Here is a 72089-nt window from a genome sequence, read left to right as displayed (position 1 = left end):
TTATTTGCTGTGTTTTCTCAGTTTTACTTGCTTAAGCAGTTTCACTTCTATTCAATAAAGTCATTGAGGACTAGACTTTTTCTTGGGCAAATCAGCTTTTCCTTTGTTTCTTTATGTGAAAGGAACAAAACAGATGTTTCAATAATAAACAGGAATGTTTTTACATCAGGTTTGGTAATGAACCTGGCAAATCAAAATAAAATCATGTGCATGTCAATTTTGACTTGCTATTTCATTATAAATATGATCTCAATTTATTACTTCTTCCCTTTTCACAAAGCAGACATAATTGTATAATGGATTTTGATGGAAAGGTTTTGTTCATGTAGAGAAAAGCATGCAGTTCCTAATTTAATGAATGTTAAAATCTTATATTATTTGAAAGTACAAAATGCCATCTTAGGAAGTGTTTGGAGGAGAGTGCTTGTGAGGAACTAAGGTCTAAAGTGGGTGACTGAAGAACTGAAAAGGGAAGATAATGATTATATGACATTTTCTTTGAAGAAACAGGGTGAAATATCACCCAGGGCAGGGCATGGATCATAGGGAGCTCTGTATGCAAAGAAATCAGGAGATCAACATATGTATACTCTGGTATAAAACATATAACCTTATACTGAAACTTTCTCCTTGGCATATGTTCTAAAGCCCAATCTAAGAAGTTTAAAATAAAAGAGACCTATTCCACTAGTTTCCATTTAGTCTGCAATTCTGAACTACATTAAATTGACTTGTTCACACACAGAAGGAAGTCCTAATGTCAATGACTTGCTGGTTGAGAAAATTCACCCTCTACCCAGAAGAGTGAGTCTATTTCTTGTCAAAACTTTACCCTTTATTCTTCCATCTTTGTATTTCTTATTTTTGCTCTCTCTCTTTTTTCTTCACCACAATTGTATTCAATCCAGTCACCACAGAGTGGGGTCCTCTGTGCACCATGCAAGTTGTCTCATGAACATGACCTCTTTAAGCTTTCCCACACCCCACAGGTAGGTGTCAAAATTAATGGGTTATGGGCTTGGTGCAGAGAGAAATTAAGGAACTTGTTCCAATTTCAGAGCTCAGTACTGAACTCAAGTCTTTCAGCTCTATGTTCTGCCATCTCTCTTGGCTTCATATGATCCTGCACACAGATTTCTCTGATTCAAATGCAATAGGATGCCTGCCTTCACCAGAAACACCAGGTTTCAAAGTGAGATGTTTCTGGTAGAAAGTGAAGGTGAAATGTTAGGGGAAGGCTAGAAAGAAACAGGAGGATCTCAAGAAGATTGAGGCTCAGATACCTTCTCTCAAAGGATGGCAGAGATCCCACCCACTAACCTAGAAGTCAATATAGTGGGTTACGACTGAAATCAGGCTGAATTCTTAGTTCCTCTTTTGCAGCAATACAGTTAGAATTTCCATGTGACCATGGTCCTTCAAAAACAGCCAGAGGTTCAGCCAGGCCTGGGCCAGCCATTCTTCTTCATTGAAGCTTCTGGGGCCAGCTGATGAGTGCTGCAAGGAGGAGATAGCTTTTGCATTGTGATTACAAAATAGAACAATGTCAGGAGGCAGAGACAATGGCCTGACCTATGGGCTTAAAGCAATACACACAGCAAAATTATTTATCAAGAGGAAGCCCTGCTGGCCTTATTCTTTACTGAGGAGTCTAAAGCAGGCTCAGGGATATCCTAAGACTTGTCTCTGACCTCCCCTGACCTGCACTTGGTGTTCTGACAGCACAGGTGACAGTACAACTGGAATGAACTTACTGTCCACAACTGGGCTTCAGTGCTGCCTTGCCTCTGCCCCAGCCAACAGAACAGCAAGATCTCAGCTCCCGCAGTACCCCTCCTTCCAACATTATATAAATGCATATCTGTATAAACACCTGACTTGGAGGTTTGCCTATGAATAGGAGGCTGGCCTAGACTGACTGCTTCCATCATAGAGAAAGGGTATGCTGCAGCACTCAGTAGGCCTGCAGTCTAAGAGAAAAGCACCATCCAGCTTCCCACTAAGTTGCACTTGGATATGCAAGCCAAAGATGGTTGATACCTGCTTGCACCAAGCCCTAGGGGCATGGGGCTGACTGAGAGCTGGCCTTCCTGACAACAGGGTCTCAGTCTGGACATGGAAGGCTCTTTTTTCTCCCTCAACATTTCAGAATATAAGTTCCCCAGACTGTCCATTTTTAGTGGTATGGGATTTTTTTTAGATTTAGTATCTTTTGTTTTGGGATTTCAGAGGAGGCTCTAGACAACTGGATTATAAGGCCAGCTCAACACACAGTGATGTCTAGGACATGGGGATGGCCAACTCTTGAAAGTGAATGGGGTTCTAGATTAAACAAAAAACACCCAGTTCTAAACTGGATAATTGAGGTGTTAGACTAAGGTAGGGAGAATACATTGTGAATGACAGTTACCTAAACTCAGATCAGGCGCTGAGCCTTCACAAAACTGAAAGAGAAGGGGAGAATGTAATCTTGGGACTAATTATGGGAGTGAATTGGAGTGGGGCAGGTATCCAATCTATATTTTTTTCCACTTTTGTTTTAATTACCACTCCCCTCCCACCAACAGAGTTTGTCAATTAAAGCTGTCTCTTGATTTCTTTGCTTTAAAATGACATTTCAGTTCACCCAGGCAGACAATTAAATCCCCAGCCCCCACCCTACCTCTCTCTTCCCAGAGCTCACAAACAGATGCCTCCTTATCTCTTGTCAGCATTGAGTAGTGGGAAGGAGTTGATCTCAGGTGCTAACCTGCAGTTATCAGAATACCAGCCTCATTTAGAGAGCTCAGCTCTGGAACACTTTTCATTCATTACAGGAAGTACTGTTTGGATTTTGCCCTTCTAGCTCAGTAAACAGCTAAAAGTAACTGCAGGATCTCTTCCTTGCATTTAGAGGAATTTCTGACTCTGTCTCTGTCTCTTTCTCTGTCTCTCTTTCTCTCTCTCACACACACACTCCTTCCCTTCTTCAGGCTAAGAAACAAGCAGACTGTGGTATTTTTATAACAGCAGAAGATGACTTCCCCGTTCCCAGCAGCTGAGTCTTTTGTGGTGGGGCAGGGACGCTACACCTTCCTCTTAAGAACATGGTCTCTCCCAAAGAACATAGCCTTTCCAAATTCCTAAATCTGTAGAATTAGCTCCTGACAGTGTTGACCCTTTAGGCTCCCTACCCCGTCACCTCCAAAAGTTCACACCTGGCTAAAATACTTGCTAGAAACTCCTCTGTACTATTCCTCCCTTGCTTCCCTTCCCATCTGCCCCCAGAGATCACAATTCCCAGTTGATCTTGATAAGCCTGTTGAAGCTCAGAACCAGCTGAATAAAGTTGGGGATGGGGACAGATTTGTTGTCTGCAATGCTGGAATGGTGCTTCTGCACCTGGTCCTCTGGTCCTTGTGGGTAAAAGCAAATTAAAGTGGTAAGTTTACTCTGATGATCAAACTTTTAAGGTTTTTAGCAAGATCCCCATATTACTCCTCAGTTATGAATAGAAAAAGAGAAATGGGTTTCCTATTGTTCACAATCTGCAATTTTCTGAACAGCCCATTCATTTTAATTGGGCCATATCATTTAGCTCGATCTCTAGGAATAGGTTTGCTTTGTAGGGATCAAGTGGAACATGTACACTCTGCCATGTATTTGTGCAAAATAAAGAGAAAGACATAATTTCCAATCATCACAATATAAAAAATTAGTACAAATCCTAAACAATGATAATTTCATCTTCAATAATTCTTTAAAAAAAGATTTGATAAATAATAAAGTATAGTTTTCCTTAAGGTGCTCCAAACAATCAGTCTGCAATGAGTGTGTTTTCAAAAACTAAGGAACTTTTTTTTCAAAGTCGGTACTATTTCAAATGGAATTCTCTTGTTTGCTTAAATGCCTTTCACATAATAAAAATATTTTCAAAGTTAGATCATCAACTTAAAATACAGTTTTCTAATATCTGCCAGCTTCAAGCAAGCAAAAAGCTTTTTAAAAGTTTCACAAATTTATTTTCTGGATCTGTCATTTCCAAGAAACCAAAAGTCTAATATTTTTTTTAAAAAATCACTATCTTGTCCATGAGCTATCCAATTGAAAAAATCCTAAAATATAAAACGAATGCAGATTTTTTAGTATTTAAAATAGAAATAACTTTCACAGTATCAAGTATTCCACAGTAATGAACATTAAGGAAATAACTTTTTTTTAAAGGTAGTCTCTGAAATTAGATTGCTATTTTATTATATTAGGTTCCTCTGGACAAACCAAGAAAATATGTCATTTCTTTACTCCTTACCTTTTCTGCACAATTTTGTGAAGTGCAAGCATTTGGGGTTTTCATATATTTATTATGTGTCATCTATTTGCATATTTACTGAGGCTTAACTATGTCTTTGCACTATGTACAATCTACAGTGTGTCCTGAGAAACTGAAAGACTGATAAATAAATGTCTGTCCAGGAGAGTTACAGCATGCAGCTCACAGAATCTTACCTTAGTTGTTACTGACGGCTGCATTGTTTAGGACTTGTACTAATTTTTTATATTGTTGTGATGACTGGAAATTATGTCTTTCTCTTTGGTCTTGACATGACCAAAACTAATTATACAATTTCACTTAATAATTTTTTCTCTAAATTTTATGTTTGATAAAATACCTCAATGGTACTAATTAAACCTCTTCTTTCAAAGGCTATTTATTTGTATTTCTCAGTGTTTGTCTTTCTAGCTACGAAATTTACCCCAAAAAACATCTTGGGGGAAGTGATTATCTTTGGATTGTTTGACACATTTGATAAAATACACAAAAAATGTTTCTAGATAAAAATAGTATAGATTCTAAATGAAATAGGAATTTGTTTTCTTTACCTCCTTCCTTTATGCAGTGTTTGTGTGGGTCTCCCCACACCTGGGGTGTTTAGATATTCTGTAATAGTTCACCACCTCTGGAGCTCAGGCAAAACCACGCTAAGTTCTGAAAAATAACTCAGGAGAAACCTGCAGTTATTAGTGGGAAGGAGGATGTAACCTCTCATGGCACTCTGTCTGAGATGCGCGACATTCTATTTGATGCAAGGGGCGAAAAACACGACCTAGCAGTGTTTACATGTGTATTCAGCCATGAAATTGAATATTATCAAAGTTAAAAAAATGCAAATCAAATTAAAACCAGGGAAAATTGTCTTTGGAATTACAGCAGCTCGGAGTCCCCAAGTGTTTACTTAAATTGAAGCTTTTAGAAATTGAAAAAACTCTAAATTGCCCTTCTCTGTTCCCTAACCTCTAGGTATGAATTTTGTTCTTTAATTCTCCTAAAAATGCATTGAGGTTCAGGCATCAGTCATTCTCCCTAGGCATCAACCACCCATCTTTGAATATAACTTGTTTTTAAACGTTAAGTATCTCCGTTTACCTAATTGTTACTAAAGTCTAGTCTGGTTCCAAAACCGGAGGGCACCCGCTTTGCTTTCCTCACTCGGAAATGAGCCCCAAGCCGCTGGCTGAGAGTGGAGGAGGCGGGAGACCCTCTGCTGCAGCCCACGCTAAGGCACCTACGGGGCGCTCTGCCGACTGGTGGTGGTGATGTGGCTCCACTGCCTCCGCCCGCGTCCTCGGGTCCTCTCAGCCATCTCAGCCCTGGGTCCACGGAGCAGGGAGTAGTGGGCCAAGTCCAGGAACCTCTTCGCTCGTCCTTTTGTCTTCCGCACGTCAGAGATGCGAGAAATACAAAAGCCTGAAGGGATCCTCGTGGAGGGCTTTGCCTCACCACCCCCGCACCCAGCCCCAAAGCTCACTTGGCTAACACATCGTTTTCCAGGGACTTGATGAAAGAGGCGGGAAAAGTGAAGTGTCAGATTTGTACATTATTTTTAGGGAAAAGAGATGAGAGAGAGGGAGAGGGAAAAGGAGAGGGAGGGAGAAGAGAGAGCGAGAGCGAGAGAGAGAGCGCGAGCTTAAAAAAGCAATAGGCAAACCCGCGTTCTTTTTGCGTTTTCCGTCCTAAAGTGCAGGGATCCGACCCACCGAATGGAGTCAATCCGACCTCCAATCCCCTAGGCGCTGCAAACTTTATTCTCCACCCTTCTCGCAGCCCGTCTCCCAACAGCCTTAGAGAAAGTAGGCGCACCCTGGGTTCTTCTGCAGGTGCCATGGGCAGACACGTTCGACAATGGTCCCCTTGGTTTCTGCGGCAGAGTCAGGAGGAGCAGGTGGACCCGTAATCTTTGGAAGCAGGTGCGCAGTCTAGGGTGGGAGCAGGACCCAAGCGGCCACGCCCACCAGCCTTAACTAGGACAGTGGGGGACGCTGGGGGCACCAACAAAAGCTAAAATGTACAGGCTTGGCCTTGAAACAATTTTAATCTCATTCGATGACTTCCGAGGATTTTCATTTAGCCCCTCAGCCTGTTCTTCCTCCCTTTCTAACATCCATCCGCCCTACCTCTGCCCTAGAGCTTGGTGTTAGGCCCAGGGTTGCCAGACAGCCTGCATTTTTCTCGTCCTCACTGCGTCCTCTGTTCTGGCCTCTGCCTCAGTCGCACATTTGAGGGGAAACCCCTCTTCCAGAAATGCAATAACTCTGGCTCAGCAGCCCAGATAAAAACGGGGTGCAGAGTAGCGGAAGCCGATTTTTGAAATTTATACTTCCTTTCCAGGAACCCCTGGATCAGACCCGTGTTCCCCAGAGTTTTTAAGGTGCTTCTTAAGTGGTGGTCGCGTTTTGGAGAGTCAGACCCTGTTTATAGTGGACATGTTTTTTGTTTTGTTTTGTTTTGTTTTTTCCCCAAAACTAAGCTGAGGAAACAGTAGCCAATTAAAATGAAATATTATTATTTGCCTCGCTCATTGTCAGTGATTTGCCCCTGGGGATCCACAATTTTCCCAAGCCTGTTAACTGGTGACAATGAATGAGTACCTCGAGTAATTTAATTTTCCTGTCACACTAAATAGAGCTACATTGTAAACCTTAGATCTACTCTCACTGATAGGATCGCCTTGTTTTTCCATTTGCACCATAAAGACCCCCAAAAGGGACACTGTATTGTGACCTCTACTCTTGAATTATTCAAGAACTTAATGACATTTTCCATTTTAAAAAAGGAACTAATTGCCATTGATGTAAAGCCTGTGCCCTTGTTTGGGTTCCCAGTATGAGAATGTAATGATCTATATTGGATGCAGACCTTGGGCAAAAATTAGAGAAAGATGTAAACACAACTGAACTCAAAATGGACACTGGGAAATGAACTCAAAGTGGACACTGAGATCGAGCATATTATTTAATTCCATCCCCAAGCCATGACATATATTTCCACAAAGTTCTCTTACATGACCTAAAATTGGTATACAATCTCACATCAACTCAGGCTTGATTTTTTTGGACATTACATGACTTTTTAGCTAGGACAGGAAAATTTAAATTTTTGAAATCTGGTATCCTTTCATTGTGTGAAATTGCTCTGTGCAATGCTAAGCAACATATCTAATAATGTCTATCCATGTCTCTCTTTTGCTTTTCTTAATTTAATTACTTTCTTACTCAAAAGGAAAACGAAACTCACACTGTAAAAAATTGCACCTCAGCATTTGGTCTTTGAATTAGTCTCCAGTTTCCAGAAAATCCAGCATTGAAATTCTTCAGTATCAGAATTCTCATTCTTCAAATTACTTGAAAATGGATGCTTCTCTTTTCTCAAAGTAAAAAGCTTTCTAATGTTCTTACTGTCTTGTTACCATTTCCCTAGCTCCTGGAAGAAACCAAAAGGAAAGGGGAAAAAATGGGCTTCTAGCAATGTTCTTTGGTTTCATCAATTCACAGGACAGACTACAAAGATGCTTTTCTTGATTTATCTGAGTAAGTCTACAGCCACTATTAACCATTTAAAAAGTGTGAGTGAATTGGGTAGTAAAGCACTTTCCCTGTGCTTGGCTGCAGATACTTCTTTTGAACTTTTAAGTGATGTTTGTGACAAGCAATCATCATTTCTGCTGTTCCTTTTAAAATGACACTCTCAATAAACACACCCCAGTTTCATTGAGAACTGTTCTTTCTCTGAATTCACATCTCTATCTTATAGAATTTCTGGAAAAGAGTGTAAAATACATTTGAACATCTAACTTGATTCTAATGAATCTTACCTTATAGCAAAATATTTGACTTGATACAACTACTGCTGTTGCAGTTTAGAGTCGTGCACAAACAGAATGCTTGATCTGTGGAAGTGTATGAAATGCTATTTTAAAGGAAACGTTCTCATTGTCATAAACCGTTACTACCCAAATTTGTAATAAAGCAACTCCTTTCATATTTCTTTAAAAGAAACCTGTTTTCCTCCTTTATATTATGTGGTCTTGTGTATAATAATATGACAAAAAATGGATAAGGATACATCATTCTTATCGTTAAATAATAAGGACATATTTAAGAAATATATTTGACAACATTTTCAAATCAAGAAAAGTTGGGACATATGTGGAATGAGTGGTGATCCACCTTCATGTGTGTTTCCTGTGACAAAAGCAACATTTTATATGTCAAGTATTAATTTAGTTCTAGAGATATTTCCTTTAGTTCTCTACATTTAAAAATGTTTTAAACAACTATTAGACAAAGAAGAAATTATATGTCTCTCATAGCATGTCTATACTCTATCATTCTGTAGTTTATAATTTTTTTTCACAGTAACTATGCATTACAAGTGAAAATTCCATTCAAATTGTTACCAAGAATTAGTTACAATTATTTTTCTTTTAATCTTAAACAACTATCCATACAAGACAACTTGAAGGAGATTTTTAAATACTGTGGAAAGTTGTGGTATGTTTAGAGCACAACAAAGCCCTCTTGTGGCCCCATTTCTGGATCTCACCCTCTTCTGAGTGAATTTCTGTGTTGACAATTCAGAGAGCCAAGGGGAGGAATTTTATCTTCACTAAACTCAAGTGGATTGTTCTAAAGGAGTGTGCAAGAGATTCTGATTTAAGGCCATGTGCCATTTAGGTCTCATTTCCACCTGCCCTAAAAAACAAAAACAAAACAAAACAAAAAACCCTTTGAAAAGCATTTCCACTTTGCCTTTATAAAGATGACATTTTAGTTCTTCATCTATAAAATGGGTTGCTTATTTTTTTCATTAAGTCTGGTATGAAGGGACATGCTGGAGCTTTGCAGTTAAGTATCCCATATTGGTGGAGATGAAGAGCGCTCTTAACTTTGCTTATTCTTAAAGATGCTGTGCACATACTAGATAGAAGGCAAGAGTGAGGCAATTATTGAGGGAAAATGAGTTAGCTTATGACATCTAGGCAGATAAATATGATCAGACCAGCTTTCACTATTCATACACAATTCCAGTTTCCCAGATTCTAACAAGTGCTTAATAGCTGCAGTATGCCAACATGCTGAGAGTCTCATTTTAGTCCAGCCAAGAGGATCAATAGGTGCACATTCACATCATCATTCCTAATTTTTTATATCCTTTGTCTCCTCCTTTAAAGGTTTTAACTGCTAATATACGTTTTTTTAATGTCAGAGTTAGCAAACATTGGTGATAACTTCCTATTTTTCTATTTATCAGAATATGTTTACTCAACTTCTGACTACTCATTTTTCTTCCTCTGACATTATTCCTAAAAATACCTTTAATTTTTTTCAGTTTATTGCAATATGACTTCAGGTAAGACTTCTGCTTGTTTATTGAGTGTTGTCCTTAAGATCATGATGTCACTCAGCAGTGACAGTTTTGGGACATAAGTAAATGTGTATGTGGAAGTGGAAACATCCTATTTTGGTGTGTTCTCTTTCCTTATGGAGCTCAGAGGCACAACATTCCTAAAGGGCTGTTTTTATAATGGGTAAATTTTATATGTTATTACATTTTCTAGTGCTCAGAGTGTTTGAATGATTGAGTAATTAAACCACAGAAAAAATATACCTTGAGTTCACGAGGGCTGGATACCCTAGGTATAGAAACCATCAATTTTGTAGTGAAAATACAGGAGCTTTTAAAAACATTCCATCAGGATGTAGTTCACTTTTCAAACAAGATTCTAATAACTGTCTAACTTTTCTAACTTCAGTCTTATGGTTTCTCCAGATTTTCTTATTAATAGCTACTAGAACAAAAAAGATGAGATGGAGGGAGGACATTTGTTTTCCTGAGTCTCATGTGACTGAAGTGCATAAACAACTTCTCCCCATGCCAGACTCTGACCATTATCACAAGAATGTCCTCGAGAAGCCATCACCCTGCTTTCATATTTTTCCTGGGTGCTTTCCTCAACATTTTCCATGAGTAATGAGACACAAAAAAGACTGTTAATAGTTGATGGTCCAGGTTCAGATGGATATAGAACTCTCCAGATAAGGGGAAAGGGAACATGAAAATAAAGATTTACAGATTTGTAACAATCTCTCAGACCAATAACTATGAGGATTTATCAATACAAAGATATTAAAATATAAGTGTTAATTTGTCCTATTGAACAAATTGAATTTGTGACAGTCAAGTTGCCCAAGAAGACATTTAACCTCTGAAGTTACTAAAGTTTTCTATGAATAAATAATAATTAGTGAATAATTTTTATAAATCCCTAGCCTAAGAATGAGCAACTGGCCTAAGACATCATTACTTTTCTTTTACTTTTTTTAATATGGTCATTTTTATGGATTGATTTTTAGATTGAGAGAGAGAAAAGAAGAGAGAGAGAGAGAAAAATATTGACTTTTTGTTCTACCTATTTATTGTTTCATTGGTTGATTCCTGCATGTGCCCTGATCAGGGATCAAACTCACAACATTGGCATATCTAGACAACGCTCTAACCAACATAGCTATCCAGCCAGTACCATCATTACTTTTCAACAACCAGAAAAAGCCCATGAACTCAGATTGTTTGGGGGAAAAGGTGATCTAGTACACATACTTTGTGGGCCTTTTTGTGCTGGCTTATAAAGTATGGGAAATGATTCCCGGCCTCACAGAAATGAGAATGACTAGTGGCCAGACTATAAACAGGCCCTGTGAGACCCCCAGGCCAGCAGAGTGGGTGAATTTTCTCCAAGGAGCCCTGAATCCAACAGAGCACATTAATAGCCTAGGGCACTCCGCTCACTACCTCTGCCATCTGCCCAAAATGAAGAGAGTAGCCAGGACTAGACCATGGTTAGTGTAGAGAGAATTGAACTATTTCTAGTATCATTTCTAATTATTAGAGTGAGGGATGGCATACAAGGGATGAAATTCAACTTGTTTAAAGTAAAAATGTCAACCCCAAAGTGCACAGTCCACCTCCCTTTCCCTTTTGAAGACTGTCCTTCACAAGCTGCCATTTGCTGCAGATGGGGGAGGCAGTGGTTCTGACATAATGTGATTTTTCAGTGTGCTTTGTCTCTGTGGAGAGGCTTCAGAAGGCCCTTGAAGTCCTCAGCCTTAAATCCATGATAATAGGGGAAGTATTATTATTTTTTTTTGTAGGTAGGAGGTTTGGTTGGGAGAAACATTGACCCAGACAGCCCTCTGGGTAAACTGACCTGGGCAAAAGAACTGATATCATCTGCAGGGTACTTATTAACCACTGCTCATTTGTGAGATCAATATTTCCAGCAAAGCAGTCAACACTCAAAATACACCACTATGTCTTTTTTTTTTTTACTTGACACAATTTATTTTATAAATGCATCTGTTACAGAAGAAAAGCCTGTACGAAGGTCTGTGTCTTTTATTTCTGGGATATGCAAAGCACATTTATTTTCAGCTTTTATCTCTGGAATTATATGTTGATCCCATACATATAGATTGATTTTGTTCAGGTAGATAATGAAAAGTCAAGTGGAAAATTACACAATGGCACACACCATCCTGTTCTTATATTGGTATATAAATTGGTTTATTATGTCATTCTATTAAAGGGTCATTTTTTTCTTTTCTGTTTTTTCCTTTCTTTCTTTTTTTTTTCTTTTGTACCAGGAAAACTTAAATTGCATCATGTTCTCAGCTTCACTGAATTTTCTTTTGGGGAAGCAGGCGGGGTGGGTAGTAGAGGGATTTGATTTCTTTTGCTCCCTTTGCTAAATGTATTGGTTAAATGAGCTTTCACAGAGGAATGTCCTTGCAGCTTTTTGTCCCTCAGCCCACTTCATGGTCACACATGTGGTTTCTGTAATTCCTGGACTCTTCTGGGCCAGAACAAAGAGATCCATCATATACATCTTGTTACATAGGTAAATATTTTATTCACCCTAAGCAATTCTAAATTTTGTCACAATGACTGAAAGAGTTTAGTTCTTCCCTACCCCCCAGGACAAAGAGTCCAGGGATGAGCAGGTAGCAGACAGATAAAGGCCAGCAACAAGGGACATCTTGAAGCCAGAATAGTAGAGGAAATGTTATTAATAAACATCTTCTGGACACTTGGTAGCCTGTGGAGCTTGCTCCAGCTTAAAGCAATTAATTCAGAACACTGACATCAACTCTCCGGGCCTTTGACAGCTTGCAGCTGAAATAAAAATGCTAGTTCTCCCGGGAAGAGAAGAGGCTGGCTAGCTCTTTTCTGGACTGTTTGCTTATAGGCCCGGAGAGCAACCTTCCTTGCAGAATGAAATGCGAGGGCACAAACAATGTACCAGAGAGAGAATAGAAGATGGGAATGAACAGTTTGAACTATTTGCTCAGCAGAAGGGCACCACAATGCAGAGGCAGTGGTTTTCCCAGGCATCCACGGTCCCTTCTTTGGGGTCTTTTGTTGTCCTTGTCTCCTTTGGCCAGATAAGAGCACAGATGCAGCATTACAGATAAATAAAGCTGCACTTATCCCCCTAAATCTTGGGGTGCCTTTACTGTAACGGGTTAGCCTCTGCTCCCATTTATTTCACAAGGCAATGGTGAGGGAGACAATGGAAGAATGGAGGAGGATGGGGGAGGGGTGAGGGGAGGGTGGGAGATAGGGCTGGGAGGTCACCTGTGTCTCATTTCTGATATTTTTCTATTTCTTCCTTAAATCCAGGATGTGATCAGACACAATCTTTATGGAGCATTACAATTTAAGGGTTCAGTGAGTGATTAGTACTGACCACTAAGCTAAAATGTTGTCTTTCGACAAAAGGCAGGGAAGGAGGTATATGTGTAGTGAAGGAAAGTGGGAGAGGGTCAAGGCAGAATTTTTGGGTTAAATAATCAGGCTTCTTTGGCAGCTGAAAGGAGGGAAAATTTTTGATTTGACAATTTAAAAACTGTTCAGTGATGATTTGTCACTTTAAAAAATCATTATGGAATTCTCTTTTCCATATTTTTTCAGACTTGTAATAAATAGAAGTTGCTGGATCATGTAAAAAGAGGATGAACTGGAGATAGGACATAAAATGTACTTTTGTAATTGCTATAATTCATACTCTAATCAAAGTAAATATCATCTAAAATGTAATCAAGATGATCTTTCACATTTGTTCTTTTAAAGTCTGAGCCTATTTTAAATTTCATTACAGAAAGTAGATGTGATAATAACATTTTTAAGAATCACAAAGTATAGTTTACATTAAGTTGATTTTAAAATAAAAACTGAACACAAGTTTGCACTGTCCAGTGTTCCGATTCAGTGGATTTTGCCACCAATGTTGGTTTTAGGAGCCAGGCTACACATGCTTAATTCTATTGTAATAGGGTTTATTTAGCCTGAGTGGTTTTATTATATGAAAGGTAAAAAGTTAACACCAAAGAAAACTAATGGTTTAGTACTATGATTGTATTAAACATTCACAGACCAGAAGTCCACCTGAGGAAAATACAAGGATTTGATGCTGTTTTTATTATTTATTTATTTATTTATTTATTTATTTATTTTTCCTGCACTGACAAAACTTTCATGGGGGAAACAACCCTTCTGTATATGTTTCCTGCTGGGTGGTCAGAAGGAAAGGCCAAGAAGCCAAAGGCCTTCCATTGAGACACTGCTCTGCCAAAAGCCCAGCCCACCTGTCCTGCCGCTGCCCAGGAGATGAAATCACTCATCTGTCTTTGGGGAACAGATTCTCACCTTCCCCTACAGTAGGGACAGGGGTTTCTTTGAGGGAAACACCCACCCAATGTGTCTCATGCTGGGCTCAAGACATCCTGTAAAATGCCTGTGTGGCCCTTATCCACTAGAGCTGCTAAGTAGGTTTAAGGGCTGTATTAAATTTAGTTAAAAGGGTGTGTATGTGTGTGAATTCTGGCCTGTATATTATACAGGGAGAGGGGATGGAATATGGTAGAAGTGTTCTATTTAGACATTTGCAAGTGTTTGGTGGCACCATTCAAAAATAAAAGGGTACTATAAAATGCATCATTTTTGCTATGATTTTCTATAATATGTATGGATGGTAACCTCTTTTTCTTAAGGATTTTAATGAAACTATCAAGTATAAGGCCTTCTCATTTTCTTTGCAAATAAAAATTTTAAAATTTTGTATTTAATATACAAGTATTATCACATAATAAAGGACAAACACTTTTTGTTTGTCTTATTAAGTGCTTAAACTGAATGTATTCCATCTTTATGAAAACTGAGGCCAAGATGAGAAAAGTGTAGGCTGCCTGGATAAATGTGCTTTTTTCTCTCTAACTCTTGACATAAAGAACATTTTGTCCAGGGAAATATTTCCAGCCTGGTATTTTAAGAGTGGTCTGTAAATCATGTTGAATTATAGTGGGTAACTCAGAAAAATTACTCTCTTATGTTTGAGATCATGAATTTCTATGTGAGGGGAAATAGTTTTTTATTGTCAATTTCTGCAAAGAATGAACATGCAATTTGGTATGCAGTGCAAAGTTGCATGTGTGGGGAGGCCTCCAAGGGAAGAGTGCCAGAGCAGAGGGCAAATGCACAAATAATGAATCGAGTTTGAAAGTCTGAGGTCAGAAGCAAGGAGCAAATGATACTAATCTTATGTGAGACTGGCTTGGTCATCACACCAGCTGCCACAGGGTTTGATTAATGAGGCATTAAGGAGATCAAGTGACACTTACAGCTAGTTACTTATGGTGCTAATTTCAAAACACTTTGCCATAGACAAAGAAACTGCTCATAATGCAAAGTAATGTGTGGTATGTTCTTCGTGGATGCATTTAGTGAAGCAAATATAGTTATGCAGAATTTAAATTAAGGTTGACACTAATGTAAACAGAGCCCAAGAACTACTGTCCAATAATTTGATGAGGACACAGGTTTTAATCAAGCCTCCTCCACTAAAATAGCAATTTAAATCCCAATCATTTAAACTGGATAAAATACTTAAGCCATGAAGGCTGGGGGCAGGGAGTAGAAATTTACTAGAAAAGGAAAAAGAAACACTATCTCTGTGGAAATTGTGATTCTACTTTGACCCACCAGAATGATACCCATGATGATTTAAATATCAGGTTGATTTCAAGGCCCGATTCTGGGAATTTGAAGACATTTACCATGTATGATTTTTCTTGTTGTGAAGTGCTAGTTTAACACATGCTGGTAATACTGATTTCAGAATAAAAATGATCCCAGTATTGAGAAAATGGAGACTCTAGCTGAGTAAAAGGCCACATAAATATTTATTTTATTTATTAAAAGGATAAATATTACATCTCCCTACCCTGGCTGCAGTGATTTCTATTTAAATTGAAAATTTCCAAAGTAACTGGGCATGGTAGGCTTGGAACAGGTCTGGTTAATCATCCTGAGAGTTAGTTTTATAGGAGATACACACACTCATACATGGCTTTTTCCTGGTTTGCTAGTTTATTTCCCTTTCTATAGATCAGTAGGGAACAGATGCTATTAACATGAATTAAAATGCCAGCAGTGCAGGTTTCAGGGCTTGACGGCCTTGTGCATGGGAAACAAAAGAAAATAGCAACTTATTCTGTCATTGACCTTGGAAGCAAAAACAAGTGAAGGTTGGTATATCTTCTAGGGTAATCCTGACTCTACTGTTGGCCAAAGAGTAGGAAGGAGAGGGAATCTTAAATTCTCTGAATTGTGATCTGACTGCTCCTGATCACAATCATGATTTAAGGGGGATACATTTGTACAAAGAGGTATGTTTTTAATACCTATTCCAAAGAAAGGGTCATATATATGCCTTATTAATTAATTAATTAATTAATTAATTTTTATTTAAAATATTTAATTTATTTTTTTAGAGAGCAGGAAAGGGAAGGACAAAGAGAGGGAGAGAACATCAGTGTGTGGTTGCACCTCACACATTCCCCACTGGGGGCCAGACCTGGCCCACAACCCAGGCATGTGCCCTGACTGGGAATCGAACCAGCAACCCTTTGGTTTGCAGGCCAGCACTCAATCCACTTAGCCACATCAGCCAGGGCTTATATTTTTTATTTTTAAAATAGCATTAAATGTAAAGTGCTCTGAAAGTGCTCCTAGCAGTCATATATATTCATGGTGAAACACATTATGGGACTTAGTCAAGAGTGAAAAATGAAGGGAAAACTGGAGACTGTCACATTTTGAGGGTGAGTGACTAAGCATTTTTCTTGATCCTAGAATCACCTGCAGGTTAACATGTCTTACATGTGGAGAGACTGAACTCAATGTGTTAAATAATGTTCCTAAGGTCATGCAGGCAGTAAGGGGCAGGGGCAGCCTGCTCTGATTCTGGAGCCTATGTCCTCTGTCCTCTTAAGAAAGAGCCTACTGTCATTCTCTCTGGCACCCTTTCCTGTGTGATGTTGGGAACAGTCCACTCTAGCTCTGTTACCTGAAGGAGATGGAAAAGGCTCAAACTCTCTGACTCCAAGTATGTCTAAGATGGGAAGGGGAAATTTGATACTTCTGTCCTTAAGAGTTAGAGAAAATGAACTGAATCGTACCTGCAAGAACAGTGGTTCTGAAAATACTGAGTCTAAATTACTCTCTGTGTCCAAAAAGACAGACTTTTTGTTGTTCTAACCTCAGGGTAAGAAGAGAGAGGAGGGGCACCTTTGGAAACATTTAGGAGGTGCCTCAGAGTCAGCTTGGCTGAGTCCCACACACTGGACAAACAGCCCACATGCTTTTCCTCCTTTCTGCTGGACAGGGAGAAGCAGAAAGCACATGGTAATGGTGGGATGGGAGGAGAGAAGCGTGCAAGGCAGGCTTGGCATGTCGGAGTGTCTTCCAGAACAATGTAAGAAAGAAAAACAACTTGTGAAATAATGACTTTGGGGTCCTCCAGTGTTTGGGAATGTTTTGGGCTTCTCTTTTACCCTGTTTCCCAGCCTGTTCACCTTACCTCTGATGCCTGCGACAGTTGTGGAGAACCATTCCTGAGGGCTATGATGCACCTGCATTGACACAGAATGCTGATTTCTGCCCATGGGTGGGGGCACCCTGTGTATGCTGGCTAGAGTTTGGTAGTTACTGTTCATGGAAGCTCCCAAGTTCTGGGGGACAGATGTACATGCTGCTCCTCTGGGGACAGTTCTGATAAGCATTCTGCTTAGCTCTTCATGGGGTCCTGTTGGGCTAGAGCCCTTGCTGTCCATGGCAGTAATCATCCCGATGTTGCTTCCCTGAGGTGGCTTCCCTTCTTCACTGCCTCATCTTCTCCAGCACCCTGAGGTTCCCATTCCCGGGATCCACATGCAAACACCTTCCTGTGTCTACCTGAGAAAGTTGTCCTTCATGTATCTCCATGTGCTCACTGGTCCTATCCATCAGTCCCTGTTTGAGGAGCAACCTAGGAGAACCACTAAGCTCTTCCTTCTATTTTATCATTTTAATCATAATTCTGAAGACCTCATGTGGCTGAGATTGCATGTCCATGCTCTAAAAAACATCTGATTGATTTCTGCCCTGATACACTGGTACACAGTTGATTTGAGGGTCACATTTTTATCATCATTGTCCCCTAATGTGAGTGAAAGGTATGGAAATGCCTGCCTTTCTATTTTGGCCTTCATCTCTTTCTCTCTCTGTCAGAGGATAAAATAAAACAATTTCACAGGTCATTTTTTAAAAAGTTTGCTTCTCAAAGTTTCCTGGAAATTAATGATGCCAATGATGGTGAGGTGTTTTGAACTCACTTCCCATTATAGAAACCTGGGTTGGAATAGGGTGTGAGCAAAGCCAATATGTGGTTAGTAGTCAGCTCTTCAAATTCACTGAAAAGCCCTCACATTCTTTTCTTGCTCTGTAAAAGAAATATAAACCTGTTTCTCCTGCCCTACCTTTAGATTTGGAATCTTGGTGCAAATCCCAACATCAACAAGGTTGCTGTGGTTTTTTATGATTATCATAAGAGTTGGTCTCAAGTGAGGCTCAAGTACTTCCAGGGAAAGATATTGGGATCCCAGCCTGCTAGACTGCTGTTCTCGTCTTAGCACACACATCACCCACTTTTCTTCCTTCCTGTCTCCTGCACTGCTAATGCCTCCTTCTGACATACAAAATCTGCTTTCTTACAAGAACCAGAACCTTTTGCCATGTAACTCTGGGCCCAGAGACCTCCAGTGATCTTCTCTTAAGTGGAGAAAAGATAGCTAATTCCTTGTTATCACCCACAAAGCAGACTTTGTTCATAGGCAATGTTGATTCCTTCCACACCAGACCACCTGTAGCCCCAAACAGAACCTGTGACCCCTAAACAGCAGGCAGGTTACTGAGAGGGTCTGGTTGTCTTGGGAAGGCTCTTTGCTGGCACCAGCAAACCAATCTTGTCATCTGATTGGCATCTGACTGTGTGCCCATGTGGGTGGTTCCTTGTCAAATGGTAGCATCTATAGTTGGGTCTCTTCTCAGTGAGGTACCTGGGAGTGAGGAGACCCTTGCCATGTACCAACATAGATAGGAGTGGATTGGCAAATAGCTTTTTTTTTTTTGGTCTGAGAATGTCTACTGATAAATAAATTTAGTGACTGGCTAGAAGGTCTCTACTGAAATCCTAATCACCTGAGATTTACATCCTTTATTCTAATGTACTACTTCTAACAAGAATTTTTGGGGCCAGTTTCAGGATAGAGTGTTTTCTCTCAGATTTTAATTCCTAGGTTTCCCCAACTCTTCTATGTTTGCCTTCTTCTTCACTTCCAGGGCCCATGTCTGAGTTCTCAAGTGTCTCATACCTTTTTTTGTCAGTCTCAAAGCCTCCATCACCACCAGGCTCTGCCATGCACAGAATCATTAATAACATTGACTGTATAATAGAACTCACAATTTTAACTTACTCTACAGAATTCTTTATATGTGCAGGGGTATTGGCTGCTCCTCAGTGTATTTATTTAATTAATTCATTACATGAGAACTAAAGCCTTTGGGTATTTTTCAAATGAATAGGTTAATATTTTATTTCCTTAAAATGTTATTTGGCACATGACAGATTTTTGCAATATCCCTTAGCAGTGGGTCTCCTTGTTATTTATTAGCAGTTTTCTAAGAAATACAGAGATGAAAAGGTAGATTCTGATGGCTTAGGAAATTTCTGGGGTTATCTGAGCACACCTGTTATCAGTGAAGTTACAGTAATACCTATCAGCTGGAATGTCCATTGGCCTAAACCAGTAGGGCATTTTTTCATGTTCTTGTGAAATTTCCAGTTCACATTCTTTTGTTACTTGAGAACTCAGTTGGTCAAGGTATTGGCAATATCTCAACTCTCCTTTTCTTTAATTATTTACTAAATCTTGTTAATTCCTCTATCATAATATCATATTTATCACTACTTTTCCATTTTCTCTGCCAGTATAGGTCCTTTTTGACAAGGATAATATTTATGACAAGGAAAATCACCTTCTAGCACCACCTGTGCTGGTTTCTAGCACCACCAGTAGTTGGTTTTTAGAAATCTGTGTCAGTGTTTCCTGGACAGGGGAGTGGGGGCAATTTGCACAAGTTGCTTTTCCACCCAATTATATGTGTTTTTTTACTGGGTATTCAATACCTATTATCTCAATGTCAGGGACAGACCACATTCTGAACACGGCTTATCAATTAGTTTGTCATGGATGTGAACATAATTTTTAAATTTAAGAACAGTCATGTTTTACATATGTCTGTAGAGTCTTGAATATTCTACTAATTGAAATAGATTAGGTTTTCTGTAACAAATTGTGAACTTACATTTTCTTGCCAATATAGTGAAAGGTATTGGAAATTCACAGTGGGTGGATGGGATAGATGGCCTTTGTGCCTGCACATCAATCTTAATATTACAAAAAAAGAAGCCACAGACATTTGCATCTTCAGATGTGATACAACAGGTAACATGCAGCATGTTTGACAAAAAATAAATATGAACCTTATCATGAATCTAATTCCCAGCAGATAGAAACTATAGGTAAGGAAGGAACCTGTTAAATGGCTTCATGTGGGTGGAGTCAGTAAAATCTAGATGGTTGGAAACAGGACACATTACCTTTTTTTTTTAACACATAATCATCAAGAAGAAAAACTTATAGATTAAAAAAGATGGAAAACATATGTTAGTCAAATGTCATGTGTGGACTTTGGATTTCTTTTGCGGGGGGAGAGGGAAAGGGAGAGAGAAAAAGAGGATGAGCAACATTGATGTGACAGAGGAATATTGATCAGTTGTCTCTGGCACACTCCTCACCCGGGTACTGAACATGCAACCCAGGCATGTGCTGTTATCAGGAATCAAAACAGTGATTTTTTGCTTTGAGGGAAGATGCCCAACACAGATCAGTGTTGGACTTTGGATCTTGATTTCAATTAAAGCACTATCCCCCAATGGTATGAAATAATTGGGGGAATTTAAATACTTATTGCTATTCAGGAATTACTGTTAACTTTTTAGATGCTGCCAAGGCATGTGGCTATACTTTTTAAAATCTGTATTTTTAAAAGATTTTTTATTTATTTATTTTTAGAGAGGGTAGGGAAGGAGAGAGAGAGAGAGAGAGAGAGAGAGAGAGAGAGAGAGAGAGAGAGGGAAAGAAACATCAATGTGCGGTTGCTGGGGGTTATGGCCTGCAACCCAGGTATGTACCCTGGCTGGGAATCGAACCTGGGACACTTTGGTTCCCAGTCCACGCTCTATCCCCTGAGCTATGCCAGCCAGGGCCCTAAAATCTGTATCTTTTAGAATAGCATTCAAGGAATTATTTGAAGAAGGGTGATTTAATAAGTAGAATTAACTTTCAAATAAACTAGCTGAGGGACAAAGTGGATGGAGTAAAGGTGAATCTGGATTGGCGATGGGTTGGTAACTGTGGGAGCAGACTGATGTGATTTACTATTCTCTCTAATATATTTGAAAATTTCCACAGTACAAAGTGAAAAAAATTAGGGGGCACATTCATTAAGATATTTGCCCCAAATCTGTCAGTGATTTAAAGTTAGAGATAGATAGGTTCCTGTCCATTCAAGCCACATGCTCTTCTAGACTTCTCAATTTACCTCCTAGTGGTGACTGCTGGCCTAGTTGAAGAAGTCTTCTATAGGTGATGCTCAAACTGCTTTGCTACTTAGGTTCCTCCCAATTCCTTGATGTTTTGTTTGCTAACAGAGTATTTGCCAAGGTTGAACTCTGAATCACAAACTCAGTGGCCATTTCTCTGTGATCGTAGCAGTGATAGACACCATTCATCAGCCTCTCCTTGAAAGACTCATTTCCATGGCTTCCATGATGATGCAACTACTGATTTTCTTCTGAGGCTGTTATCATGTCCTTAACTGCCCATCCTCTTAACCAACCATGGAAGCTGCTATGTGGGCCCAGAGGTCAGCTATCTGTTCTTTCTGAGAACTACTACATCTGAGAGACTTCTCCCTCCTGAGTTTTTTAAAAAATATTTTATTTACTCATTTTTAGAGATGGGGAGAGGAGGGGAAGGGAAGGAGAAAAAGAGGGAGAGAAACATCAATGTGTGGTTGCTTCTCTCATGCCCCTGCTGGGGAAATTGCCTGCAACCCAGACATGTGCCCTGACTGGGAATTGAACCAGTGACCCTTTTGTTCACAGGCCAGCATTCAAAATACTGAGCCACACCAGGCAGGGTCCCCTTCTGAGTTTTTTTGTCTCACCACTTCAGCTGCTTGCCAGACATTTCTACTTGGAAGTTCTTTCATTTGCTCATACCCAGTACAAAATGAATTCCTTCTCTTACCTTCCTCTCCCATATTTCCTGAGGCATGATATTTACTGTCAGCTCATCTTTCATAATATCTCATCTATCACATTGACCTTCTTTTCCATCCTCACCTCCAATATTCATGGTCAGACCTCTCTGTCTTACATTCTTTCTCAGTTTCCCAGTATCTTCCATACTGTGGAATGGCATCTGGAAAGTATCCCTGAGCTTCTCTGTTCCTGTTCTCACCCCTCCAAGGCCATCAGAGAATTCCTGTTTCTTGCAAGATAATATTCTCAACTTATTTTTTCACTATCTGCTGTCTGATCTCAAAGTATTATTTCAGTCTCATTTCTTACCACACAAATTCCATACTAGCCTCCTCACTGAAAACACCTTTCCCCAAAGTTCTGAAACTTTTCAGCTCCCTTTTTACTGGGGATGAGGCAAGTCCTATCAATGTTTCAAGACCCAACTCACTGGCAGTCATGGATAGGGACTCCATTGTTAGTTTGTCTCACCTTACCTTTACTTTGCACATAGTGTAAAGATGACTCTGAGCTGACTAGACCTCTGTAAGGTGTGTGGTCTTAAACCAGTGTTCAACCTCTCTTGTGCATTTTAAAATGGAGATAGACCCAACTCAAACGCCCATCTTGTCTGGATAAATTGGGCACTGTGCTGGACCATTAGAACCTATAACAATTAACTTGTTATTTTCATCCACAGATTTTCTTCTCTCTTGGATGAGAATATAAACATTTAAGGTTGAGTCATTTATCTCAGGGCTATCAGTCCTCAGAACAGTGTTGTGAATTGAAAGTGTTCAATAAGGGTTGTTGAGCAAATTAATCAATTGTGAACTCCTTCCCAGCATCCAGTCCTAAACCCTCTCAGTCAAGGTGTAGATATGCCTACATGCTTGAGCAAGTGTCAGCAGATTTTTGGTATCACTTGCAAACTGCCTTTTTAGTTTCTGTACTTGCATTTCTTAGTTTTAAAAATGTCACTGACTGGGTCACAATTTTGGTTTTCATGGACTGCAAATTTCTTTCTTTAAAAAAAGATTTTATTTATTTACTTTTAGAAAGAAAGGAATGGAGGGAGAAAGAGAGGGAGAGAAACATCAGTGTGTAACCTTATGTCCCCTAGTGGGGACTTAGCCTGAAACTTAGGCTTGTATCCTGACTGGGAATCAAACCAGCGACCTTTTGCTTCACAGGCCCGTGTTCAATCCACTGAGTTACACCAGCCAGGGCTGGAATTTTCTAGATGATTCCCCTCACTGGTATAGGCAACTTGGAGTGGGTGGTAGGGCCCATAGAGAAGACTGGACGGGTGTGTGCTGGTAAGATGTGTAGTATTACATGTAATCAACCAGCCTGAATCCTCTATCCTCCACTTCTCCAGCACATTTTATATAAGCTGCCTTTTTTCTTTTTTAATGTGCTCTGAAAGATAATTTCTAAACATATTTTATATGTTCTAAACAGTAAAATGGAAAAAAAACCCTCTTACTCCAACACTTTTTCCTTTATTAAATGTGTTTGGACATTTGCCTTGTGTCAACAACTGTTCTACTAACTGGGGGTGCAAGTGTGAAAATTATGTTGTCCCTTGAAGATTTCCTGTCTGTCAGTGAAGAGACAGACAAGCCTGCAGAAAATGAATTCAGTTCCTCAGTGGATAAGAACATCCTTGGAAATAGGGTGTATTAATTTTCTAGGACTGCTATGACAAAGTACCTTAAACTAGATGGCTTAAAGTAACATCAATATTATCTCACAATTCTAGAAGCTAGGCATCTAAAATCAGGATATTAGCATATTTGGCTTCTTCTGAGGGCTGTGAGAGAATCTCTTCCATGCCTTTCCCCTAGCTTCTGGTAGTTTCCCGGCAGACTTTGGCTTATAGATGCATCGCTCCAGTATTTATGTGGTTATCTCTTTATGTCTTTATCCCTTAACATTATCTTCCTTTTGCATGTGTTTGTCTCTCCATCCAAATTTCCTTTTTCCATAGGTCACCAGTCACACTGGATTATGGCCAACCCTAATGATCTCATTTTTACTTGATTATCTTTATAAAGACTCAATTTCCAAATAAGGTCACATTATGAGGTACTAGTGCTTAAGACTCCAATATATGTTTTTAAGGGAATTACAATTCACCCATAACACAGAGGAAAGCAAAAAATTAATTTTAAATTCTGCACCAGCCTGTGTTACCCTTGAGCATTTCCTTAAACCTCTAAAGTATAAGATCAGGGTATCAACACCTACCTTGCAGGGTTGTTGTGATGATCAACTTAGTTAAAAAGATGGTGCCCTTAGCAACTTTATGAGCATACAGTACATGTTAAATAAAAATTAAATATTATTGTTATAAAAGCTATATGATATATATGTATATTTATTTACATATATACATACACATAAAATTCACATGCCCATTTTATTACATATTTTTAAATATTTTTTAAGATTAATATGTTGTGACTGAGGAGATAGTATGATTTGTTTAGAATAAAATAAAATTATACACATATTTTATTATTGTTAACAAGGGATAGGGTGAGCATAGACAGAAACATTGATTGGGAATTTCAATAGATTTCTCTATTTTCGTATTTGTCTATATATCTACCTGTCTATCATCTATCTGCTTGTTCATCTGGCTACCTTCCTGTCTGGCTGGTTGTTCATCTCCCTCCATACAAGTCAATATGTTGGGTGCTGGAGATGTACAAATGGAGATACTGCATTTCCTCATCTTCTAGAATTTATAGTCTGGAGGGGAGGTAAAAATATACAAACAGGCAGTCTTAATTATAACAAGGATTGTGCTAGAGTAGAGAGATGAAAAGTTACCTGAGAAAACTAAAGGTAGGCATTGAAAGACTGCCTTTGACTTTTAAAGAGTAAGACTCCTGTAGGTGAGAGAGGTAGCACTCTGTATGGTCTTGGTGCATGAATTGGCACCACCAATGTTGGAATCCAAGCCATTTAATAACACCACAACAGTCATAGTAGCTGACATTTATTAAACACATAGTATGTTCCAGGCATTATGCTGAATTCTGTACATGTTTTTTTTTTCTTTTAAATTTTGCAAAAACCTCTGAGGAATCTTCAGTCTCATTTTATAGAAGAGGAAGCTGAGCATGGATAGTTTGCATGGCTTGCTGAAGGCTACCTGGCAGACCCCCTCTTTTAAGTACCTCAAAAACTGAATGTCAAGCTCGAGGAAATATCTCAGAGAGAGGAGACCAGTGCTGTCAGTAGGGATGTGATGTTAGGGGGTGGGGTTAGGATAGGCAGAGGAGGCTGTCAGTGATGGATGTTCAGCTGGGAATAATGAGTTCAGTTTTGTAACCCAGATGCTTCTGCGAGAAGGATGGACAATGGGACAAGAATGGAGCTGAGGAAATGGAGTAGGAGGCTTCTAAAGTTGTTCTGAGAACTTCCTGGGGTTCTCAGTATTGGGTGTCCCTCAGAGAATATCTGCAAGAAGTACCATCAGAGACATGGTACTGGCTTAGTGGATTTAACACTGGCCTGGGAACCAAAAGGTCGCTGGCTGGATTCCTAGTCAGGGAATTGGGTTGTGGGCTATGTCCCCATTTGGGGGCCTGCAAGAGGCAACCAATTGATGTATCTCTCACACATCAGTGCTTGTCTCCCTCCCTTCCCCTCTCTCTAACAAATAAGTAAATAAAATCTTTTTAAAAATGTACCATCAGAGATGTCTCTGGGGACAGCCAACCACGGGATGAAGAACTGCACACACAAGTGCAATGGGAGCCCTAACATGTGAATCTTACTTGATTCAAATAAAAACATGCACTGTATTGAATGCCTACTGGGTCACTGGAAAGGAGGAACTTTCTAATTTTTGCACCAATTAATCCTCCCAGGAACCCTCTTCCTCTTCAATAGGTAAGAAAGCCAAGGATTGAAAAAGCCAAGAGTTGAGATCTTTATTAGAGACCTTGTAATTTAAATGGAAAAGCCTCCTTTCTAGCTTAGGTCAGCTTGATGTAAAAGGCTGTATTAACTGCCCAGGTGACCTGGACCCAGCTTCTCTTTAGTCCAGTGAGTGAAGAATGAATCATGAGTATGGTCCAGCAAGCCTAGAAATTGCATGTGGGGCCATTTTGCTGCATAACATCACCCTCCCTATGCATAGATCCATGGGGTAAGGATGAGGAGATGGGTTGTCCTTCTTGTTTCCTAACTCTCAGGACAAATAATGTATTTCAATTATAATAAATTTCTTCCACTTTATACATTTTGATTTACTAATGCAGCTTTGCTAATGGTTTGATCTAATAGTTTTAACAAACCTTCCAAGAGACCTTCACAATCTACTTTATTATAAAAGGTTGTTTTGAAGCCTTGAAATATTAGTTAGCTCAGAAGGGAGATTCCAGAAGAATGAGCAAATTACAATGAAAGAATGAAGGACAAGTGTCTAAATTGTTGGGAGTTAGAGGTTCTTTGGAAGGGTGAGTAGGAGTTTTCTAAGCAAAGGAGCTAAGAGGGAGACTATTCCAGGCAGAGAACATGTATGCCATCTTTTAGTCCTAATTTTTTTACTTGTATCAATGGCAGTATCTTCTCTTACTGAATTGAATTCTCTTACTGAAAAGTGAGACTGTTTTATCTGTCCTTCTCCCCACTGTGTGCACAAAGTCAAGAGCAATGTTTGGCACAGAGTAGTCAGTCACTCAATAAATACTTGTGATGTTGAACAAATGGTATCCCCATGCCAGCAGTGACTGGCTGTAGGAAGAGTAATTTTTACTGTCTTGGTTCTCATACTGTCAGTCTGTTGCCACACCATTTTCTTCTGTTTCTGTTTCCACCCAACTAGCAAGATCCTTGTTATTGAAACTAGGGCAGTGCCCCCATAAATTATCTCCCCATTTCATTTATTTGAGTACTCAATTTATTCCATCCATCTATGTCAGCTTGTTATTCTTAAAGAACAGTTAGAACACTTTCTTCTTCTCAAACATCAGTGCTGAATATAAGCATATCTCAGCTTTCAAGACATCACAATATGAGAACTTTTCTTTTTCACTTCAGAGCTTATATGCCATTTCTTTTTTAAATTCTCATCCAAGGATATATTTATTAATTTTTTAAAAGAGAGAAGAAAGGAGAGAGTGAAAGAGAAAGAGAGAGGAGAAAGAGAGAGAGGAGAAAGAGGGAGAAACATCAATTTCTTGTTTCCTGTAAGTGTTCCAGTGGAGGACTGAACCCACAACTTAGGCATATACCCTGATTGGGAATGAACCTGTAACCTATTAGTGCACAGGGCTATGCTCCAACCAACTGAGCCACCTGACCAGGACTCTCATCTCCTTAAATTCTATTCTTCAGCAAATGGAATTATTTCCTGTTTTCATGACATGGTCGCTATTTCCCTCACCTTTAAATTTTACTTTAATGTGGTTTCCAGGATATGGAAGCTCTTTCTCCCTTCCAGGCACACCTGTTGAAATCAACCTAACACCCAAGGTCATACTTGAACACCACTATCTCCATGAGTATTTTCTGATTAAGCTTTTCAACAGTTTGCATTTTTTTGTGATGATAGTTGAAATTTTATTCTCTGTATTTCTATTTGAAGGAATAGCATGGGTATTTCTATTTGAAGGGATATTTCTATTTCTATTTCTAAACCAATATTTCTATTTGAAGGAATAGAATGGATATTCTACAACATCTGTGGGATTGAACTAAGCACTAAGCAACAGTTATGTACCATGCCCACTGGTAGAAGCAGGGGTTGCTTTCTGAGGATAATATAAGAGAAAACATGAGAAATTACTTTACATGCACATTTTAGGTATGTAAGGATGATGATAATGAAGATGATGATAATGAAGATGGTGATGGTGAATGTGCAGAATATTCACATTTCCCGCTCCAGATCTACTCTCCTCTCTCATCCTACTCTTTCTCTTGGGAGGCTGGCCCCTGTGCCTTTTGGTTTCTGCTGGGTTCAGAGAGTAGGGGATATATCAATGGGAAAACAGAGTGAGAAGAGAGCCAGATTGGGTGTTTATTCTCCCACCTCTCTTTCCTGGCTCTCAGTATGACAGTGGTCACACTCTGAAAATTCCAATCCCTTTCAGCAGATCCCTCCTTAATATAGTAGTTAGATTCCCATAACCAGTCCCTATCTTTCCTCTTCAAGACTAGGATGGTATTGCCCCATCACCACTCAATGTTGCCAGTCTCAGAGTCTGTCACGGATAAGTTTCTTTAACCTTGCCATAACAATGTTTACAAAACTCTCACAGTTTTTCATTTTCAGTGTGGCATCTGCATTTATTGCTAAGACCAACAATGACTTATGATAATGGTGGTGGTGACAGTGGTTGTGGTGGTTTTTCTCCCAGCTGATGGTCTGAGAATCCTAATATGTAACTTCATGTAGAGAGGCTGCAGAGTTGTGGCAGACTAGCAAACTGCTCACTGTATTTGTTATTTATTACTGTGTAACAAGATAGCCCCAAACTTAATGGCTTAACACAATAATAATAATTTATTATTTCTTATCTTTTTTTGTAAGTCAGGAATTCAACTTGATACAGCAGGATGGCTCATCTCTGCTCAATCATGTCTAGAGCCTCCTATAGAAGGCTGGAGGCTCTTTCACTGATAGGTCTAGCAGTTTATACTGGCTATGGGCTGGGAACCTGGTTGGGGCTGTCAGATGAAACATATACATGTGGCCTCTCCATGTGACCTAGGCTTCCTCACTACATGGTGGCCAGAGTCCAAAGGTGAGCATTCAGAGACACAGAGAGAATGAGCCAAGCCAAAGCCATATTTTATTTCATAATTTAGTCTTAAGAAGCATGCACTGGCTCTTTCATTATGTTCTACAAGTGGAGATAGCTGTGAAGTTCCATCCAGTTTTCAGAGGAGGGAATGTAGTCCCTACCTCTTAGTGGAGGATTATGAATGTCTATGATTTATTGTTGACTTATGATGTGGAGTAAAGTGATGTAAGCCACTTCTGAACCTACACATAAATCTACATATGCTACCTATTCTTTCTTCTCATGCAGTGGTAACTATGTAGAATGCATGTTGATGATGAAAATGACTCATAAGTTAAGGAGCCTGGACCCTTGAGTTACCACTTGGAGGAGCACCAGCCAACCCATGTTGACCTTTGTGAGTGTGAAAACTAAACTTTTCATATGTTAATTCTCTGAGATTTGGTAATTGTTACAAGAATTTTATTCATATTCTCTAACTTTGATCCAATATATTCATCTTCCAGTATTAATAACACAACTATCAAGATGACACATTTATAATGAAAACAGGATGTTAGAGTTAAGCTCTTCTTCTTTCTTATACTCTGTGAACCTACCCCCATTCTAAGTAGTACTGAGCAGTAAAATGACCATGAAAACAGAAGAATGAAGTCATATGACTAGCTAGGTCTTGACCAACAGAATCATAGACCGTATCCAAAAAAGGTCTTGGCCAAGTCAAACAGTGGAAAAAGAAAAGTATTGAGATGACTGTGGTAAATATTTGGTCCTCTTGGGAGGATCTTGGGATAAATGGAGATTGTTGTGTTGGAAATGTTTGACAAGTGAGCATCTACAGAGGTTGTTTCCACACACCAAAGAAGACATTATCTAAATGAGAATGTGTTCACAATGTCAGTTCCAGTTAAAAGCCTGGGAAGTACATCTGTCAAGTGATATTTAGTACTGACATTTTCATAAGGATCCAGCCTATAGAGGCTTTTCACTGGTCTTGGAAAACCACACTTTCTATTCTTCCCTCTCACTACATTCTATAATTAAAAAATGCTCATGGTGCTAAACATATGTATAAAATGACATGCTTAAAGGACTACATTTTTAAAAAGCATTCCATTTGGCAATAATTTTGACAATAAAATTTCAATAATAACCATTTAATACAGGTAACAATGATCAAGAAATAATATTTCTTTCCTAAATTGTTTGAGAGTAAGTTGCAAACATCATGACTCTTTATTCCTAAATACTTCTTATTTACTCTTAAATATTTCAGTATATATTTTCTGGGAGTAAGGATATTTTTATGTAACTATAGCACAATTGTCAACCTCAGTAAATTTGACGGAGACAATATTTTTCTAATTTACCATCAGTATTCATATCATATTATTAATTTGAGTCAGTAATGTACTATTTAGTATTTTTTCCCTCAGTGCATGTTAACAATATATGTGATCTCCTTTCATCTGGAACATTTCTACAACCTTCCTTTTTACTTATGATATTGATGGTTTTGAAGAATACAGTCTTTTATTTTTGTTTTTTCCTGTCTCTTCATGATTACATTCAGGTTGTGCATCCCTGGCTGGATACCTACAGCTGATGCCATGTCTTGCCCAGGGCATCACTTTGGTTGCACAGTGTCCATCTCCCCTCATTACTAATGTTGATTTTAATCACAAATGACTGTTACTTCTGTAAGACTCTTAAAAAGAAGATAACTCAGAAAGTATAATTCTCTCAAAACTACTTTCCAAATGTACGTCTGTAGAGTTTCAGTCTCTAATAATGTAAAGTTAGGTGTAAATGTTATTTTGAGTAAACAAAGCCAGTCAAATATATCCTGAGTACAGCAACTGTGTTTTTGACTTGGACTGTTAAGGTGATCCTAGTTCTCCACTCAGGCAGGGAGAAACTAAGCAAGAACAGGCAAAGTCTTCTATCAACTTGGATCTTAGACAAAAAGGGAAGCCTCAGTCTAAACTTTGTGCTAAACTTTGGAAAATGGGAGTCCAGTCTCTGCCGTTATTCTCCATCAACTGGAAAATTCCTGAAGGAGAACATTGGCTAGAAGACATCTACATAGATGGATGTCTCTGCTCTCTTACCATGTTGTCTAATATTTTCACATTTGGCTTGGACAAAGAAATAGAAGAAATGTTCACCCCACTTTCAGGAATACTGATTGGAAAGGGGTGACTGCACATAGTTTCAGGGTCAGAAAAGGTCTAATAAACTGGACTGTTTACACAGTCTATATTGAGAATAACAACTATATTGTGCATGTATTTCACTGGTTCTAAGAGAATTGCCCCTACCTTTTATTATTTCTGAACTACCTTTATGTTGATAAAGGTTCAACTAATTGTTACCTGATTTTTCCTCCACCATTGGTTACACTACAAAGGAATACATTTTTTATGGAGGTGTAATTTACATACCCTAAAAAGTGTTCTTCTTAGTGTACAGTTTCAGGAACTTTGACAACTGCAGTGATATAAGCAACCCCAAAATTAAAGTTCCCTTTTTCTCTTTTAAAGTCAAACCCCTGCCCCCAGTCTCTTCCCTTGCACTCACTGATTTGTTTTCTATATTTATGGTTTTGCCTTTCCAGAATGTCATATAGATAGAATTATATTTAGATGATATAGAGAGATAGATAGATGAGATAGATATAGATATAGATATAGATATAGATATAGATATAGATATAGATATAGATATAGATATAGATGATATAGGTATATATCCTTTCTGTGTCTGGCTTCTCTTGCCTAGTGGATGCACTTGAAATTAATCCATCTTCTCACAAGTATTGGTAGTCTGATCATTTCTATTGCTGAGGAATGTTCCATGGCAGGATGTCTCACACAATGTTCACCCATACATCATTTAAAGGGCATTTGTGTTCTTTTGAGTTTTGGAATATTATGAATAAAGCCATTGTAAACACACATGTGAAGGTTTTTGTGTAAAAACATGTTTTCATTTCTCTTGGGCAGTGAGAAGTAATATTTTGGGTTATATGGCAAGTGTATGTTTAAGATTTTAGGGAGGTGAAAGGACACATGACCAAAGCCAAAGGAGATAGAATTGAGGGTGGGAGGCAGGGATAGGTGGAATGGAGAGGAGTGGTGAGGCAAAAATGGAGATAACTGTACTTGAACAACAATAAAAAAATAAAAAGAAAGATTTTAGGGAACTGACCAACTGTTTTACAACATTGCCATAACAGTGTACACTGCCAGTAGCAATGTAAGTGAGTTATGCATCTTTGATATTGTCAGCATTCTTTAAAGAAATTTTCATATGGACATTTTTTCATATGATAATTTGTCCATATATCTTCTGTGGTGATGTGCCTGTTCAAATTTTTTTTTTAATTTGAAAGATTTCTACATATTCTAACTAAGTTATTTATCTCATATGTGTTTTGCAAATATTGTTCCTTAGTCAGTGGCTTCTCTTATCATTCATTAACAGAGTCTTTTTTAAAAAAATAATTAATTTTAATTGTTGTTCAAGAACAACAATTTTGCCTTTTCCAACCACCACAGCCAACCCCACAACCCTCTCCACTGTCCTTCCATTTCCACCCCCCTCATTATTGTCCATGTGTCCTTTATGCATGTTCCTGCAAACCCTTCACCCTTTTCCCCTGAAATTCCCTCCCCTTTGCCCTCTGGTCTCTGTCAGCCTGTTCTCAATTTCAGTGTCTTTGGTTATATTTTGCTTGTTTGTTTGTTTTGTTGTTTAGGTTCCTATTAAAGGTGAGGTCATATGGTAGTTATCTGTCACCACCTGGCTTATTTCACTTAGCATAATGCCTTCCAGATTCATCCATGCTGTCACAAAGGGTAGGGGCTCCTTCTTTCTTTCTGCTGTATAGAATTCCATTGTGTAAATGTACCATAGTTTTTTGATTCATTCATTTACCGATGGGCACCTAGGTTGCTTCCAGCACTTTCCTATTGTAAATTGTGCTGCTATGAACATTGGGGTGCATAGGTTTTTTTGGATTAGTGTTTCAGAGATCTTAGGATATAACCCTAGCAGTGGAATTTCTGGATAAAAAGTCAAATCAATTTTTAGTTTTCTGAGAAAATTCCATACTCTTCTCCATAGTAGATGTACCAGTCTGTAATCCCATTAACAGTGCAGTAAGGTTTCCTTTTCTCCACAACCGATCCAACACTTTTCTTTTTTTGTCACTTTGTTTATGATGGCCCTTCTGACCAGTGTGAAATGGTATCTCATTCTGGTTTTAATTTGCATCTTTCTCATAGCTAGTGATACTGAGCATCTTTTCATGTGTCTCTGGACCCTCTGTGTGTCCTCCTTGAAGAAGTGTCTGCTCAAATCTTTTACCTATTTTTTAATTGGTTGCTTGTCTTCTTAGAGTGGAGTTGTGTAAGTTCTTTATATGTTTTGGAGATTAAACCCTTGTCTGAGGTACCATTGGCAAATGTGTTTTCCATACATTTCGTTCTCTTTTCATTTTAATACTATTTTCTTTAGCCGTGTACAAGCTTTCTATTTTGATAAGATCCCATTTGTTTATTCTTTCCTTTATGTCCCTTGCTTTAGGGGACATATCAGTGAAAATCCTGCTGCATGAAATATGTGAGATTTTCCTACCTATGTTGTCCTCTATGACTTTTATAGTGTCATGACTTATATTTAATTTTTTTATCCACCTTGAATTTATTTTTGTGTATGATTAAGTTAGTGCTTGAGTTTTTTTTTGTTTTTTTTTGCATGTACCTGTCCAGCTTTCCCAACACCATTTGTTGAAGAGCCTATTTTTACTCCAATTTATGTTGCTGCCCACTTTGTTGAATATTGACTGTAGAGACTTGGGCTTATTTCTGGACTCTCTGTCCTGTTCCATTGGTCTATGTGTGTATTTTTATGCCATTGCCAAGCTGTTTTGATTACAGTGGCCTCGTAATATAGTTTGGTATCAAGTATTTTGATCTCTCCTACTTGACACTTCTTTCTCAAAATTGCAGCAGCTATTTGGAGTCATTTATGGTTCCATATAAATTTTTGAAGTGCCTGTTCTATGTCTGTGAAATATACCATTGGTACTTTAATAGGTATTGTATTGAATCTGTACATTTCTTTGGCTAGTATGGACATTTTGATGATATTAATTCTTCCAATCCATGAACACGGTCTAGGTCTCCATTTGTTTGTGTATTCCTTGATTTCTTTCTTCAGTGTTGTGTAGTTTTCTGAATATAGGTCTTCTACCTCCTTGGTTAGGTTTATTCCTAGGTATTTTATTTTAATTGTTGCTATATTGAATGGATTTTTTTTCACTGATTTCTGCTTCTGATGTTTCATTGTTGGCACACAAAAATACCTTTGATTTCTGGATATTGACTTTGTATCCCGCTGTTTTGCCAAATTCATTTATTAGATCAAACTTTTTTTGGTTGAGTCTATAGGATTTTCTATGTACACTATCATGTCATCTGCAAACAGTGACTGGTATGTTTCCTCCTTTATGATTTGGATGCCTTTTATTTCTTTTTTTTTTTGTCTGATTGCTGTGCCTAAAACTCCCAACACTATGTTGAATAGAAGTGGTGAAAGCAGACATCCTTGTCTTTTTCCTGATCTTAGTGGGAAAGCTTTCAGTTTTTGCTCATTGGGTATGGTGTTGGCCATAGGTCTCTCATATATGGCCTTTGTTATGCTGAGGAATGCTCCCTGTAGTCCTGCTTTGCTGTGTGTTTTGTCATAAATGGGTGCTGTACCTTATCAAATGTTTTTTTCTCATCTTTTGATATTATCATGTGATTTTTGTCTTTGCTTTTGTTTATGTGATGTATTATGCTTATTGATTTGTGAATATTGTACCATCCTTGCATCCTGGGATGAATCCCACTTGGTCATGGTGTATGACATTTTTAATGTATTGTTGGATGCTGTGCCAATATTTTGTTGAGGATTTTAGCATATGCATTCATCAGTGATATTGACCTGAAGTTTTCTTTCTTTGTTATGTCTTTATCTGGTTCTGGAATTAGGATGATGCTGGTTTCAGAAAAAAGACTTTGGTAGTCTTCCATCATTTTGGATTTTTTTTGGAATGTATGTGAAAGATAGGGGTTAGCTCTTCCTTAAATGGTTTGTAGAATTCTCCTGTGAAAGCATTTGGTCCAGGGTTTTTGTGTGTTCGGAGTTTTTGGCTTTCTGCTTCTTCTTCATTGACTTCTGGAAGATTACATTTTTCTAGAAATTTGTCCATTTCACCAAGGTTTTCAAATTTCTTGGCATACAGTTCTTTGTAGTAATTTCTTGCAATCCTTAGTATTTCTGTGGTATCAGTTGTAATCTCTCCTTTTTCATTTCTGATTGTGTTTTTTTGGGGGGTCCTCTATCTTTTTCTCTTGATAAGCCTGCTTAAAGGCTTCTCGATTTTGTTTATCTTTTCAAAGAAACAACTCCTGGATTCATTGATCCTTAAAATTGTGCTTTTGGTCTCTATATCATTTGATTCCACTCTGATCTTGGTTATTTCCTTCTTTTTTCTTGCTCTGTGCTGTCTTTGTTGTTGTTCCTCGAGTTATTGTAGGCATAGGGTTAGGTTGTTAGTTTGAAATATTTCTATTTTTTTAGGTAGTCCTTTATCACTAGGAATTTCCCTCTCAGGGCTTCCTTTGCTGTGTCTCATAAGTTTTGGGTTGTTGTGAGTTCATTTTCATTTGTTTCCAGAAACTTTTTGATTTCTTTCCTAATCTCATTCTTGATCCATACATTGTTTAACAGCATGCTATTTGATCTCCATGATTTTGAGTGTTTTGTTTTGTTTTGTTTTCCTTTGGGGTTGGTTTCCAGTTTCAGTCCCTTGTGGTCAGAGAAAATGCTTGATATGATTTCAGGTTTCTTGAAATTGTTTGAGGCTTGTTTTGTGTCCTATCATGTGGTCTATCTTTGAAAATGTTCCATATGCATTTTAAAGTAATATGTATTTAGCTTATTTGGGATGAAAGGATCTATATATTTATTAGTTAAGTCCATTTTATCTAGGGCATTGTTCAAGCCACAATATCTTTCTTGATATTTTGTTTGGAAGATCTGTCCATTTTTGATGATGGAGTGTTAAAATCCCCTAGTATAATTTTGTTTCTGTCAATATCTTTCTTGAGGTCTTCCAAGGTTGTTTTTTTTTTTTTTATGTGCTTGGGTGCCCCTATGTTGGGTACATATATACTTACAATGTTTATGTCTTCTTGATGGACTCTTCCCTTGAGTATTATGAAGTGACCTTCTGGGTCTCTTTTTATGGTGCTTTTTTTGAACTCTATTTTGTCTCATATGAGTATTGCTACCCCAGCTTTTTTTTTTTTTCCTGTCCATTTGCTTGGAAAATTTGTTTCCAGTGCTTCACTTTCAGTCTCTGTAGGTCTTTTGCCCTGAGGTGGGTCTCTTGTAAGCAACATATGTGTGGGTCATGCTTTCTTATCCATTCAGCTCTTATTTGTCTTTTGATTGCAGCATTTAATCTATTTATGTTTAAGGTTATTATCTATAGATACTTAGTCATTGCCATTTTTCATACCTGTGTTCCTCTCTCTCACTTTCTTTTCCTTTCTTTCTTTAAAGCAGTTCCTTCAGCATCTCTTGCAGAGCTGGTTTGGTGGAGATGTATTCTTTTAGACTTCTTTTGCCTGTGAATCTTCTTATTTGGCCCTCCATTTTAATTGAGAGTCTTGCTGGGTAAAGTAGCCTTGGTTGCAGGCTTCTGATTCTCATTACTTGGAATATTTCTTACCATTTTCTTCTGGCTTAGAGCGTTTCCATTGAGAAGTCAGATGTTAGCCTTATTGGGGCTCCCTTGTATGTTACTTCCTGTTTCTCTCTTGCTGCCTTTAAGATTCTCTCTTTTTCTTGGAATTTTGCCATTTTAATTATGATATGTCTTGAAGTGGTCCTCTTTGGGTTCCTCTTGATTGGGATTGTCTGTGTTTCCTGGATTTGTGTGGCTTTTTTCCTCATCAAATTAGGGAAGTTTTCCATCCTTACTTTTTGAAACAGGTTTTCTATCCCTTGCTCTTCTCCTTCTGGTATACCTATTATAGTGATATTATTACCTTTTCATGTTGTCCTGCATTTCTCTTAATCCTTCTTAATTCTTTCTGAGCCTCTTTTTTTTTTCTTGCTATTTCTGGGTGTTTTTTTTTTTTTTTTTACCTTGTCCGCCAGCTCACTGATCCAATCCTCTGCTTCATCCAGCCTGGTTTTGATTCTTTCTGTTGTATTTTTCAGTTCAGAAACCATCATCTTCATTTCCTCTTGGCCCTTGTTGATAGATTCTATTTCCTTTTCCATGTTGATATAGTTTGTAGTGAGTTCATTGTAGTTTTACTGTAGTTTCTGGTAATTCTCTGTGAGCTCATTGAGCTTCCTGATAACCATTGCTTTGAACTCAATATCTATAGTTGACTTGCTTCTATTTCATTTAGCATTCTTTCTGAGGCTTCCTCCCTTCTCTTCATTTGGGGATTGTTGTTGTTTTTTTTTTTTGTCCTCCCATTGTTTGTGAGACTCTTCTTGTTTGCCTCCGCTTCTTAAATTAATCTGTTCTGACTCCCCGTGTTTATGGTGTGAACTTCTATGGTAGAATACCTGTGAAATTCAGTGGTTCAATCTCCTTAATCCCCTGATCTCGCTGATCTTGGGATGTCATTTATGTTGGCTCTCTGTATGTCTTTGGGTTTTGAGTGTTGGGTCTTTCTTTAGTGGGCCCTTCCCTCTGGCTGGTTAACTGAGGATCACTCCATCCACTGCGTCTTGTATCCTGTTGTGCTGGTGTGGGCAGGTTGTATTGAAGGTGAATCATCTGTGTACAACGTTTTGAGGGTTCTCTCTTGCTCTTATTTAGTGGTTTGTTGTGGGTAATTTGTCCACCTTTTAGTTGTATTTCCAGATAGGTCCTGGATTTAGGTTAGTGTGGCTTCCACTCCTTCCTTCACCTTCTTCCATTGTTATTTGTTGGTGGTTCCTTTGTTGGTGGGTTTCCTCTTCCATTGTGTATACTGGTGTTCATCATTCCCACCTTGCAAGTTCTCCAGAGTAGCAAAGTGAAATTTGTCTCACTGTCTCTGTTGTTGGGATGATCCTTGTTTGGGTCTAAGTCTGGTCTTTTCAGATCTCCAGGTATTATTGTCTCACCTTTGGGAAAAGATGAAAAAACAGAGAAGGAAGGAAGGGAGACAGAATGAAAAAGAACAGGAAGGAAGGAAGAAAGAAGAAGAGAAGAAAAAAGAAAATACAAGAAAAAAGAAGAAAAAGAGAGAGAAGGAAGGAGGAAGGAATTTTTTAAAAAAGAAAGAAGAAGTAATAAAAAGGAAAAGGAGGAAGGAAGAAGGAATAAAAAAAGAAAGAAGGACAGAAAGGGAGAAGGAGTTAAAAACAACAACAACAACAACAAAGCCTTCTGCTGGCTTTAATCTGGTTAGCCCAGTTCTTCTGGTCTTCCTGACTGCTTCAGGATGAGGAGGGATTGGTTTTGTTTTTATTACATCCTGAGCACCACTCTTTACTGTTTTCCAGCCTCCACCCCAGTTCCTCAGTGCCCCTCTGCACCCAGCCTAGGCCTTTATTTCACCAGTTTCCCTGTCCTCGAGGTGCTCAGGTACCCCTATCAGGGGAAACTCACACATCACCTTCTTGCTCTTTGCTGTCCTAGGTGCTCGGGACTCTCAGTGCCCCTTCAGGGTAGTTCAGCCTCCCACTGAGCCAAGTATTTCCAGAGAATGCAGCTCCCCTCCATGGGGCTTTTCTGCCTTCCTCCTAGAGAGCCAGTTGGCCCTGCAGGGCTCTGGGCATAGGGACCACGTGGGAGGTGCTCCATCCCTGGTGCCTCTGGTGTGAGCCCAGACAGGCAGCATTAGACCATGCACCAGGTGTGTACCATCCCCAGAGCAGTGTCTTTTAAAGAACTGACATTTATTTTAGTGAAGTCCACTTTATATATATATATTTTACTTTATATGTTTTATTTATGGTGTCATATTTAAGAAATCTTTATCTAATCCAGGCTCACAGATATTCTGCAATTTCTTTTAAAGTGTTTGTAATTTCACATTCTGGTATAGAGTCCATTTTTCATTTATTTTTATATAGCACATGTGGTACAGATTGAACGTGTGTATATTTACCATGGTTAATATTTTATTTGGTTTTGTGCAAAGATAATATTAAGTCAAAGATTTATCTTATAAATGATAGAGTCTTCAACTAAAGAAGTACAAGAAATACAAGACAAATGTAGGTGGTGTCCTGACAGCACTTGCACAAGGAACAGAACTGACTGGGTCTTTCCCTCTGGTGTGAACTCATTTGGTTTCAACAAATGAATCACCAAAATATATTAAAAGAAGGAGGTGGGGGAATAAGTGGAAACCACACTAACCTCCTCCCAGGACCAATCTGGAAATACAACTAAACTGTGGAAAAATTACCTAGAAGAAACAACTGAATGATGGCAAGAGAGAAGCCTTAAAACCTCTAATAGACAGCAGAAATAGCTTCAAACTGCTGTTGTGTAGGAGCAGATGCTGTGGGCTGAGTGGCCCTCAGTCAACCAACAAAAGGAAAGACTCATCAGAGAATGACCCAACAACAATCAAAATCCAAATACATCCAGAGAGCTGACATAAACAAGATCTCAAGAGCATCAAGTTCAGGAGATCAAGGAGACTGCATCACTGAATCTCACAGTTCTCTTGCCATAGAAGTTCATACCACAAACTCCAGGAGTAAGAATAGATCAATTTAAGAAACCAAGACTAAAAAGAATAGTCTCACCAAAAATGGGAAAACAAAGAAACAAACCCCAAATGAAAGAAGAGAAGGAAGCCTCAGAAACAATGCTAAATGAAATTGAGGCAAGTCAACTATCAGGTATTGAATTCACAGCAATGGTTAAAAGGAAGCTCAATGAGCTCACAGAGAATTACTGAAAACTACAGGAAAATTATGATGAACACAATGAAAGCTACATCAACATGAAGAAGGAAATAGAAACTATGACAAAAGGCAAGATGAAATAAAGAATACAATTTATGAATTAAAGAACACAGTAGAAGGAATCAAAAGCAGGCTCAAAGAAGCAGATGATCAAATCAGCAAGCTGGAAGACAAGGTAAACAAAACTTCCAGGAAGAGCAAGAAAAGAAAAAAAAAGTCAGAAAAAAATGAAGAGATGTTAAGAGACCTGAAGTACAATGTGAAACAGAATAATATCCATATATTAAGGATACCAGAAGGTGAACAAGAAGAACAAGGGATAGAAAACCTATTTGAAAAAGTAATGATGGAAAACTTCCTTAATTTGATGAGACAAAAAGTCACACAAGTCCAGGAAGAAGACAGTATCCTAATCAAGAGGGACCCAAAGAAGTCCACTCCAAGAGACCTCATGTGGTAGACCACATGATAGGACACAAAACAACCCTGTACAAATTCAAGAAAATTGAAATCACATGAAACATCATAATTAAAATGGCAAAATTCCAAAACAAAGAGAATCTTAAAGGCAGCAAAGGAGAAACAGGAAGTATCACACAAGGGATCCCTGATAAGGCTAGCAACTGACTTCTCAATGGAAATGCTATAAGACAGAAGGGAATGGCAAGAAATATTCCAAGTAATGAAAAACAAAGGCTAGCAATTGAGACTACTCTATGTAACAAGACTCTCAATTAAAAATGGGAGGCCAAATAAGGAAATTCCCAGACAAAGGAAGTCTAAAAGAATACATCTCCACCAAACCAGCTCTGCAAGTGTGCTGAAGGGTCTGCTTTAAGAAAAGAAAAGAAAAAAAAAAAGAGCAAGTGTGAGTGAGGAACACAGGTAAAAAGTAAAAAGGCAATGAATGAATACCTATCAATATTAACCTTAAATGTGAATGAATTAAATGCTCTCATCAAAAGATACAAAATAGTTGAATAGATAAGAAAGCCCAACCCACACATATACTGCTTATAAGAGACACACCTCAGAACGAAAGACCTACCCAGACTGAAAGTGAAGTGCTGGAAACAAATATTCCAAGCAAATGGACAGGAAAAAGAAGCTGGGGTAGCAATAATCAAATCAGACAAAATCGACTTCAAAACAAGGGCCATAAGAAGAGACCTAGAAGGACATTTCATAATACTCATGGGAAGAATCCATCAAGAAGACATAGACATTTTAAATATATATGCCTACAACATAGGAGCACCCAAATGTATAAGGAAAATCTTGGAGACCTTCAATAAAGATATTGACAGCAACACAATTATAGTAGAGGTTTTTAACACACCATTGTCAAAAATGGATGATCTCCCAAACTGAATGTCAACAAACACACAGTAGCATTGAACAACATCCAATATCAAATGGACTTAACTGATATACACAGATCATTTCATCCTGAATAAGAAAAAATACACATTCTTTTCAAATGCACATGGGACAATTTCAAAGGTAGACCACATGATAGGACACAAAACAACCCTGTACAAATTCAAGAAAATTGAAATCACATGAAACATTTTCTCTGCCCACAAGGGACTGAAACTAGAAACCAACCTCAAGGAAAAAGCTCAAAAACACTCAGACTCATGGAGATCAAATAGCATCCTATTAAAAATGAATGGGTTAAGCATGGGATCAAGGAAGAAATAAAAAAAAAAATTCTGGAAAAAAATAGAAATGAACTCTCAACAATCTAAAACTTATGGGACACAGCGATGGCAGTCCTCAGAGGGAAGTTCATAGGAATACAGGCTTACCTAAAAAAGATAGAAACATTTCAAAGAAACACCCTAAACCTAACCCTAACCCTACAAGAACTCAAGGAAATAATGAAGATCAGAGCAGAATTAAATGACATGGAGACTAGAAGCATAATTCTAAGGATCAATAAATTCAGGAGCTAGTTCTTTGGAAAGATAAACACAATCAATGAGCCTTAAAGCAGACTTATCAGGAAAAAAGAGAGAGGACCCAAATAAACACAATCAGAAATGAAAGGGCAGATTATAACTGATGTGACATAAATACAAAGGATTGTAAAAAAATGCTATGAAGAACTATATGCCAAGAAATTTGAAAACCTAGGTGAAATGGACACATTTCTAGAAAAATATAGTCTTCCAAAACTGAATGAAGAAGATGCAGAAAGCCTGAAGAGACCAATAAAAGTTGGTGAATTCAAAGCAGTAATAAAAAAACTCCCAGTGCACAAAAACCCTGAACTGGATGGTTTTACATGTAATTTTACAAAGCACTTAAGGAAGAGCTAAGTTGTATCCCTCATAGAGTATTCCAAAAAATATATGAGTATAAAAAAATTCCAAACTCTTCTTATTAAGCCATTATCATCCTAATCCCCAATCCTGAAAAAGACACAACAAAGAAAAAAAAACTATAGGCCAATATTGCTGATGAATATAGATGCTAATATGATCAACAAAATATTGGCAAACCACATTCAGCAATACATTAAAAAGATCACACACCATGATCTAGTGGGATTCATCCCATGAATGCAAGAATAACATTCCCAAATCAATAAATGTAATACATCACATAAACAAAAAGAAAGAAAAAAAAAACACATGATCACATCAATAGATGTAGAACAAGCATTTGATAAGGTACAGCACCAATTTATGATAAAAATACTCATCAAAGTGGGAATAGAGAGCATTCCTCAACATGATAAAGGCCATATATGAGAGACTTATAGCCAACATCATACTAATTGGGCAGAAATTAAAAGCTTTTACATTAAGATCAGGAGCAACAAAAGGACATCCTCTTTCATGACTTCTATTCAACATAGTATTGGAAGTCCCAGCCACAGTAATCAGATGAAAAAAAAAAAAGAAACAAAAGGCATCTGAATTGGAAAGGAGGAAAAAAAACTGTTGGTGTTTGCAGATGACATGATAGTGTACATAGAAAATTTTATAGACTCCACCAAAAACCTACTGGAGCTAGTAAATGAATATGACAAAACAGCTGGATACAAAGTCAATTCTCAAAAATCAAAGTCATTTTTCTACAACAACAATGAAACATCAGAAACAGAAATCAGGAAAAAAATCCCATTTGATATAGCAACAAGTGAAATAAAGTACCTAGAAATAATCCTAACCAAGGATGTAAAATATCTGTATTCAGAAAAGTACATAACACTGAAAAAAGAAACTAAGGAAGTCACAATGAAATGGAAGCATGTACCATGTTCATGGATTAGAAAAATTACCATCATCAAAATGTCCATACTACCCAAAGAAATTTACAGATTCAATGCAATACCTATTAAAGTACCAATGACATATTTCAACAGATATAGAATAAACATTTCAAAAATTTGTATGGATCTATTAACTACCCCAAATAGGTCTAGAAATTTTGAGAAAGAAAAACGAAGTAAGAGGGATCATAATACCTGATATCAAACTGCATTACAAGACCACTGTAATGAAAATAGCTTGGTACTGGCATAGCAGAAACATAGACCAAAGGAACAGCTAGAAAGCCCAGAAATAAACCCAAGTCTCTGTGGTCAATTAATATTTGACAAAAGGGGTAGAAGCATAAAATGGAGTAAAAACAGCCTCTTCAACAAATGGTGTTGGGAGATCTGAACAGCTACATGCAAATGAATGAAACTTGAGCACCAACTTACATCATACACAAAAATAAATTCAAGGTGGATACAATACTTAAATATAAGTCATGACACCATAAAAGCCCTTCACTAGAATATAGGCGGGAAAATCTCAGACATTCCATGCAGTAATATTTTCACTGATTAGTCCCATAAAGCAAGGGACATAAAGGAAAGAATAAACACATGGGACCTCATCAAATTAAAAAGCTTCTGCATGGCTAAAGAAAACAGCATTAAAACTAAAAGAGAATCAACTATATGGGAAAATGTATTTCCCAATGATATCTCAGACAAGGGTTTGAGCTCCAAAATATATAAAGACCTCACATGACTCCACTCCAGGAAGACAAAAATACCCAATTTAAAAAATTGGCAAAATTCTTGAATAGACAATTCTCTGAGGAGGACATACAGAGGGCCCAGAGACATATGAAGCATACTCAGCATCAGGAGCAATCAGAGAGATGCAAATTAAAACCACAATGTGATACAACTTCACACCCATCAGAATGGCCATCATAAACAAATCAACAAACAAGAAGTGTTGGAGAGGATGTGGAAAAAAGGGAACCCTAGTACACCGTTGGTGGGAATGCAGACTGGTGCAGCCACCAGGCAATACAGTATGGAATTTCCTCAAAAAAAAAAATCTAAAAATGAAATTGCCTTTTGACCTGGCAATTCCTGTACTAGTATTATATACTAAGATCCCTGAAACACCAATCCAAAAGAACCTATGCACCCTAGTGTTCATAGCAACACAATTTACAATAGATAAATGCTAGAAGCAACCCTAGTGACCATCAGTAAATGAAAAGGTAAGAAAATAATGGTACACAATGGAATACTATACAGCAGAAAGAAGGAAGAAGCTCCTACACTTTGTAATAGCATGGATGGAAGTGGAAAGCATTTATGCTAAGTGTAATGAATCAGGCGGTGAAAGAGAAATACCATATTATCTCACCTATAAGCAAAACATACTTAAAAAAGAACCCAGAAAAATATAATGAGAGACATTGAAATTAAGAATAAACTGACAGTAGCCAGAGAGGAGATGGGAGGGGATAAAGGAGGGAAAATGGGGAAGGTTTTTCAGGAACAACTATAAAGGACACATGGACAAAACCAAGGTAGGGTGGGATGAGTGGTGGGAGATGGGGATTGTTGGGGTGGGGGGAGTTGGGGGAAAATGGAGATAATTGTACTTGAACAACAATAAAAATTTCAAAATAAAAAAATGACTAATGCAACTTGACTTAGTTTTTGTGTAAAACATTTAGAGTCAAGGTGAACTATGTAGTCACCTAAAATCTATTGATGGTGAGCTTCAGCAATTAAAATAGTTGGACAATATGGCATCTAGGTCAAAGGAGGTACTAATTCTATTGTTTTCCACACTGAACAAGCTGTGCTTCAATTGAAGGTAAGTTGTTGTGAGTGTGTGTGTGTGTGTGTGTGTGTGTGTGTGTGTGTGTGATTTGTAAAAGAGATATACTGATAAAAAGAAAGAAGGACAAGAATAATCTTGATAGGTTTGACCTACAGGCAATGACAGGAAGGAGAAAGAGCTGAGAGACTGAACATCATTTCTGAGGACAATAAAGGGTCTGTATTTGGAAAGGTAGCATAAGTTTAAAACTCAAACTTTGATATCAGCCAAATCTCAGTCTCTTATCACTCTCTCTGTGGAATTTTAAGTGACTTGCTTAACCAACCTCTCTGATTTTTTGTTTCTATACCACAAACTGTAGATAAGAAAATGTTCTTTTTCATCATTTTTATTGTGAGCAGTTAAAATAAAATAATCTATGCCAAATGCTGAGCTCAATGCCTGGAGTTTTGTATGTGCTTTAAAAATGCTAGCTATTTTTCTTTCTGTTCATTATTTATTTATTGAACTTCTACTATGTGCCAGGCATTGGGGAGTATCAAAATGAGATAATCTCTTAAGAGGCTTAGCCTAGTAGAATTGGAAATTGTACCAATGGAGACAGTCTAGTTGAGACTGAAGTTTAACAGTCTCAACTGAAGTTAGATGTCATTCATCTAGTTTAGCTGTTTGCATAGGAGCCATCTTATGTGCTTGTGTGTGTGTGCAGTGTGAAATATGACTGAGGATGTATACATTTAGCATGGTGGGATTTTTGTTTCCTACAGAGATGTAATATTAAACCAAGGATGCATCTTCCAAATGATGGAATCTTCAGCTGAAAGAAGTATGATGAACAGAAAGTTAATGAACCATCTGAGTCAGCTTGGGGGCAAAAGGTCAACCAGGGCTTTCCAGAGGGTTGACCCTTGAACTAAAACTTGAATGAAGCAGCCAACCTATAGTGGGGCAGGGAAAGGACATAGAAGGTGGTCCACAATGAGCAATCAATAAGCTTCCTAGAGCACAGTGGTGAAGAATATGGGTTTTGAAGTTAGATAGACATGATTTTGAAAATTCTGGGCAAGTGGCTTAACCTCTTTGAACCTCACTTACTTCACTTGTGAGACAGTAATTTCTATACCCACATAGATGTAAGGATGACCGGAGATGTTTGTGTAGCTCCTAGGGAGCACCCAGTGAGCATAACTCTTTTTCTAATTATCCTCATAACCCAAGTGATGTATATAGTGTGGAGCAGAGTATGAAGCAGGGGATGATGGTAGACATATGAGAGGGTGCAGAGACAGAGGGTATATGTGCTGAATTGCATGCTAAGGAAGTTAGATATTATCTCTAAGATAATGATTAGCCAAGGAAGGGTCTTAAGTGAGGAGTACAATTTAAAGAAAATATCTCTTGGGCGTGGAACAGGACATCAAGTTGCAGGAGGTCCTACTGGAGGCAGGGAGAGTAGTTAGGAGACTTGCTGAAATCCAGGCAAGAAATGAAGCCTACAGGAACTGAGGATGTTTAAAGGAGTAAAGAACACAGGGCAGAGTGGGCAGAATTCAAGAGGAAGCACTAGAGGCTTGGTTGGCTGTGAAAGGGGAGTGATAGGTGGAGGTGTGGATGACTTCCAGCCATCTGACTTATGTGAGATAGAAGATGGGATGGAACAAATTTGTAGGGGAAGAAAATGAGTTCACATTCATCTTGAGGTAGCTGTCATTCATCAAATGGAGAAGTCCTGTGCACAGTTAACATTTAGGTCTAGAGCCTAAAAGAAGGGTCTTTCCCTGAGAAGTTGATATGGTAAATGTCAACAGATGGGTAGACAAAATCTTCAGTGATGACAGATGTTGGGCAATAGCCAAACAGCAAATATTTACATGCCTTCTCTGACTGACTGACCTTAGGCACATTACCTAAGCACTCTGAACCTCAGTTTCTTTATCTGTATAGGGCAAAATATGTTATCTCATGTAATACAACACATTCATGTGGCTATTATTCTTGTTTTATAGCTGAGCAAACTGAGGCTCATGGAGGTTGAATATTTTGCTCAAGGTCACACTGCTAGTAGGAATAGGGTCTGATCTCAGATTAAGTTGGATTTAAACTCTAAATCCAATAAGCAGAAAGGAGAAGAAAGAACATTTAGAAAGTTAATATTCAAATTAGAAAGACAATTTTAGCAATTAGAAACACATGGTGATGGACTAAACCATATCACAAAGTAAGAAGGCCCTGTTGTGGGAATGTTGGAGCACAGCCTGGGTGAATAGCTTCCAGGAGGAACAACCACTTTGTATCATGTATATACATTTATATGCTTGTATTCCTCACTGGGGGATGAGTTTCTTGAAGTTTTACTAATTTTTGAATCTCCTGACTTACTATAGTGCCTGGGATATAATGGGAACTCAATAGGTTTGCTGTCTGGCTGACTGGCTTTAGAGGGGATTCTTTAGAGAAATGCATTAGACATGTTATCTGTGTTCTAACACCCTTCTTTGGTCTGAGGCTCTGAATTTTCTGAGACACAAATAAGAAATCTCAAACAGGGGTCAGCTCTGAACACCAGTGGCTGGAGATGGAAGCCAAGAAGGTACCAGCAAGATAAGAAGGAACATATATTTCACCTCCTTTGCCCAATTCACAAATATATGGTAACAGAAGGGAACTAGACTTTTGGTGGTGAGCACAACAGAGTATACAGATACCGAATTATAATGTACACCTGAAATTTATATAATGTTATCAACTAAGCTTACCTCAAAAAAAAATACAAGAAGCAGGGTGGTGGTCTATGGCCAAAAGTCCAATTCAGAGACAAAAGCCAGTGGCAGGAGTGGATGGTGGAATGCAGAGACACAGAACACTAAGGGTTTACTACAAATGCCTACCTTTAATCCCAAGGTGGAACAGAGTCACTAGATAGGATGGTTGACACTGAACCAATCAAGTTCTCAAGTTTTGTTTGTGGGGTTAGTTGGCAAGTAGCTCAGATCCCAGTGTGCTGGGCCATGTTTGCATTTACCCCAAGAATCCCGAGTGAAATAAAAAGTGTCGTCACCTGGGGATGCTTGGAAGGAAGTGAAAAATTCTTACCTATCTGGCTGGACAATGCAAGACAAGAGCACCTTTGATAATCCTTGCAGAAATGCTTAGAACATAAAGGTCAACAAGTTACATCATATACCTTATACGATTCAGTGCTCAAGGAAAACCAGCCAAATTTGTGTGATGATCCTGTCTTTATACTGAATGATACCGAAGCTCTGAGAGGTTCAGCTTCAAGTCTAGGATCACACAACTAGGAAATGGGAAACATGGAATTAAGCCCAGACAGACTCTCAGGGTTAGGAAAAGAGAGCTTCTCAAGTCATAAAACTTCTTTTCTATCTTTTTTCATAACTTCTTAAAATTGTTCTTTTATCCTTAGAGATATCAATACCAGGGTGAAAACACTGATGTAAAATTAAAGCAGTCTTTTTAGAGCTGGGGACCTCATTTGGAAGAGAAGATTTTTTTTAAGTATATTATATTGATTATGCTATTAGTGTTGTCCAAATTTTTTCTCCCCTTTATCTCCCCTCCACCTTGCACCTCTCACCATACAGCTCCCCCATCCCTTAGTTCATGTCCATGGATTGTATGTATAAGTTCTTTGGCTTCTCTGTTTCCTATACTATTCTTAACCTACCACTGTCTATTTTATGCCTACAAATTATGCTTCTTATTCCCTGCACCTTTCCTCCTCTTCTTTCTCTCTTCCTCCCCACTGATAACCATCCATGTGATCTCTATTTCTGTGATTCAGTTCCTGTTCTAGTTGTTTGCTCAGTTTTTGTTTTTTAGGTTCAGTTGTTGATAGTTGTTAGTTTGTTGTCATTTTACTGCTCATAGTTTTTGATTTTATATTTCTTAGACAAGTACCTTTAACATTTCACATAAGGACTCGGTGATGATGAACTCCTTTAACTTGAACTTCTCTGGGAAGCAATATATCTGCCCTTCCATTCCAAATGATAGCTTCGCTGCACAGAGTAATCTTGGATGGGGTCCTTTGTCTTTCATAACTTCAAATACTTCTTTAGAGTCCCTTCATTCCTGTAAGGTTTCTTTTGAGAAACTAGCTGACAGTCTTATGGGCACTCCTCTGTAGATAATCCTCTCTTTTTTCTCTTGCTGCTTTTCAGATTTTCTCTTTATCTTTAATCTTGGCTAATGTAATCATGATGTGCCTTGGTGTGTTCCTCCTTGAGTCCAACTTCTTTGGGACTCTCTGGGCTTCCTGGACTTCCTGGAAGTCCATTTCCTTCATCAGATTGGGGGAATTTTCTTTCATTATTTGTTCAAATAAATTTTTAGTTCTTCTCTTTCTGGTACCTCTATGATTCAAATGTTGGAATGTTTAAAGTTGTCCTGAAGGTTCTTAAGCCTCTCCTCATTTTTGTGAATTTTTGTTTCTTCATTCTGTTCTGGTTGAATGTTTTTTTTTTTCTTCCTTATGTTCCAAATTGTTGGTTTGAGTACCAGTTTTCCTCCTTTCACTGTTGGTTCCCTGTGTATTTTGTTTTATGTCATTTTGTGTAGCCTTCATTTCTTTCTTTATTTTTCCACCAAGCTCAATCAATTCTGTGAGCATCCTGATGACTGGTGTTTTTAACTCTGTCTCAGATAGGTTGTTTATCTCCTTATCACTTAGTTGTTTTCCTGGGGTTTTGATCTATTCTTTCATTTGAGCCATATTTCTTAGTTTTGGCACACCTGTTTTGTGGTAAGGGGGTGGAGCCTTAGGTATTCACCAGGGCAGGGCAATCCTCATGGCTGTGCTGTGGCACTGTCTGTGGGGGAGGGGTCAGAGAGAGAACAATGACACTCATTCACTCTGCTGTAGCCCCACTTTCCAACAAAATCTCCTGTGAAACTGGGAGTTTCTCCCAATGTCACAATCCCTACAGTATTTTATATTTGGAAGTTTTTAATCTTTAGTTTTCCATTTAGTCAGCTCCTCCTTGCCTACATGGTCCACTTTGCTTGCCATGGGTCCTCTCAGCTAGCTTGGATGCCCATCTCTGCCCCCTCCTACTGGTCTGAATGAATGTTTCTTTAACTCCTTGATTGTAAGAGTTCCATGCAGTTTGATTTTCTAGCACTTCTGCTTATTTATTATTTTTAAATTAATTGTTATCCTTTTGGTTGTGTGGGGAAGTGAAGCCTTTCTACCTATGACTCCATCTTGGCTAGAACCCTGGAAGAGAAGATTTTGTCTGTTAGGTTTTGTTCCTTGTTTCCAGATGCAGGGCTAATAATCCCACCACACCTCTAGATGTGATTGGAATTACTCTCATAAGCTAAAGCAGTGTTGAAATCCTTGAGGAGATTTTGACATCTCAAAATGTCGAATGGTGGTGAAGGTGATATATGTGAGGTACAAGTGAGTGTGTGCAGCTACTGTGTTAATCTTCTCAAAGGATGCTGTGGGGAACTCATTATATGTGAAATTTGGAGAGAATTGTACAGAAGCCTCCTTGTGGGAGCTGGATTCCCATTCTGCAGGTGGCAGGTGCGTGTCTGGGTAGCTTTTCAAGTGTCAGGCCTAGAGAATGACCTCAAGGTCTTGGGAAATGCTCCCTGACCCCACTGGCCTGTATTCCTGCCAAACTGGTTTGTCTCAGTGGTTAATTAGCAGGCTCCAAAGTTAAGGTAAACAGTGGCAGAAGCACTGTTGTTCCCTCTGATTAGATTCTCATTTTTAGGAGGTGGATAATGGAGGCTTGAGGGTCTTGCATTCACAATCCTTCTTCCAGCTCTTTCCTCAGTCATATGATGTGTTCACTCATGTCTCTTCCTTAACTCACCAGTTGGTGCTGTGATATCTTTAATAAATTCATGGGATGTTCTGATGATCACCCAGACCCATTTGTGATGAAGGTGAAGTTTTTTTGGTTCTTCCTGGAATGTAAGCTGCCTCATTCTATAAGGGTAGAGAAGCTGGGGGGATCACCAGGGTCTACCAGATAAACCATGATAATATATTTGATCTTATAAGGTTCCCAAGAGCTCTGTGGTGGTGCATGTTTCTGATCTTGGACAAGCCAAGATGTTTTCAGGTTTCCAAGCTGTGTGCTTCATTTACACAAACCATCAATCTGTAAAAAGGCCATTTGTAGTCTGCACAAATTGGGGCATGGCTCCTTACCCAAACCAGCTTCAGAAGGTTATATAGGCCTGTTTATTTGTGGACTATTGGTCATATGAAAGGCTCTTAGAGATTTTTTTAGTGTCTTATGTTTTCACCTGGGGGTTCAGAAAGGCCAAGAAATTCATCTGAGCTCACTAAGGAATAACAAGGATCCTAATATCCTATAATTTTCAGCAGGACCTGAGCTAGCTTTAGCCAACTGACACCCACAGATATGCTGAGTAGATGCAAGGATCAAGGCAAAGCTTCATGGGAGTGAATCTGCATGTTATCCTCCCACCTTCCATTCTTTCACTTCAAATCTCTAGTGTCTTTCTGAAGGATGGTTTCTTTAATTAATTTACATTGAGTAACCAGAGACAATGTACCCCGGCTCCTACAAGGTCATAAACTTCAGAGATTAAGATGGTGTGTGAGGTCACAGAGAAGATTGGGATCCCCTATTTGCCACTCATGAGCTACAGGACCACTGGCACTGTCCTGTGAACTCTTTGTGCTTTAGTTTCCTCATTTGTAAATGAGGATAATAGAATTGAATTTACAAGGTTATTCTAAGGATTAAATTAGTTATTATGTGTAAAATACTTAAAACAATGACTGCTTATTATCTTTATCTTTCAAAAAAGAGATTGGTAATGGCGTGAGTCCAAGAACACTGGTCAAGGAGAGTAAAAACTATGAAGCAATGACTTTCTGGGTTCTTTATGGTTTGAAGTCATTTCAAAGTGTTTTGTACCATAGTCAGACAATGATGAATCTTGTATTCTGTTTTTTTTTTCTTCCCCTACTGTCATGTGTTCTAAATGCTTTGGTTCTCTAAGGTGATAATCAGCTGATATTACTGACTAGTCAATTTTAGTAAGCATTTTTCAAAAAGAGTAAGAATAACCAACCATTATATAGGAACTTAAAATAAATGATTCTTTTTTAAAGTATATTTTATTGACTATGCTATTACAGTTGTCCCATTTTTTTGTGTGTGTTTATTCCCCTCCTCAATGTACCACCCCCTTCACCCTCCAGCACTCTCCACACCACAGTTCACGTCCATGGATTGTACATATAAGTTCTTTGGCTTCTCCATTTCCTATACTATTCTTAACCTCCCCCTGACAATTTTGTGCCTATCTATTCTGCCTCTTATTGTCTGTACCTTTCCCGTCCATTTTCCTCCTCTCCCTCCCCACTGATAACCCTCCATTTCTGTGATTCTGTTCCCATTCTAGTTGTTTGCTTAGTTTTTATTTTTTAGGTTCAGTTGTTAATAGTTGTAGGTTTGTTGTTGGTTTACTGTTCATAGTTTTTGATCTTCTATTTGTTTGAAAAGTCCTTTTAACATTTCATATAATAAAGGCTTGGTGGTGGTGAACCCCTTTAAGGTTGGTGAACAACCTTATCTGGGAAGCACTTTATCTGCTCTTCCATTCTAAATGATAGCTTTGTTGCATATAGTAATCTTGGATGGAGGTCCTTGCCTTTTATGACTTTGAATACTTCTTTCTAGCTCCTTCCTTCCTGTAAGGTTTCTTCTGAGATATCAGCTAATAGCCATGTGGGAATTCCTTTATAAGTAACTTTCTCCTTTTCTCTTGCTGCTTTTAAGATTCTCATCTTATCTATAATCTTGTGTAACTTAATTATGATGTGCTGTACTCTTCCTTGGGTCCAAATTCTTTGGGACTCTCTGGGCTTCCTCTGCTTCCTGGAAGTCTATTTCCTTTGCCAGATTGGGGAAGTTTTCCTTCATTATTTGTTCAAATAAGTTTTCAATATCTTACTCTTCTTCTTCTCCTTCTATCACTCCCATGATTTGGATGTTGGAATGTTTAAAGTTGTCCCAGAAGCCACCAAGCATCTTTCATTTTTTTGTGTGTGTTCTTGTTTTTTATTCTGTTCCAGTTGGATGCTTATTTTTTTCCTTTTGTTCCAAATCATTGATCTGAGTCCTGGTTTCCATCCCTTCACTGTTGGTTCCCTGTATATTTTTCTTTTATTTCACTTTTTTTAACATCCATCTTCTTTTTTTGAATTACCTATTTCTTTTTTAAAATTTTATTTAAATTGTTGTTGAAGTACAATTTTCTATCTTTTACTCACTTCCCAACCCACCCACCCAGCCCTCTCCTCCTCCCTCCCATTTCCACCTGCCCCTAGTTTTTATCCATGTGTCCTTAATACTCGTTCCTATAAACCCTTCCCCTTTTCCCCTAACATTCCCCTGAAATTCCCTCTCCTCTCCCCTCTGAACTCTGTCAGTATGTTCTTTATTTCTTTATGTGTCTTTGGTTATATTTCACTTTGTGTAGCCTTCATTTTGTCACTGAGCTCAACTAATTCTGTGAGCATCTTAATCACCAGTGCTTTGAACTCTGCATCAGATAGGGTGGCTATCTCCTCATCTCTTAGTTCTTTTTCTGGAGCTTTGATCTGTTCTTTGGGACATATTTCTTTGTCTAGGCTCACCTGTTACATATAAGGGGTGGAGCTTTATATATTTGCCAGGGCAGGGCAACCCTCTTTGCTGTGTAGTGGTGCTGTTTTGGAGGAGGGGTCAGAGAGGGAACAATGCCACTTGCTCTATTCTCGTCCCACTTTCTGTCTTTTTCCTCACTTCCCACAAGAGCTTTAGGTGCTATTTGTACATGAATGGGTTTGTGCTCATTTTAGGATGTTGTGTGTTTCTCCAAGTACTCTTCTGTGAGGCAGGGAGTTTCTCCCACCACCATAATCACCACAGATCTTTTCCTCAAACTGTGGTTTTGAGTCCTTAGTCACCCATGCTGAAACCCTGTGTTTTGTGTGGTCTGTCTTTCTCTTCCACTTTCCCCCAGGCTTGTCTGTGTGTGAATGTGGGATTGCCTGTGCAATCCTCCAGCTGCTGCCTTGCTGCATCCTCTCTGCCCTCCTTTCCGTTCCAGGCCCTCTTACCTCTGATAGAATATTTATTCAATTCCTTGGTTGTTGGACTTTTATGCACATGTTTTTTGGTAGTTCTTGTTGTTCTTCATTTTTAAATTGGTTGTTTTCCTTCTTTTGGTTGTGTGAAGAAGTGAAGCTTTTCTGCCTATGCCTCCTTCTTGGTCCCTCCTTTAAAGATAATAAATGATTCTCTTTATGTGGCATGCAGTCTCTAAGATGACACCCAGGGCTCCTCCTCCTGGCCTTTTGTAATCTGTTCCCCTTGAGTAATGTGTTTCTGACAAATAGAGCTGGGTACAATGAGGGAATGGATCTTCCATGGTTAAGTTAGATAAGATTGTGACTTGCTAGCACTCTCTCCCTCATCCTGCTTCAATGGAGCTGACTGCCATGTTGGAGAGGCCCACATGGTAAGGAACTGAGGGGTGACCTCTGGCCAATAGCCAGAGAGAAACTGAGGCCCTCACAAAACTGAATCCCACAAACAACTATGTATATGAACTTGGAAGTGGATCCTTCTTCAGTGGCACTTTCAGTTGAAACCCCAGTCCTGGCCAACATCTCAGTTGCAGTCTTATGGAGATCCCAAAGCCAAGAATCCAGCTAAGTGATCCTTGGTTTTCTACCAACAGAAACTGTGAAGTAATAAATGGGAGTTAATTAAGCCACTCAGTTTTACAGCAACTCATTAAACAGTAAGAGGTAACTAATTGCACATGCTAGATTATCTGTTTTTATTCTTGCATCATTTCTCAGAGAGGTTAAGTAACTACTGCCAGATCACACAGCTCTAAAGTTGTAGACCAGACACTTGGAACCATTCACAGCTGTTTCTTGGAAAATGCTAGAGTACCAGAGTACTCAGCATGGAGTACCAGAGTGTCCCTTAAGATTTCTTTTATGCATTTTAACTTTAGTTTTCTAGGATGATTCCTCTGCTTTCATTGTCTGGTGTGGGAAGGGAACTAACAATTACTGATCACCAATTATGCCAAGGACTTTTCACATATTATCACACATAAATCTGTCAGTTTGGCAAGGTGGGCATCACTGTACCCTATGTACTGGTTTTCCCAAGGCTGGTTTCTCAGACACTCATCCTTCCAGGTACTCTGTGAAAAGTGTTGCATGGCCCAATATGTTTGGGAAAACACTGTATACTTCTCTTGACAACTCATTCTGCATGTGGGTCCTTTAAAGTTTCAGAGGAGTTGCACCAAGGAAACATGTTTAACATTTTTTAACATCATAGATTTACTTCCATCAGACCATAAAATCTTATCATCTTACATTTGACATCTCAAGAAATAGTCCACAAAATACACTTTGGGGAATGCTGATTTACAGACAGTTTTGACGCTTGTAATTTTTTCAACCATACCTGACAAAAACTTTGTAATTACAAAATAACAAAATGAATAAAATTTTTTTCATTTTACATATAAGAAAACTGAGAATCAAAAAGTCATGAAATCATTATCAAAAGTGTTTGTCCTGGATGCTGGCAAATGTCTGCAATGTTTGTGGTTAATCTCTGTTCTCCCTTATCCACTTCAGCCCTCTCTTTTTAAAATTTCTCCTAGGGTAACAAGACATATATTCTTAAAGTATTTAAAAATTTTAAAAAAAAAATTCTCCTGTCACAAGACTGCACCATATCATGTTCTCTTCCATTTTCAGAACACTCATCCTTTTCACCCTTTTCTGAATCCTCATCCACAACTGCATCCTGGTCTTCTCTCTTCTGCCCCCTTTAGCACCTCTCCCTGGGTGGCCACCTCACTCACAGAGCTTCAGCTGGGCCCCAAATAGTGGAGATATTAAAGTTCAGCCCCTTCCCCAAACCCTCCCCAAGGCTCAGATCCTTATGTACAAATCTTCAATAGCCCTCCTGATAGACACTCTATCAGTGCCTCAGGTTCAAGCTAAATTATTCATTTCCTTCCATACTCATCTTTAAGACTTTCTTTTCTTTCGTGTGCCCTTTCTAAGCTGGGTATCATCAAGTCCAGGAATCTGGGAAACATCTAAATTCCTCCTTCCTTATCAGTTACATTCCAGTCCTAATCCCAAGTCCCTTACTCCTTTCTTGGCCTCCTGTAATCACTGTCTTCTCATCACTATTCATCTTCCCAGTTGCTTCCTTCCATGGGCATCTTTCACACATCCAGATTTGACCCCATAAGCTCTGTTTGACACCTTAGAAAGGAGCCCACATTATCTCTACAATCAAGTCCTTTTTCTTTAACACTGAGTATGAGTAAATCCTTTCACCTCTGCCTCCCTTAGTGTATCTCCTAGGTGTTCCATGAACTTCCTGCATTGTTTAAAATATCCCATCCTTCAACTTGGATTCAATTTACATTCCTGGGCACACATACACTTAATTCTTTTTAAAATACTGCTTGAGAAGTGATCAAACTGTCAACAAATAAAACATTCAACTTTGTAGTACACTTTTGGGGATAATACACAGTGGATATTAATTTTTTTTTAGAAATGCCCCTAACTTTTGATTCTGTAAATCTATGTCTCAGAATTCTGGCTTGGGAAACAACATAACATAAGAAACATGCTTTAGACCTAGATGAGTTCCTCACAATGTTATTCATAAAGAATGTTATAAAAATAGGATAATGGTCAAGGTGATTATGAAATAGCCACTGGACAGAATACATTAATGTGATAAATATAAAAATTATGCAGTAACTTTATACCTACTATAAATTTCAGTGAAAGGAACACAAGGAAATCAAATTGTCATACATCATATTTTTTAAAGGATTTTATTTATTTACCTGTTAGAAAGAGGGGAAGAAAAGGAGAGAGGGAGCGAAAGATCAATGTGCAAGATATACGTCAGTTGGTTGCCTCTCACATGCTCCCAACTGGGAAATCTGGCCTGCAAACCAGACATGTGCTCTGACTGGGAATAGAATCTACAACCATTTGGTCTACAGTCTGGCACTCAATCCACTAAGCCACACCAGCCAGGGTGTTATATGTCATGTGACATATAAGTGTTAGATATGTGGGAAACATACATAAAGATGTTATTTTTCAATAAGAAAAACTTTATAGTTTGATATTTTTATATTGAAAAGAAATATTTTTATTTACTGTCACTCCAACTTTGAAATAAATAAATAAGGACTTTTAGTCTCTGAACCCTTTTCCTGAAAAACAATGCTGACAAGTCCACATTGGAGCAGCACACTTCCAAAACACCTGGAAAGTTTCTTTTCCTAGACTTCCTGTCCAAAGCTATTGCTTATGACACCTGTCACCGTATAAGAGACAGTCTTGGGGTGTGCAAGGGGTTTTAGGACTGCAGGCTTTAGAGTCAGGTTATTTATTCTTGCTTCTCTGTGCCTCAGTCTCCTTCTTTATAAAATGCACATGATGATAGAATCCATGTCATATAGCTATTATGAAGATTAAATGAGTTAATTTAGGGAAAAATTCATAGAATAGTGCTTGCCAAGGAGTAAGGTTCAACAAACATTATTGCATGGCTTCTGTTTGATTCCTTGTGGATCTATTGAAGGTATCTTATCTATATTTACACCTTTACCTCCTTATACATGGAAGACATGTGAGACATGGAATTATTGTTGCTTACTCATTGAGCCAAGTGTTCTGAAAAGAATCTAACATTCTCTGAAACAAAACATGCACCTAGGATCCTTCCCTAGGAGGGCTGGTAGCAGAGCCGAAACTCTAGGATTTTGAGGCCTTTGGCAACACAGGAAAAGGGCAGGGGCAGAATTCCAGATCTGTAACCTTGACACAGTGCACAGAACACTGTTGTTCTTGGATTCTGATCTCTCAGTCTTGCCCAGTCCTGGTTGGCAAAGCAGAGCTTTAGATGTGATCCTCTAAGATGTGACCTTGACTCTTGCTGTCTAAGAACAAAGGACAATTATGGTTCTTTTGTGGGAGGAAGTTTAAGTGGAAGCAAAGGGCTGGTTCACCAAAGGTTGACCTGATCACTGGATCAATTTCTGAAACAAATATCTTCCCTGTACCCTGTTTCCCAGATGGTAACATCTCAGCCTTTGCTTGGAGATCTCCAGCTCTTTCTGACACATTTCTGTGGGATTATGCTGATTTGGGGGATCATTTTGGAACATTGTGTTCCCCATTCCCATGTCTGTTGTCTCCAACATAATAAACTTCATGCTCTGAGAAAAGGGGCTCTGTGAACCCATATTCAAAGCTTGGCCATGTGGGCTCTTTGTAGCGTACTGGATGCAACAATAGACTTGAACCAAAGTTTAGTAGAGCTGCCCAGCAGGCACTCCTTAACTTGGCAACTATTGTGTTCAAAGTCATTTCTGCGTCCACAGTTGAACAATGCATTTGGCAACCCAATGAGATCTTCTTTCAAAGCAAAATTACTCCTGACAGCAGTGCCAAGGGGAGGGCCCTGGGTATAAAGACTCCATTTATTTTTTTCAAAACAAAGAATTATATTAAATGAAAACAATAAAAAATATTTTTTCTTTAAAAATATGTCATATAACCACACCAAAGGTAACATTTGCATAAAATAATGAGAAAGTCTTCCTGTAATCCTAGTACAATTATCAATCATCATGATCTTTTTAGGTACATTTACTTCTAGTCTTTCTGTTTTTTTTTAACAGTTGCAATAAAAATATAAAAATTTGCCTTTTTGTTGCTTGTTTTACTTAGCATTATAATAGGCATAAAGTTGATGTATTGTCTTTTTACTCAGTGTTTTAATGGGTGGAGCATTCCCTCAGAGTAATGTGCCATAAAAAATTCAAATGTTTTGTGGGGTATGTTGTGCTATTTTAAATGAGTACCCTGGAATATAACATGTTATCCTCAGTCAGAATTTACAATTTTGTTTTGCTTTGTTTTGATAATGTTGCCATTTTTTCTCCCCTAAAATGAAGACTCTAAATCCCCTGCAGTATAAACCTGCAGTTTGCAGTTAAGGTAATTTAAAAAAAATCTCCCAATAATTTATTATGAAACATTTCAAACATGCAGAAAAGTTGACGGAATTTAATACATGGTTCAGGTGACTTTTGAGCACAGGTGACTTTTAAATACATGTCTTTAAAGATGTTGAGTGGAAATTAACCAGTAGGTAAAGAAATGTGTCATCTGCCAGTGCTCCTTGGACATATGGTAATAATCATTGCAACTTGTTATAGATGGTTGTGCTTTTCAAAATGTCTTCAGGTCTAGTTTCTTTCTGGATCCTTACCACCCTCAAGGTATAGATGTCATCAAGTATTATTTCTGTATTCATAGATGAGGAAACACATAATTGAAGAGGTTGGAGGTTGCCTAATGTCACACAAGAGAGGTACCACTGAAATACCAGTGCTGAGATCTCAGCTGAACCACACTCCTACAGAAATGTCTCCCCTTGATTAATTGACAATTAATTAATAACAGATTTCCCACAGACCCTTTAGTTCCCTGATTCTGATTTTTTGTAACTTTGGGCCTCTTCAGGATATTAGGGCAGGGGCATGTGTCATTGGTAGTTCAGTCATCATAAATGTCAACATGGGAATTAAAACCCAGCTACAGAGGGAATTCAAAGCTTCACATAACCCCAACACTTCTCTAAGTACACAATTTTTGTTTGTATGTAAAAGTAGGATTAATTTTCACAACAATTAGGCCCCCAAAAGTAATTGTACTTATGTGCTATGTTGTTTCCCTTTGAGGAAAATCCAGTTTCGTAAGGCAAAGGCTTCACTCTAGAAAAGTAATGACCACTACCATTCTCTCTAAGATGTGCTGAGGACTAGCAGAGACAAAAGTCCTTGGTGACAACTTAAATTTGGATTTTTATCATTAATGGTGGCTTCTCCAGAACAGCTCAATGCTCTAAATTTTGATGTCTCACCTTGGAGGTTGGTGTCACTGCTCAAGAATGCAGCCAAAGGTGGGGTCACTGCCCACATCTGACATGGCATCTGGGATCTAGAGCAGGAGAAATTGTCACTGAATCTCCTAGGTTGCACTTCCCGAACTTCCTGTTTTATATTTTTAAATATTTTTTTTATTTATTTGTTTAGAGAGGTGAAAGGAGGAAGAAAGGGAGGGAGAGAAACATCAGTATGTGGTTGCCTCTACCATGCCCCCTACTGCAGACCTGGCCCACAATCCAGGCATGTGGCCTGACTGAGAATCAAACCGGCAACCCCTTGATTTTCAGACTGGCACTCAATACACTAAGCCACAATGGCCAGGGCCCAACTTCCTTTTTTTTTTTTTTAATTCCTCCATAAGAGCAAGTCAATTGTCTCCATTTTTGCTCTAATAACACATGTAGCCAGCACTGAGCCTACTACCAACACAGGCATCATTATTTCATTCTATGGATGCAGACACTGAGACTGGGAAAGATTAAATTGTGTGACCATCTTGGAAGAGATCAACTCATTTTGGAAGCTAACTATGTAGGATTAGAACCCACTCGTCTTGATTCTTAAGGCCTGCTTTTTTTTTTTCAATCTGGCCATAGTTCCCACTTTTGAACATATAAGGAGAAGCTGTATTTATGTAATTCAGCTCTCCTCCAGCCTTGTGTCATTTTGGACACTGGGGCCACTCTCATTTTGTATAAACAGAACTGTTCTCGTCATAACAAACTTTTGCTAGTACAGAAACATACTAGAAATCAGAGCCAGAAGTAATGGGAGCTCATGGAAATGGCTGTACCCAGGGCATGAGGTTTTGTATATAGCCTTCCTTAACTGGGCGGCTTTTTCTAACGAGAATGCCCTCTTCCCTTTGCATACTCCACAGTAGCAAAACTTAGGGTTTTTTTCTTCTCAGCCTCCAGAAGAGCAGCTGTTCAACATAAAGAATAAAGAGTGAGTGTTGGAAAGCCACTGAGAAACGTTTTTTTAATGGACCATCTGCTTGCACTTGCCCTTTCAAAAAATCAATAAATTTGATTTTTAGACAGTCAGTTCCTTAAGCCTGAAAAAATTCATTGGAATACCATGGGTGAACAAAGTCCACCCTTCCAGCCCTCATCGATTTTTCTTATGTTGGTCAGATGCTGTCAGGTTTAGGGAAATTCTGTTGTGAAAATAGCACACAGGCCCTTGCATGAACCAGCAGTGGATGGCTTCAAATGGGACTGCGTACCAAGAAGAGGGTTTTTTTAAAAAAAGACAGCATTAATATTTTTAAAAAACAGGTACAACTTCTGTAACAAAACCCATTGGACCAGTTGAAATTCAGTGTAGATTACTTAATAATTTGGAACCTTATAACTTTTAGCTTAATACTTTGTCCCAAGATTAATGAAAAGTTTCCCATAAGTGATGATCAGTCATGAAATTCATTGCCAAGTCACCATCCTTCAGTGGGTGGTGGTTGGGAAGTACAGTCAGTTCTGATGAATTATGGGGAAGTGAACCTGGGATGCTGGAGACTGCAGATAATTTTACCCAAAGCATTTATCATAGAGGCCCACAAATTCCAGCACCACTCAAAAGAGTCATGTATAATTTTATTCTTCATGGAGAAGGGTTCATCCTCCCCACAAGTGCCAGTCTATCTCTCTTCACACTGTGACTTGTTAAACTCTTCCTTAAGCCAATAGCTTCAACTTTACTTCACCCCATCATCGTTTCTGTGGCCCAGGCATGCCAATGTAATATCAACATTATTTTGATGAGAATTTTATTTCATCACATGGATTGCAGACTAATTACATAATAACTTTCTTTTCATCAAGGAATCTCTGGCAGGGTGGAATAAAACCAGATAATCCAGGGAATGAGGAAGGGCACTAACTTTTATTGCACTTCTTAAATCCAGGTGCTTTACATAGATGATCTAAGATAAATTCATTCTAGGCAATAGTCCAGTGAGGACTGATGAGGAAAGGGAGACTTAGAGAGGTTGAAACAGTTATCCAAGATCTCAAAACCAGAGTTTAAAAGCAGGTAGACACAAGGCCAAAATCTAGAATCTCTCAACTGACAAAGCACCAGTTTTAAATGCAGAATACCTATAACTCTTATACCAACTCTTGAGGTCTGCAGACCAGCAAGGGGAGGAATGATAGCAGCCACCTTGTGTCTTGAATTCAGCAAAAGCCCAGTGGAACTCTTGGGAGCTCTGAGTAAATCAGATTCACAATTCAAGTCCAGTCTTTCTTTTCCAGAATGCAGCTTCCCCTTGTTCAGACAGAGAAGACGGTCTGGGTGATTACACTAGGAGCCTTGTTTTCTGCTCAAGTCTGCAGCTTGAAGGTCTCATTTTGAATGATCCAAGCCCTCACCTAGCTATCAAGGTATGTAGGACTGACTTGTCACCTTCAGCCTATACCAGAGAATGACCAGATGGTATTCAGGCTGATTCTATGCCTCTGGCTGACTAATCTGCTCAGGTATAAGAGTAAACAGAAAGCTTGGGGACACCATATGCCCCTGACTCTTCATGCATGCTGGAATCACCATAATTCTACATGGCATATGTTTTTCTAGGCCAAGGTAAGTGGTGGGTCAGAGGAAATGTGTCTTGAAATTGAAGACTGAATAATTAAAAATGTAAAGACATACATAGGGAGTGTGCATCTGTTAGTCATATTCTAACTGATGTTTATTTTTAAACCATGCTTTGTTTTACAGTGTTCAGCTTTGTTCACTCCTTCCAGTGCTTTCCATTGCAGTCTCTCAGTGATGTGAACTGAATGGGAAGTGTTGAATTCCTAATTCATATTCTTTGATTATCAGTCTGGAATTTTACCCTAAATTGAAAATGAAGCCACTAGAGTTTAGTTTAAAGAATATCCTGCTGAGATTGGGACACAGATTTGCCATAGGGTTCCTGGTTCTTTTAATGCTTTCAGAGCTTCCCTTCCCCTCACCCCCGGCAGAACCTAAAGAGAAAGGCTGGAGGTAACAGTGTTAAAGTAAGCTGCTCAGGAAGTGAGAAAACTGGAGTGCTTCTGAGGATGTCTACTTGACATTCATTAGGAAGATAATGGCTTCCATCACCTCAGTTTCTTAATTAACCAGAGTAATGAGAGTATGGGTTAGTCAAGACTAGAATTTTAAGTGCAGATTATGGAAGTGTTGAACTGTATGATTTAAACATGTCAAATTCATTTTTGCCTACATAAAAGGGAATGATGTAATCTACCCAGGGTCATATCATTGTGAGAGGTCCAGGTGGATCTAGAGCTCAAGGTCTCTCTATGATCCAGTGCCTTTCTTGAAAGACAGAGTGCAGTGGGGGCTACAGTGCTTGAGTCATGTGCTGGAGGACCCCAGCAGTGGATGTCTACCTTCCATACTGTAGGCCTTCAGGCCATGGCCTACGGGTTGCAACTAGAGCCAAAGAAAGTTTAAGAATTATCCAGAGCTGTCCTGGCTGGTGTGGCTCAGTCAATTGGGTGCTAGCCTGCAAATCAAAGGGTCACCAGTTTGATTCCCAATCAGGGCGTATGCCTGGGTTGCAGGTCAGTTCCACAGTAGGGGGCACTCGAGAGGTAACCACACATTAATGTTTCTCTCCCTCTTTTTCTCCCTCACTTTCCCACTCTAAAAAATAATATGATAAAAAATAATTATCCAGAGCTATGATAACAGTAAAAGTCATTCTAGACCAGATTTTTAATATTATTGAGGAATTTTCAGTATTCATGGAAGTTTCTTATTTCCCTATTATACCTGAACCTGAAAAAATTGTGAAATGGGTCTAATTGCCACTGCACATATGAAGAAGTTAAAATTTTGAAAGACTAAATGGCCCATACAAAGGCCCACTGTTAACTGGACAGAGATAGAATTTGAATTTTAAGATAGTTCCAAGGCTCTATTTATAATCTTTGGGAGATAGTTTTTACACATATGGAATCTTATAGATACATACTGGGAGTTTAATGTGTATGCTTAAGTACTTTGAAAGCTTTTGCTCCAGAGCAGCAGCTCATAAGTGAAGCTGAACAGATAAGGCCAAAAGGAAAATGTAAAAGAGTGCTTACCTTCACTAGGTACTTCCATTCCCAAGACTTCTCCTGTCCTACTGGTCCCTACCATAAAAGGACATAGGTGTTTCCTAACTTCTTTTCTTCTTCTTTCCTTTTCTCCCCCTCTTCCTTCTCCTCCTTATCTGTCTCCCTCCTTTCCCCTTCAACTCACCTTCCTCCTCCTTCTTCTTATTCCTCTTCCCCTTCTTCTTCCCATTCTTCTTCTCCTCCTTCCTTCTCATCCTCCTCCTTCTCCTCCTCCTTCTTTTTCTTCTCCTTTTTCCTCCTCCTCTTCTTCTTTATTATAATCAAGCCTGTAGCTTTTCTTTTAAAGGCAAAATTCCAATTCAAATGTAGGAATATTCATAACACTGATCCATAATAGAATGTATTATTTATTCTTTAGAAAGCCGGATTCAATTAATGGAACACCCACTTGTTTAATAGAAGAAATTACCTTTAAAAATGAAATCTTAGAAAAATCTTTTAGTAACAAAATCTCATGGATTATTGCCCAATAGATTGAAATTTTATCAAGGGGGGAGGGTTGGCACACAAGTTCAAGCCAGCCTCACTTGTGTTGGTAGTGCTGGGGAGAGGCACATATTAACAACTTACAAATGGAGGTTTATTCACCTCAACAGATATTTGGAAAAGAAGCCAGTTTGAAAAGTCTTATGCTAATATTAACCAAGTATGTTGGAATCACCAAGGCACTATCTTCAGCCTGACTTTTCCTTAGAAATCCATATTTATATTCTCTGTGTCTATAGTGGCACTTCCACATGCAAATTTGTCTTAAGGGGCACATTTTAAGTGATGTTTTGAGTTTCTCAAACTTATTCCCTTCGCATTTGCCTTTCCATTCATGTGTGTAATGCACCCAGAATTTCTTCCTGGGGCCACCTTTCTTTCTGCCTGAGGGCTCTCTCAGGCCTTCAGAGGAAGTCAGGGATGAATGGTCCCCCGAGAATCTGTGAATAATATCCAGCTCCCTAGGTGGAACAGTTCTAATGTATACTCTTTGCTTCTTCCAGAGGGCCCAGCAGAGGTAACATTACCCACCCACCCCCAACAATAGTAACATGTGCAAGTCTATGTTTGTGCCTTTTGTTCTTTGTTTTGTTCCTCTAACTCCTACATTATTATTTATAAGGTCACCTTCCAAATGCACTAATTAAAAGTGAATCCTTTTAGAGTTATCTTTTGGGGGAACCCAAATTAAAATACATCTCAAACTTGGCATGCTTGAATCATGTTTCTCTTGCTTTTGCTTTTTTTTTTTTATCTCAGTTTATGAAAACACCCAACAACCCCCAACAGGGTGCTGTTTTTTATTCTCTTTCCTCCATATTGGAAAGTTCATCCTTTAACTAGTCACTGACTTCTATGAATTAAACCAAAATCTTTCCAATCAGTCCTTCCTTTACTTCCAATTCTCTCTAGTTAAAACCCCCAGCAAAATTTTGAGAAATTTTAATAGTTTCTTAACTCCTTTACATATTTAAAATTTATCCTTTCTCTCCTCAAATCTTCATAGAGTCACATGACTTATCCTTTGAAAACACAAATTTCACTACATAGTTGTCCTGCCCAGAAATTTCTGATCTCTCACCAATGCCTGCAGAAGACCCTTAGCTCTACACATAGCCTCATGAGCAGACCCCTTTTCTAATGATTTTTTCTCATGTTGGATGTCTTCCTGCAGGCCACTTACCATCCATTTGACTTGCAAGTCCCCAAATAATCCACCTTCTCTATCAACACTGGGCTTTGCACTTTATTTCTTGACTTTAGAAAACCTTTTTAGTACTTTGGGTCTGATGAATTTGTATGCAATCCTAAATAACCTAATTGAAACCTGACAGACAAGTTAAAATGATCCTTCTTTTTCTTTTCACACAGGTACTGTCATATGGAGTGCCATGTATTCTCACATGCACGTACCTTTCTTGCCACTTTGCAGTGAATTCCTTCAGTTCAGAGAACATTTGGATTTCTATATTTCCTGCATATGTTACCTAATACAAAGAGTGGGTGCTCAATACTTACATCTGTCTAAGTGCTCAGGTTAAAAGCTGGGTGTTATCCTTGATTTTTATCTTTCTTTTACACCTCACACATTTAATGTATCAAGACATCTTGTTAAAGCAACCTCAAAAGTACATCTAGAATCCTGTCACCCTGACCATCACCAATGTGCTCTACCAGCACCTTGCTCCTGCATTATTTTAGGAGCTCCCTCACTGGTTCCATTGTTTTCACCCTTGCCTGCCTACAGCCTATTTTCAGCAAACTAGGCAGTCATCCTCTAAAAATGTGAAGTGATTTAAGCCACATCTCACCTCCATACTCACCAATGACATCTCATCTCACTGAGATTAAAGTAAAAATTTGTACATGCTCAGTCTTATTACCCCAGTGAATTCATCTCCTTAACCCTGTTTATCTGCTCCAGTCCTACCAGCTGCCAGTCCATCTGGAATTCCCTCCTTTTAGCATGGTTTACACCATCACTTTTTCAATGATATTTCACCATTATTACTTTCTTAATGAAAATACCATATATTCAATGGTAATCTATTTGTCCACATCTCCCCTATTCCTTCCCTTTCTCTTTATTTTCATAGCACCTGTTGGATTTGGACACACACTAAAATGCAGTAATTTATTTTTTTACTGCTTGTTGTATGTTTGTGCTCACAAGCTAACCCCACAGTAGCAGGGTGAGTGCCGGGAACAATGTTTAGCATGCAGAATATGATCAATAGCTCTGTATAAGTGAATAAGTCAATAAATGTGTATAATTTATTTGAAATAACTTGACTATCACCTCAGTTGTCTAAGAAGCCTTTGCAAATGATATGCCTCAGAAACATGATCCCTTGTTAAAATGCCTTTTTAATTGAACAGATAATATTTGTTAATAATGTCATTAACAAATAATATTTGGTAAGTACAGAGTGAACTCTAAAATATAATTAACCTGAAAAAAGAAATAAGCAAAATTAATCTTAATATTTTATTTAATCTAATAAATCCAAACAGTATGTCAGTGGGCAATCAATGTAAAATATTAAATATATTTATTTTTTCATATTAAATAATCAAAATCTAATGTGTGTTTTATACTCAGACCACATCTCAGTTTGGACCAGCAGTTTTTCAAGTGCTTAATAGCCACAACCTTTCAAGTGCTTAATAGTTATTTTAGATTTTGAGACTCTAGTTGACTGTTGGTAATAAATTGCAGAAAGAAAACGATAGGTAAGGGGGTCTACTGTACTTGATTTAGGTAAAGGGAAACTTTTAGGTGTGTTTGGAATAACTATTTCAATGTTAAAATAAAATCTAAATACAGATAAACTGTATCTGATATATATTTAGTATTTACATTAAGATGCACACTAAGTGTAAAGTTCATCCCCAATTTCTATTACTTAATACAGAAAAAGAATGTAACATATTTCATTAATACTTTTATATATGCTATTTTGCATGTTTTCATTTAAATGAAATATATAAAGTTAATTTCACCTGTACAATTTTACTTTGTTTATATGATTTATAGAAAGTATATAACTATATATAATATGCTATATATAACATACATATATGTGCCTTTGTATATATTATATTTACATCTATTATATAATATTATATACCAGACATACAGTCACAGAAAGTATTCATTTTAAGTTTTCACAGAACAAAGTAAGCTTCAATAAATACTAAACAATCCACACATACAGATTGTACTCTGATCATAATGAAATAAAATAAAAAAGAATTAGTAACAACAAGAAAGTTTTAAATATCTCCTTGGCCCATTACAAAATTATATATAATATATACCAAGTAGTCATTGGGGTTAAGGGGAAATTTAAAAGTTAAAAAAATATTTAAAAATGAGCCTGGCTGGTGTAGCACAGTGGATTGAGCGGGGGCTGTGAACCAAATGGTTGCCAGTTTGATTCCCAGTCAGGGCACATGCCTGGGTTGTGGGCCAGGGCCTCAGTTCAGGATGCACAAGCAGCACCACATTGATGTTTCTCTCCCTCTCTTTCTCCCTCCCTCACCCTCTGTCTAAAAAAATGAATAAAATCTTTTAAAAAATTGAAAAATTAACAAGAAGAAAGTGTCAAATTTTAACTTTTGTGGCTCACAGCTAAAGTAGCATTTGAAGTTTTGCATAATTTTGAATACATCAATAGTAAGCAAAGCATATTGAAAAACAAAGACCAAAGGGTATAAACTAAACACATTAGGGAAAGAGAAAATGATAATAGAGTAAAATCAAAGCAACAATAAGGAAGGACATAAAGGAGGTAAGGTGGAAAATCAGCAAAACAACCCAAATCCCTAATAAAATTGGCTTCTTTGAAAAGTGAGATGATAAAGTGGGCATAAAATTCTATACACTCACACACTTTAAAACTAGATTTAATGACACAAAGAGAAATAGTGATCCTTGACTAGAGGAAACAAAAGAAAGAGACTGCCACAAATCAAATAAAGCACTCCCAATCCCCCAAACATGCCTGCCAGCACAGGTGGCACCCCACACATCCTTTAGGGATCTATGCATGTCCCACACTGCATATGAAATAACTTCAGGTGGGTGCCTATGCAAGTGAGTGGTCTGAGAGCCACAACACAGGTGGAGGATCAAGGGGAAATAATAACAAAATAAATCAGGAGGGGGAACATGTGTGGACATGATGTGCCATGGCTTTAGTGTTATTATTATTTGAATGCTTTTCACTTGAAGAGATATATAATGTTTCTTTCAATGCTATAAAGAATGTTTGGATGAACTTCCCAGCTCAGGATTTTTTCTTCTTTCTTGAATCTCAGAGATACTGTGACACAAAATTTAAGTATGTCAGTTCCCAGTGGTTTCTCCTATTCTGTAGTTTCTTAAAGGAAATCTCTTCAGAATTGAAATGGCTTTTATTTCCCCAGGATACATTATCAATGTTTTGATGTTCACTAAATCAGTAGTGCTTAGCTGCTATTCATTGATTCTACATGACAATACCTGAAGCTAAGTAGAGACAGTGAAGCCTAGGAGTGTGTGTGTGTGTGTGTGCACATGTGTGTGCGCGTGTGCACATGTGTGTGCGTGTGTGCACATATGAGAGAGAGAAAGAGAGACTGCTTCTGTAGATGTTGTCAAAAAAGTTAATGTTAGGGCTTATCTGCTTTGCACAATTTCTTAATTTTATAGCTGGAAATAATCTAATTTAGGTAATGGACAGTGCCTAAAGTAAATACAGTACTTGTTCAGTGAGCTGGGGTGAGACACGCACCACCTATAAAAAAAGATAGAGACATCTGACTGGTCCGAAATACCCAATTGATCAAGGCATTGATTTTTCTTTTTCTTTTTTTTAAAATTTTAATTGTTGTTCAAGTACAGTTTTCTGTCTTTTACTCCCATCCCAGCCCACCCTCCACAGCCCTCCTTACCTCCCTTCCATTTCCATTGCTTTTTCTTAACATATCCAGGTAATAGCCATACTCCCCTTTGCCTCTGTATCAGCTACATGCCCGTCTTCCTTTATCTGCAAACAGAGAAAAGGAGCAGCAGGTTAAAGCCCAGACTAGGCTGGCCTCCAAGTACATTTTCATTGGTCATGAGGGCTAGGCTGAGCTTGATTTGTTTCAATACATAAAGATAAGAAACTAAGGGGCCCCATTCAATTTGTACCGCCACCACCCCATGATTCAGTGGATGGAATTTATGATGGTGTTAACACTTTTTCTCAAAAGTAGCAAATTATTTAGTCCTGATAGAAAATATAAACCCACAGTAGATGCTCTATGAAACCCACAGAGGATATTTCACTGAGAAGGTCCCTGTCCCTCTAGTGTGTCCTCAAAATAAGAGTACAGAGTGGCCCAGATCTTTTAAGGGGAACCAACTCGAACTACTAGCAAAACAAGTCTTCACATGTGCCAAGTCCTGTTATCCCCTCTCAGCAGCAGGAATTCAGACAAAACTTCAGGAATGCTTTGTGGGGCAGCTCTGGTGCATTCAAAGCAGAAAAATGGCCTTAATCTTAGCAAAACCAACAAAGATAAGCAAAAGCTTTAGCTGGGTTGAAATTGGCCAACATGCTGCTACACAATGTCCTTGTGACCATTACCCAGGCACTGACCGCTGAATGGCACTGCACAAGTATGCTGGCAATGTTTAACAAACCATCTGTCTTGTACCTGTTCCCACTGAACAGGAGCCTTTGTCTGAACCCTGGCCCCACCTAGCATGTCTGCTGCCTGCACACCAGCCAGTGAAATCTCCTTGTTACATTGTATTAATTTCACAAGTCCTTCTGGTTTGTTCTGATTATGCTACAGGAGACCAGTTTTGAAAAGGGGAATATGGATCTTGCCTCTGACCATCTATTACTTTATATACCACCATGTGTATAAAAGCCTTCCTTGCTTGTTTGATTTTTCTCTGATATTTCTTCTTTTAAGAGGAATTTCAACATTCATTCAAAAGCAAATGTTGCTGATTTTATTTTTTATCTTGGTTAATTATTCTTAAATTAGAATCTTCTCACTCATATATTTTTATTCCTCAATATAAGATTTTCTGCATAAATATCACACTTTCAGGAATTTACTGATTATGTTACATAAGTGTTAGGCTAAACCATTTTTTTTTCTTTTTTTAAAGATTCTTTTAATTTATTTTTAGAGAGGGAAGGGAGGGAGATAGAGAGAGAAACATCAATGTGGGGTTGCTGGGGGTTATGGCCTGCAACCCAGGCATGTACCCTGGCTGGGAATTGAACCTGCGACACTTTGGTTCACAGCCCGGACTTAATCCACTGAGCTATGACAGCCAGGGCTAAACCATTTTGAACTTAATGCTTTCATAGGTCTAAAATAGTCAGATATTGGCATTTTCATGTGGTTCAACATAAATACACACATTTCCTTGTGAAATTGTCCATTTTGTTTTAGAGTACATGTGTGAGATGATAACTAAACCAATTCATGGTTTTCATTTTGTTAAAAAAACAAAAAAAATGATTCATGAGGCAAAATTTTCTGTTTAGAATTTATTTATCCTGCTCAGCCTTGCCCTACTCAGAAGTAAAATGTCCCTCTCTTTTTTCCCAGATGTCACAATATCCATACAATTATGACTATCTTAATCACATGCTCACAATAACAACAGAGAAAATCCTCTTTGAAGTTGAAGTCATCCTTGAAACTCACCCATCAGGCCCTTACACCAGCAGACTGGAGACTGAGGCCTGGATGTCAGTCACCACCCAGATGCTCTATCTATCTTTGGTCCTCACTTGGAATCACTGGATAAAAGATTCTTATCTATCAAAGGGACTACATTTGATAAGAGACAAACACTGGGTTAAATGTACATGGGGGACTAAAACGTGTAGAGTATAAAGGTGAAAACGGCTCTGTGCTTATAGATCTTTCAATATAGTTTCACAGTTGTGAGTACATGAAACAGAGTTAGAAAGCTATTATAATCATAATGTGCATGTCTTTTTTTACACTTGCAACTGTAAGCCTACTTTTGCCCACTCTGGTACGTGTCTACTTCCATGTTCTAGCACCAGAGCTTTGATTAGATTTATTTCATTATTCTCACAGGCACATCCTAAGCACAGTTTTGTCTTTAAAGCAAATATACTTAATTGAAGGAATTCAAATACCTAGATATCGTTCCAGAAAGAGTTTGTAAAACAAAACAGTCACCTGTAAAACAGCAACACAACAAATTGTGTCCTTAAATTTAAAGTCCCATTGAAGCCAGGAAGGAAAGCAGAGATAAGGGGTGAGAGATCTCTTCAGATTTTAATTCTCAGAGTTTCTATACAAAAAGAAACAAATGTGGGAGTGTTCTGCCAGATTGGTGGCCCCATTGGAGGCCTGAGGAAAGTAGAATTTCTTCAGATTTTTAATCTTATTTTTTAATTTCAATTTTGGTATATGTAATATGTTTTGTAAGGTAACCTGATATTAAATACATGTTGCATTAATACATTTTATTATAATACAATTGTTCATTAAGCACTAATATATATTTGATGG

The sequence above is a fragment of the Phyllostomus hastatus genome, unplaced genomic scaffold, assembly GCF_019186645.2.
Source record: "Phyllostomus hastatus isolate PE091 unplaced genomic scaffold, TTU_PhHast_1.1 phas_contig_17, whole genome shotgun sequence".
NCBI classification, from domain to species: domain Eukaryota; kingdom Metazoa; phylum Chordata; class Mammalia; order Chiroptera; family Phyllostomidae; genus Phyllostomus; species Phyllostomus hastatus.
The sequence above is the reverse complement of the archived record's forward strand: the minus strand, read 5'-3'. Positions refer to the sequence as shown.